The 70,400-nt window shown below is 36.9% G+C and overlaps 4 protein-coding genes and 1 long non-coding RNA gene across 7 annotated transcripts in view; 2 read left to right on the plus strand and 3 right to left on the minus strand.

The window, feature by feature from the left end:
* The first annotated feature begins 11,496 nt into the window (after positions 1-11,496).
* On the plus strand, positions 11,497-19,323 carry LOC110445796. Of its 3 annotated transcripts, XM_021490589.1 has the most exons (7): positions 11,499-11,867; positions 15,074-15,178; positions 15,457-15,663; positions 16,114-16,278; positions 16,882-17,040; positions 17,736-17,829; positions 18,114-19,323. In XM_021490589.1, the coding sequence occupies exons 3-7, from the start codon at positions 15,597-15,599 to the stop codon at positions 18,586-18,588; spliced, it is 960 nt and encodes a 319-aa protein (XP_021346264.1). In that variant the 5' UTR covers positions 11,499-11,867; positions 15,074-15,178; positions 15,457-15,596; the 3' UTR covers positions 18,589-19,323. The 3 variants fall into 3 exon arrangements, with proteins under 3 accessions (XP_021346261.1, XP_021346264.1, XP_021346263.1); XM_021490586.1 differs by lacking the exon at positions 15,074-15,178 and having other exon boundaries at positions 11,497-11,867; XM_021490588.1 differs by lacking the exon at positions 11,499-11,867 and having other exon boundaries at positions 14,768-15,178.
* A 3,835-nt stretch (positions 19,324-23,158) lies between these two features.
* On the plus strand, positions 23,159-29,234 carry LOC110445797 (oncoprotein-induced transcript 3 protein-like). The gene is made up of 6 exons (XM_021490590.1): positions 23,159-23,638; positions 24,635-24,841; positions 25,680-25,844; positions 26,098-26,241; positions 27,423-27,516; positions 27,831-29,234. The coding sequence occupies exons 1-6, from the start codon at positions 23,578-23,580 to the stop codon at positions 28,006-28,008; spliced, it is 849 nt and encodes a 282-aa protein (XP_021346265.1). The 5' UTR covers positions 23,159-23,577; the 3' UTR covers positions 28,009-29,234.
* Positions 29,235-55,357: 26,123 nt separating this feature from the next.
* Positions 55,358-65,293, minus strand: LOC110445798. Its single transcript, XM_021490591.1, has 6 exons — positions 64,910-65,293; positions 60,914-60,972; positions 60,193-60,274; positions 59,661-59,797; positions 59,187-59,348; positions 55,358-58,921 (listed from the first exon to the last, which is right to left on the minus strand). Exons 1-6 carry the CDS (start codon positions 64,966-64,968, stop codon positions 58,470-58,472), a joined length of 951 nt encoding a protein of 316 aa, XP_021346266.1. The 5' UTR covers positions 64,969-65,293; the 3' UTR covers positions 55,358-58,469.
* A 910-nt stretch (positions 65,294-66,203) lies between these two features.
* Positions 66,204-67,216, minus strand: LOC110445770. The gene is made up of 2 exons (XR_002462395.1): positions 67,124-67,216; positions 66,204-66,353 (listed from the first exon to the last, which is right to left on the minus strand). It is a non-coding gene; the product is annotated as an uncharacterized LOC110445770 (long non-coding RNA).
* A 183-nt stretch (positions 67,217-67,399) lies between these two features.
* The window catches only part of LOC110445805, an 11,719-nt gene continuing 8,718 nt past the window's right edge, over positions 67,400-70,400 (minus strand). Inside the window, exons 6-7 of the mRNA XM_021490599.1 lie at positions 67,802-67,976; positions 67,400-67,403 (exon numbers count right to left, since the gene is read on the minus strand). Of these exons, the coding sequence (XP_021346274.1) occupies positions 67,400-67,403; positions 67,802-67,976 (179 nt within the window). The remainder of the gene's footprint in view (positions 67,404-67,801; positions 67,977-70,400) is intronic.

Here is a 70,400-nt window from a genome sequence, read left to right on the forward strand (position 1 = left end):
TCCACTAAACAGTAGATATATACTCTTAACAGTAGATATATACACAACACAGTAGATATGTACACTAAACAGCTGATTTGTAAACTAACCAGTAGACATGTGAACTAAACAGTAGATATGTGCACTAAACATTTTATATACACACCAAACAGTAGATATATCCACCAAACAGTAAATATAAACACCAAACAGTAGATATGTACACTAAACAGTAGATTTGTAAACTAACCTGTAGATATGTGAACTAAACAGTAGATATGTACACTAAACAGTAGATATGTACACTAAACAGTAGATATGTACAAAAAACAGTAGATACAAAGATGTATACACACCAACCAGTAGATATACACACCAAACAGTAGATAAATACACCAAACAGTAAAAATACACACCAAACAGTAGATATATACACCAAACAGTAGATATATACACCAAACAGTAGATATATACATCAAACAGTAGATATGTACACTAAACAGTGGATATGTACACTAAACAGTATATATGTACACTTAACAGTAGATATATACACCAAACAGTAGATATATACACCAAACAGTTAATATGTACACTAAACAGTAGATATGTACACTTAACAGTAGATATATACCCCAAACAGTAGATATATACACCAAACAGTAGATATGTACACTAAAAAGTAGATACAAGGTGTATACACACCAAGCAGTAGATATGCACAACAAACAGTAGATATATACACCAAACAGTATATATATACACCAAACAGTAGATATGTACACTAAACAGTAGATATGTACACTTAACAGTAGATATATACACCAAACAGTAGATATATACACCAAACAGTAGATATCTACACTAAACAGTAAATATGTACACTTAACAGTAGATATATACACCAAACAGTAGATATATACATCAAACAGTAGATATGTACACTAAACAGTAGATATGTACACTTAACAGTAGATATATACACCAAACAGTAGATATGCCAAACAGACAGTAGATATGTACACTTAACAGTAGATATATACACCAAACAGTAGATATACACACCAAACAGTAGATATACACACCAAACAGTAGATATATACACCAAACAGTATATATATACACCAAACAGTAGATATGTACACTAAACAGTAGATATACACACCAAACAGTAGATATACACACCAAACAGTAGATATATACACCAAACAGTAGATATATACACCAAACAGTAGATATGTACACTAAACAGTAGATAAAGGATGTATACACACCAAGCAGTAGATATACACACCAAACAGTAGATATACACACCAAACAGTAGATATGTACACTAAACAGTAGATATGTACACTAAACAGTAGATATGTACACTTAACAGTAGATGTATACACCAAACAGTATGTATATACACCAAACAGTAGATATGTACACTAAACAGTAGATACAGTGTTTGTACACTTAACAGTAGATATGTACACTAAACAGTAGATATGTACACTAAATAGTAGATTTGTAAACTAACAGTAGATTCGTGAACTAAACAGTAGATATACACATTAAACAGTAGATATACACACCAAACATTAGATATATATACCAAATAGTAGATATGAACACTAAACAGTAGCTTTGTAAACTTAACAGTATATATGTGAACTTAAGAGTAGATATACACACTAAAGAGTAGATATACACACTAAACAGTAGATATATATACACTTAACCATAGACATATACACTTAACAGCAGATATGAACAGTAGATATGTGAACTGAACAGTAACTTGAAAGCGTGCAGCCAATACATGTAAATAAGTTTTGCAATAAAACTCATCTAACAGGAAATTGTTGGAACTAAAAAAATGCTTCCGGGTAGCTAGAAAGAATGTTTTATCGGATTTTACATTATTAAGACCGCATGCTCTAATCTGCAGGAAAATACGGTCGGGACCTTCTCGAGTGAGAAGGGTATGCGACTGTCTTGGTATGAGCTCGGGAGCCTCTATAGCACTTCAAAATGTAATATGAAACTGAAACGACATGTGTGAAAATTGAAATGTATGAAAAGCAACATTAACTAATAGTTTACCGCATTTTTTATAAACATCTGTAGCATTATTTCAATATAACATTTGATTTGCCACTTCATTGCCAAACGAATGAGTCAATTAAGTTTTATATTTTAATTACAGTTTGAACATAAATGATATCGCCCTATAATTGAAGACTTCCTATTACGAAAATTCTGATTTTTTGGTGAAAAAATAAATTGTGAAATTTATTGTATTGTAATACATGTAGGTGTTTGTCATAGAAAAATATCAGCGTGTGAAACGAAGCGTAACTTCGAAATAGTTTCCAGGAAGTGTTATTAACATTTGAATATATTTCTCAACCGAACGTCACAATTCATTTTTATATCTGATACAAGTCCAATTGAAATATGGAGCGTACATTGTTTGTTTGAAATCAGTTAGAATAAACGTGTACATCTATGTTACAAATTATTGTTTCTGCTAGAACGGGGTTTTATTACCAGGTCTTGACATTGGCTACAGATAATATTTGAGTCAATCAATCATATTATGTATGATCTGTACCTTACGTGGACTTGCGTACATGTACAATAAAAATGGCTGGTTTAAAACTAGTAATGATCTTCATCAGACAAAATCGGTAAGTATAGGAAACACAACGAATGCACGAAATAACATATACAGGAATAATATCTACATGCTTTACACACGCTTAGATACTAAATACAACGATCACTTCAGCGGTCCTTGTATGGATACCATCAATAAAACAATGCAATGTCACGATATAACACAACACCAACGCACATCAATCAGCCAGCATGCATGAATGTTTTCTTGGAGAAGTCTTAGGAGGCGGAAGGCTGTGATTTGTCGTCGTCTTTATTTTTCAGTTGTGGCTTCTAACATCTAGTTTGCAATGCTACATGTAGCAAGGTCCACAAATCCACTTTCGCTGCATTTCATCTCCAACAGTGTTTATGACATTTGTATTCATTTACCTCGTGCTGTTGTTTTGTTCCCAATCTAAACACATATCTGCTTAGGTGGCGCTGATTTTGTATACTGTTCTCTGAAGCCCGTTAACATGAGATTCCGCTCAAACACCTATTCTTGTGTCCTTGCAAAGACTCGGATGCTTACTGATTGCAATTTATGTTGACATGTTAAGTTGGCTTGCCACTCTGAACTGACGCCATCAACTCTTAGCAAACTGAATGAAATATTGCCACATGGTTCACAAAATCTTGCTTTTGTCGAATGTTACCAAGGCGTATATGAGCCGTCGAAGCATAACACCTGTGGATAACTGGAGGCAGATCAGCCCTCTACGACAATGCCTGGAGGAGAAGATGTTTAACTAAGATATTGATAACCATCGGTTACTCCAGTCGATGTACCCTGCCCACTGGTTAAGTGGGTTATATCACACGCATACTTTTGAGAGATCTGCTATATTTTTACAATACAAAAAGCTTCGTAGCCGTATATAGAAAACATGTAAATACACCATAGTGTCATCCAATGACAAGCTCAAATTTCGTAACAAACAAAAAACAATAAGAAGACATTGTGCACGCTATTATATTGGAGGTATATAAAGGTAAATGTATTTCGAAAAGCAAGTATTTCTACTTCACATATTAGCATCTGTCATTGTGGCTTGAGTCGAATTAAAGAAATGATGCTCGTAACCAATGATTCATGGCACGGTGGCCAGGTTTTGATGTTGGCAGACTTTGACGTTCCCGAAATATCTTGGTATTTGTAACAGTACAACATTGTATAGCGTATCCCCTATCGCGAGAAGACGAACGGCACGTACATTATACCATCTTTAATAAAATGTCTTAGCTTTCTATATGTGTTGCTTTGGAAACGCAACACGGTAAAAATAGTCTTGTACTACCAATCCTTATATCTTCAATTAGCTTCGTACAATTCCGAGTCATAAGCGACCTCATAAGTATACTGGGTTCTTTTTGTCCCGCCTCTCCGTCTGTTTGAACAGTTCTTCAAATTGAGGGAGTCTATTCCATCAATCAATATCAGAATTATCATCTTAGCTTCGAACAATTTCAAGTTATATAATTATTCCGCCGCTTCGCGAAGCGGTGTTATAATGTTTTTATACCAAATTTCTATCTGTATGAACAGTTGTTGCCAGATAAATCTAAACGTAGTTCGGACAGATTTCTCAGTAAAACTTTAAACAAGTATGTTTATTTCTTCCTAAACATCCCATACTGACATATATAGGGTGAGTTGGATATTGATTGTTGATGATTGCCAGATCATGCAGAAGCTGTAAAGGGAACGAAACATTTGTGACGTACTGATATAAATTGAAATGTCTGTTTAAATAATATGTTGAGCAAGACAACGTAGAAATCAATCATTTCCTAATGATAATCCAATAATGTAACCTTTACAATTTGTGGTAAATATATAATCACTCTATTTTGTTATATAAATTGTGTTTTTAAGATCTTTGCCTGACTTACGAAGAGTTCCGGATGGGTTATAAACGATCGCGAGGTCACGTAGCAACTGTATACGAAGATAGCATGTGTGATGCTTTGGTCCGTGAGAAGTGGTACCGGTTTATCGGGGAGGCTGGTGGTGACATGACTACCGACATAGAAAGTCTGATGACGTGCAGCTCTGGTACCTACTATTCTCTCTGGATAGATGGTCAATACTTCCTGATTACTGTTCATCTTCACATACAATTTGAATATATGTTTTTATAAAGACTATCGTCAATGTCATAGTTTTACCTTACACCATGAGGTCTTATTAAAATTTAACCAATTGTACCTGGCATTCATATAACTTTTCAATGTAATGTTTAATATTAAATGCCATTTATGTTACGACACATAATTTATTTAATAAGGCTGGATACTGGTAATCTATCCTTTATAATACATTTGCATGTATTGGAAACTTAATGCATTATATATTTATTTTGTTTACATAAATCTATCAATTCGAAACAAATTCAAAGAACTGCTTTTATATATATATGCGACAAACTTCTTTAAGAATATTTCATATTAACACATTGATATAAACACTAGATACCATTGGAATTGATTTTATATTTTTTTTAGAAACATACAATATGCAGCATTATGTATATGTTGTTGATAATACTAAGTTGTTTACAACAGGTCAGTATAATATCACCAACAAAAACTGTACAAACTCACCATTCCCTACTACAACAAGGAGGACGTCACTGGTATGGACAAAAGATACTGGCACGACATCTCGGACACAACACACAACTACAAATACTCCAACTCGACCAACCACTGCTGATGGGCAACCAACTCCGCTACCGACAATGTCGACATTTATTGGGAGGATACAAACAACTTCGGAACAACCTACTGGAGACTCTGTATCTGGTTAGTTAATATCACCTTGTTGGTTTAACTTGATGATGTTAACATTAACAACGTGTGACACGTGCAATATACTTTCTACAAAACAAAATTCTAGATTTGTATATGTGTTGCTGTAGAAACGTGACACGGTAAAAGAGGTAAGGAAGGGTTACGCTGTTTATCAATGTATCTTCTATCTTCGTACAATTTCGAGTCATAGGATATTACTCCCGCTCCGTGAATTACATGTATACTGCTTTGTTCCGTCTGTCAATCAAACCCTTTGCGGTCGTTTTTCCCCCAACAAATTTTGGTTTTTAATAAGAATATTTGCCTTAGACAAAATAAGAACATGCTTGGAAAAACGTGATAATATATATATATATGTCATTGAAATTTCAAAGGTATGTCTGAATTAAAACAAGTTCGGAACATTCGAATATGGGTATGATCGGTCAAAATTCACTGTCGTTGTTACTAGAAATATTCTTTCACAAATATGATATTAACGTTCCTTGTTATCACTATATCGGTCGTATTTCCTGACAGAGTTTTACAAACTTTACATATATTTTTCCTAGACAATGTTCTTGACACTTTCAAACATGCACATGATCGTCGGTCAAAGGTCAAGGTCATGTCGTTAAAGGGATCAACAGATAATAGATGGAATGTACATTGGAATGGGGCATGCTACTTATTTCCTTTCTCTAGTTTAATCATTTAACACTTACTAAATTACATATTATCATATTATTTCACACATACGATGTTATGTGTGTAAATTTGGATTTCTGTTTATGAGTAAATATTAGTTGTTAAATATTTTCAGGTGTTGGAATACACAGAATGATTATAGAAAACGATTAAAATGTATACCTCACTCCTGTTGTTGTGGCGGTAGTGTGGCTTTGTATACTAGTGTTGACAATCGTCTTTCTTACCAGGTAAGTTGACCTGTAATGCCAATTACACCTCCTGAAGATAGTGGTAAATGCAATTATCTATCGAACACATCCGTAATTTGAAACGAATATAAATCGCTTTGTTTGAATCTGCAGAAATTGGTACATCATGTTTGCTTTACTGTCTAGACCAAATGACAAACCAAGTTATTTGAAATAAAGATTAACGTCTATAGTGTAGTGTATTATTAAAGAAATATAATATGTATCTACTAAAGACTTCGTTCAATGTTCTATAGATGAAGTAGTTAAATACATCATGTAATGTATTGAAGGTGAAATATAGAGTATGCATAGGAAAGACTTGTTTATACTGCATCATAGGAGAAAAAAAGCTGTATCTAATTAATTGTTTATTTATTGTATTATTGGAATTCTATTTTATATTTAGTATACAAAGTAAAAAGAATTTATCATCCCTACTCTGTACGGCCTAGGCCTCTTTTTTGCGAGTAGTATTGTTTCTATATTTGCCAATGGCTAAAAACATAAATAAAAAGGTTTATTTTGAAGCGAGCATTTTCGTGCACACTCTTACCATCCAACTCGGATTTATCAAAAATATTTACATTTTCCGTTCTTCTTTTTTCCCGGATATGTCCCTGCCTTCAAACCCAAATGGAGGTCCAGGATGTACCAAGTGCAGTAAAGGTTTGTGTATGGACATATTGTATAAACTACGTGTACTCTTTATATAATGCGCAATTACATTTGTATATGCTGTTTTACTATCTGTGATTATGTATTTCTTAGCATACATATACTATATCTGTATTATGTGTATAAAACGCAATATGTATATATCCTTTACTACTTGTATATTGTTTTATTACATCCTTGTTGTACGAATACTTGCTGCAACCAGGAAAACTCAAATATGGCGTCATTTTATAAATCACTTTGATATTTACGTTGTACAGTGTTTTGAATGTATGTCGATAAACAATTCATTCCTCACTCAGGTGTTTCTTTCGCCTAGGACAAGTCACTTTTGGCTTTGTGCGATGGTTTGTTGTCCGTCGTCGTGCGTCGTCTGTTGTCCGTGTATCCTCGACACTCTAGGGGTAAGCTAACTTTACTCTCTCTCCAACCCTAGACTGTGTCTAAAACTAAAAGCTTGCGGGTAGCTATGTCATTGGTCTAAGTTACAAATATCCTGACCAATCGCTAGGCTTGTATCTGTATTTTAAGGATTACATAAGAGAGACACCTTACTTCAAAGCCTGTCTATTTTACCTTTACGCGGCCAAAGATTATTTTGATTTACATCCAATGATCAAGCTAGTCTTACCGTCTCATCCACAACGTGACTTACATCAAGCCTTTGACTTTGTCCTGTAGTATTCCAGGGTTGCAGAGAACGTAAGTGAGCGTACTCCCTAGATATCAAGGGTGTTGTCCGTAGTGTGTATGTTAACAATGACCTTTTTAAGTCTTTTCAAAACAACACATCACATACAATTGTGCGTAGGGAAGCCATTACATGGTAACCTCCCTCCAGAGGTCCGACAGTGAGGCTAAAAGAAGTGAAACTGGTTAACATTATAAAACCCGTCTAGTTCAGTCCCGGGTCTCACAATTAAATACTCTTCTTTATGGAGGGAAAGTGCTTTGTCAAAAATGATGAATTTTATTACCCTGGGTCATCCATACTCAAATATCTGTCTCCAGTTTATGTAAAATGATGTGTGACACTATATTCCGTATTATAAAATACAAGGTTTTGCATCATACCTGATGTATCTTAGACACATTTAAATGAAAATAATACCCCTTAATTTATGAAGCAAACACAAAAGTTTAGCTCAAAACAATGTTCTGAACCAAAAAATATTGTCAGTGACTGATCACTATGTTATAGGTTACAAATCGGTCAGATCATACAGTATCGAATCATATATCATCTGTGTTTTAGAATTAACACAGTTAAAACGATTGTCCATGTGAACGAAATAGGTAATGTTTTTTTTTATATATTATGCAAACATTTGACCAATAAATGTATTTATATTCATAGACATGCTATTTCCATTTGTACATTATATGGTACATGTAACAAAGGTGTTACGTCATTGTTTTCCTGTGTTTATATGACGATTTAATAACGAACGTCTTTTATCAAATTATTACATCAATCTCTCGCCTAGTGTACGGTTAAACAACAAATGAACTTTGACATTATGATAACTACGACATAACCTAAGCATATACTAGTATCCAATCAGCATCGAAAAGGGGATCTTTCGTATTGTTGTTACATAAACCAATCATACTAATTATTGTGTTTCATTGCAACATGGAACATTCTGACCTACTCATGTTGTAGATGATTTGGAAAGATAGAATATAATTGATTCATATTCATGGACGTATGGTGGTTAATGCATAAACAAAATGTTTTTTTTCTTGTCAAGAAATGAATGATAAACTTTCAAATTAACTTTATTTATATTCAACATTTTCAGATCTTCGTGATATACGCTGACCTCTTTTACATACTAAGGAGACACGGAATGTATTAACATATTCTCGATAACCTGTTTTTGTAAAAATATATCGAAATTCTAAATTCTGGATAATATGAAAGGTTAAATTCAACGACATTTTGAGGGACTATTTACACGCATCATGACGGGTTATTGAGAGACAATATGACAGGTTAGTTTTAGACGATATTACGAATAGTTTAATGACTACTGGGGGAGCTACTTTCTGACAATATGATGTTTTACTTATAGACAATTTAGCCAGTTACGAACAAACATTATGACGGGTGCTTAATTAATAATATTGCTGGTAATTTATGGACAATATGACAGGTTACTTATGAACAATATCAACTTTACTTGAATCTATCCAAATAGAGGCTGCTCGAATAATTACAGGACTGCGTAAAGGAACCTCACACTATAAACTTTACTGTGAACTTGGTTGGGAGACCTTGCTGCAAGACGAAAAAACACAGACTTATTCTTCTATACAAAAATCTTACAGGAACTGCAACCACTTATTTAACTGAATTAATTGAACCCTTTTTCAACAATATGAACTCATACCTATTGAGAAATGAAAGAATCTTTACAATTCCTGTGTGCAGAACAAATACTTATGCCAAAAGCTTTATTTCGCCTTCACTTAAATATTATAATGACCTGACTAACATCACATCACTATACCAGTTTAAACAACTTTTAAGAAGAGCTGTAAGTGACATCATGTTACAAGACACAAGTAGAAACTTTACCTTTGTCAACGCAGGTGATAGCAAATACAACATCATACTCTGCCAACTTAACCTTAGTAACCCAAGTAACCTTAATTTTGATCTACACAGAGATCATCTTCTTGAATCACCAACGAGTACCTGTGGTGATGCCCATAACACAGTACATCATTTATTTTTTTTCTCATTAGTAACAAGTATGATGAACCACGTAAAACCCTTAAGGATAACTTATTTGATGTTAATCACAATCACTACACTCTGGATGTACTTATATCTGGCTGTGGTGATTATGATGAACAAACCAATGTAAATATATTTGATTGTACTGCCGAGTATGTCACAGCTACACATAGATTTCCACATTTATAATACATTATATATTTCTGATTTGATATTATGTCTCTTAAATATAAAAACCATCAGTTACGACTGTGCTTCTACAAACTAAACATTGTGTGTCATCATCACCCTTTCCTTTTCCTATGACCGCCTTTTCCCCCTTTGATCTGATAGGCATATATTTTGTTTGTTTTGTATGCTAAGTATCATTCATCCTAATTATAGCATAGTGTTGTTTTATGTGATAGAATTATTAGTAAGTAAGGACAATCTCATAATGGTGGACCAATTCAAAACCTGAGTTTGCATCTTTCTGTTTACTCAATTTTGTCATTCATATAGTAAAAACAAATTATAAAAAGATTGGAAAATCCTTGATTTACCTACTTATTAACAAATGGCTACAAAATATTGATTTGAATCAACCAACACTTCAAAGTCTGCCAAATTCTTTCTTTCTTAATTATCTTTACTATGAAAGTCAGAATGCAGTATCCATGACTGGCCCCAAAACTCATGGGTGAATGACCAGTGGCTGATAAGCCAATATGGACATGTTTGGTCTGTATCCCATGAGTGGAGGGAATCCTGTCATGGATGTTAGATTCGAGGCTCTAAAAAATTATAATTTTGGAAAACATAGTGAATACACTATTTCATATATTATAACAACTCTTAAATGTTGTCCTTACTTCCAAACTCATATCTCATATTTAAACATTTTATGTTTCATACTTAAAATAATAAACTTTGAAATTTCAAAATAACAACATACTATATTATATATATATATATATATATATATATATATATTTATATACTCATTGTTACCTCTAGGAGAGAACTAATATAGGCTATGCCTATCGTTTTTCTAAATGAAACACTATGACAGATTGTTTATGGACAATATGACGGGTACTTAAGAGACAATATGACGGGTACTTAAGAGACAGTATCACGGGTAATTCTCGGACAATATGACGGGTAACATACGGATAGTGTTTAAGGTAAATTACAGCCAATATCACGGATAACGGATACTATTACTGACAAGACAGTGTTTATGTTGTAACTGGTTACTCAGCAATAATAGATGGGTTACAAACGGAAGGTATGACAGATTGTTAAGAGACAATAAGGCAGGATATGTTTTATAGGAATAATTGTTAAAATGAGCTAGTCTGGAAAAGAGTTATGTATTATACATGTACATAATACATCTTTACCTTCTGTGTTACTGTAAAAAAGTGACAGAGGTATGAATGTCAGTTAGAAATAGTTCCATATTACAAATACACTTAATGTATTTTCAAAAACAAGAAACGATGGTGTTCTCAACAGTTAATACAAAAGATCAACCACATGTAAGTGACGTCAGATTTGTTTTGATGTACAGAAACCATTATAAATACAATACCAAGAAGATATTACTTCCCTGTTCTCTTCTAAGTATTCGACCTGCGTGAGTTAGTCTTACTACTGCCAATACACCGTTATTATTCACACAAGTGTTCCCATGCACAATAGCACCTGTACTATATCTATGTGCTTACATTATACATAATGAACCAGTATTAAGTTAAGGTCAATTAAAGCTTTACAAACTAACCGGGGCACCACAATCAGATAGAATGACACAATGGCAATTTAAAACAGTAGAATATTTTCAGATGATTTTATTTAGTTCCAAACAAAAGTTAGCGATTGTTTCTAGCAACACAAAGTGACAAGAAGTCCCAGAAGGTATACATAAGAAGGAAGTAAAACATTTTGTGCTGGACATTACATGTCCACCGTAAGATGACATGATGTTGGGACAAGCGATCTAACTAGTTAACAATAGTATTGAGACGGGCTAACTTTTGACAAGATGGCGCTGATTCCTGTGATGCTATTTCTATGTTACGTTAACTGTGTTACCACAGGTGAGAAAATAATTTGTTATTATTTGATTGTAACTTCCATTTTGGATATTCCGATATAGCAGAATACATGTTAATATCATAGTACTATTTATTTATCATTGTATTTACTGTAATACAACAACTCCATTATAACGATACAGCAGGGACTCTACATATTTGTTGAAAGGTTGTCATCTTGTTTATCACATTAACACTAACATGGCACTTTACCCTGAAAGTTCTATTTATTTCAAACCTGTCTTGAAGATATGTCAATTTATACAAAATCGATTGTGTTCGTTTTGAAATTTATCAAATACTTTGTTTTATAATTGTGTCAATGTTAAAAGCTGCATATAACTATAATGTCATTTCATTCAAAATGTTTAAATATGTAACAATTAAATACTCACTTTTGATAGACAAAATGACAAAGTTGGTCACCATGTACGTTATAAATGTGAGTGACCGTGTACGTTATAGATATGCGTGACCATATATGTTATAGTTGAGGGTGACCATGTATGTTACAGATGTGGTTGACTGTGTATGTTATAGATATGGGTGACCAGATATGTTATAGTTGAGGGTTCCATGTATGTTACAGATGTGGTTGACTGGGTATGTTATAGATATGGGTGACCATATATGTTATAGTTGAGGGGGACCATGTATGTTACAGATGTGGTTGACTGGGTATGTTATAGATATGGGTGACCATATATGTTATAGTTGAGGGGGACCATGTATGTTACAGATGTGGTTGACTGGGTATGTTATAGATATGGGTGACCATATATGTTATAGTTGAGGGGGACCATGTATGTTACAGATGTGGTTGACTGGGTATGTTATAGATATGGGTGACCATATATGTTATAGTTGAGGGGGACCATGTATGTTACAGATGTGGTTGACTGGGTATGTTATAGATATGGGTGACCATATATGTTATAGTTGAGGGGGACCATGTATGTTACAGATGTGGTTGACTGGGTATGTTATAGATATGGGTGACCATATATGTTATAGTTGAGGGGGACCATGTATGTTACAGATGTGGTTGACTGGGTATGTTATAGATATGGGTGACCATATATGTTATAGTTGAGGGGGACCATGTATGTTACAGATGTGGTTGACTGGGTATGTTATAGATATGGGTGACCATATATGTTATAGTTGAGGGGGACCATGTATGTTACAGATGTGGTTGACTGGGTATGTTATAGATATGGGTGACCATATATGTTATAGTTGAGGGGGACCATGTATGTTACAGATGTGGTTGACTGGGTATGTTATAGATATGGGTGACCATATATGTTATAGTTGAGGGGGACCATGTATGTTACAGATGTGGTTGACTGGGTATGTTATAGATATGGGTGACCATATATGTTATAGTTGAGGGGGACCATGTATGTTACAGATGTGGTTGACTGGGTATGTTATAGATATGGGTGACCATATATGTTATAGTTGAGGGGGACCATGTATGTTACAGATGTGGTTGACTGGGTATGTTATAGATATGGGTGACCATATATGTTATAGTTGAGGGGGACCATGTATGTTACAGATGTGGTTGACTGGGTATGTTATAGATATGGGTGACCATATATGTTATAGTTGAGGGGGACCATGTATGTTACAGATGTGGTTGACTGGGTATGTTATAGATATGGGTGACCATATATGTTATAGTTGAGGGGGACCATGTATGTTACAGATGTGGTTGACTGGGTATGTTATAGATATGGGTGACCATATATGTTATAGTTGAGGGGGACCATGTATGTTACAGATGTGGTTGACTGGGTATGTTATAGATATGGGTGACCATATATGTTATAGTTGAGGGGGACCATGTATGTTACAGATGTGGTTGACTGGGTATGTTATAGATATGGGTGACCATATATGTTATAGTTGAGGGGGACCATGTATGTTACAGATGTGGTTGACTGGGTATGTTATAGATATGGGTGACCATATATGTTATAGTTGAGGGGGACCATGTATGTTACAGATGTGGTTGACTGGGTATGTTATAGATATGGGTGACCATATATGTTATAGTTGAGGGGGACCATGTATGTTACAGATGTGGTTGACTGGGTATGTTATAGATATGGGTGACCATATATGTTATAGTTGAGGGTCCCATGTATGTTACAGATGTGGTTGACTGTGTATGTTATAGATATGGGTGACCATATATGTTATAGTTGAGGGGGACTATGTATGTTACAGATGTGGTTGACTGGGTATGTTATAGATATGGGTGACCATATATGTTATAGTTGAGGGTCCCATGTATGTTACAGATGTGGTTGACTGTGTATGTTATAGATATGGGTGACCATATATGTTATAGTTGAGGGGGACTATGTATGTTACAGATGTGGTTGACTGGGTATGTTATAGATATGGGTGACCATATATGTTATAGTTGAGGGTCCCATGTATGTTACAGATGTGGTTGACTGTGTATGTTATAGATATGGGTGACCATATATGTTATAGTTGAGGGGGACCATGTATGTTACAGATGTGGTTGACTGGGTATGTTATAGATATGGGTGACCATATATGTTATAGTTGAGGGTCCCATGTATGTTACAGATGTGGTTGACTGTGTATGTTATAGATATGGGTGACCATATATGTTATAGTTGAGGGGGACTATGTATGTTACAGATGTGGTTGACTGGGTATGTTATAGATATGGGTGACCATATATGTTATAGTTGAGGGTCCCATGTATGTTACAGATGTGGTTGACTGTGTATGTTATAGATATGGGTGACCATATATGTTATAGTTGAGGGGGACTATGTATGTTACAGATGTGGTTGACTGGGTATGTTATAGATATGGGTGACCATATATGTTATAGTTGAGGGTCCCATGTATGTTACAGATGTGGTTGACTGTGTATGTTATAGATATGGGTGACCATATATGTTATAGTTGAGGGGGACCATGTATGTTACAGATGTGGTTGACTGTGTATGTTATAGATATGGGTGACCATGTACATTATAGATTTTGGTAAACATATGTATTATCGATATAGGTTGCAATGTAAGATGTTGATGTGACAGAGGGATAATGATTAATTTGCTTGTTTTCTTGTCCTCTATGATGATATAATAGTTTTTTCGTTCTTTTTCCAGACACTGCGTTAGAATGTTTCATTTTTTATAAACGTTTCTTTCCAGGTTAATTATCAACACAGATCAGACAGATTGTTTAGTAAAGTTTGAAAAAAGGAACATCACATTTTACCCTGAGATCATTGTCTGACTTCTGATGTGTTACACACGGTTTGTAAGCGATAATGCCAGGCCTAGCAGAAATTATGTAGGGAAAATGTGTATGATGAAAGAATATGTGACGCTCATAAAAAAGTTAAAGTTTGTGTGATGTACCAAACGTTTATACCATAGGTCAAGGATCCATTATGATTATAGTTTCCAGGAAACCATAAGCTCTTGAAATTTATTTCTATACGATAAAAAATGCTTCTAATAATGTAACATTACCAAGTTGTGTTAAATACATAATCACTCTATTTTTTATTATATTAATTGTGCTTTTTAAGATCCTTGCCTGACCTACGAAGAGTTCCAGGTGGATTATAAACGATCGCCAGGTCACGTAGCAACTGTATACGAAGATAGCCTGTGTGATGTGTTGGTCCGTGAGAAGTGGTACCGGTTTGTGGGGGAGGCTGGTGGTGACATGACTAACGACAGAGAAAGTCTGATGACAAACAGCTGTGGTACCGTCTATCCTCTCTGGATGGATGGTCAGTGCTTTCTGATATACACGTTTGTTTATAAATATAAACATACCTTTGAAGACCATGATCAAAGTCATATATTTACCTAACAACGTGAGGTCTCAATAGTGCTCTACAACATTTACATGGCATTCATATAATCTTTCATGATAATGTCTTATTTTAAATGCCATTTATGTTAAGACACGTAATAAATAGGTCCGGGTACTGTGACTCTTTCCTGTATAATTTCAATGCATTATATATTTAATTTGATTTCATTAATCTACCAATTTAAAATAAAGTCAAAGAACTGGTTTTATGTTATTTATGCGACGAACTTGTTTAATTCATTAGAAGACATTGATCATTACAACAGATGTCAATGGAATGAATTTACTCTAATTTAAGTTAACGGATTAAATATGTATATTTTCAAATATATCCACAAAGGATTTTGTTTTAAATATTCTCCAGGTGAGATTCCTGAAGTTGCTGAAGGGATCGTTGACAGAAAAGTTTGCTTAAAGTCAATTTTCTCGTCGTGCCACAAGTCATTCACAATCCAGGTTAAGAACTGCTGTTCATACAGAGTGTACTACCTCCACAGTGCGAACATGTGTCCGTCCTCTTACTGTGTTAGTAAGTACCATTTTCAGATACACTTATAGATGTATTGGAAATAAACAAAACATGAATGAAAAATCGTCGGTTGAAATAAACAAAACAAATTTCAATGGCTGTTTAATTCATTAGAAGACATTGATCATTACAACAGATGTTTAAGTTTTAATGTTTTTTATTTAAGTTTTTCATAATAAGTTTTTAATGTTTTTCATTTAAGTGAGGCAGTGGAAAATGTCTTTGATATAACCAAATTACTTTGTAGATGAAGGGTTAGCCATTCTGGTTAAATTGTCAAGGTTAACAACCCGCCTCTTGTATAATCTGTCTGAATTATCATAACATTTTATTAACTTTGCAATACAAGAGACAATAATATATACGTTGTGAATGATACAAAGGACCTATGCTTTGTAGTAAAACGTGAGCCTCGTGACCGACACAATCTTTTCTATATATATGCTATTCATTTTGGTCTAATAAGGAACAGGAGAATAAATATGAAAATTGCATACTCCTATTATTTTGATAATTCATGATACTGTCGTACTGCCATGGTGATGGCTCGAGTGATATTGACCAATTAACATATATCCTAAGGATTCCACTAAAAACCTTCAGGTCCCAGTCTTGTTCCTCCTGTCGACTGCCCCGGTCCATCTACGAACTCTACTACACGTGCCTCAACTACGACTGAGACAACTACATCTGGGGATACTACTACCGGTATATCTACGAAGGAGACGAAAACTACCACGCAAACAACTTCGGCAAAAACAGGTACTAGTGAGTAAGAGCTTGCCATTTTTGTGTAGAATCTGATATAGTATATGTGTATTGATGATTTCCGTAAAATGCGGACATACCGGTTTATAAAGTGATAGCAATAAATAGGTATTCTTCATAATTAAAACCGACACTTTGAGGACAATTTGTTTAAATCTTTCAAAGTAAATTCACAAATCACAATTGTTTGTTTTTTGAATAAATCAAAGTAGAACAATTTATTAAGTTTTAACATTGGATATTTATTTAGAACGTCTTCCATAAATGGTGTTTTTTTTTCATTTTGGAGTATTAAAGTGACACAAACATTTTTAACTCAATTGCCACAATAATATACATCAATGTCATCATTTACGTTCAGTACTTAACACTAACACTTAGGTCACCTGTAGTTGGTATTTCTTGATATATTCTATTGTAATAACAATTTGAAATCAAGAACCCATTTAAATATCCTTTATTTTTCGCAAAAGGTTTTAGTTTAGCAAGTGTGTTTTGGAGTTGTCTTAAGTTCAAGTACATATTTTCTTTTGATTTTGATGACATCTCAATTACTAGCTTTAATAACTCCTGTTAAAGTTGTATGTACATGTATATAACTCCTTACAATAACTTTCATTCACACTAAAGAAATATCAACGATAACCTTTATAGAATGAATAACAATAACATTATACCAATTGTTTCAGATGAAGTGACAGCACCAGCATCAGAAAGAAGCTCAGACCCAGTAATCTTTGTGCTAGCAGTAGTATGCGTTGTGCTTCCAGTGTTGTTTTTCGGGTAAGTTGTAATCATATAATTTCTATGGTTATATAAAGTGATTTTTATTGTCTTTCAACTTCTTGATTAATGTATGAGTGTCAGGGTGCGTTTTTTTGGTGTTTTTTAAGACTAAGGCGTACCATATGATTCCTTTGCAATATGTATATGTTTTCCTTTATTCCTAATAACTCAAGTGATATGTATCAATAAGATTAGGTTGACGATGGCAATTATCAGTTTTATCAAAAAGGAATAAACCTGAAAAAAAAAGTAAATCAATTTACAAATGACCTTACTTTCAGGATTGCATTCGCCCTGTACATGAGGTGTAGGAGAGAAAAGGGTCTACCCGAATCCTGTCATGTGGGGAACGACGCAACAACGCATCATTCCAGGGACATGAACAGTGCTTTCACCGAAAACTCTCACTACGAACAACTTCAGTCAAAAATCCAATCAGACGGCGAGTATCAAGATATAAACGGTTCTTTAGTAAATCACCACTCATGGACTAATCCAACGACTGTAGTTCACAACACGTATCAAATCTCTGAAAAACAAAGACAGGAGAACTGTATAGAAGGTCCGTATTATGTGCTGAATCCAAGTAAAGTGCAATCACACCAATCTCCCTACGAGGATTTGAAGTTGCAAACAAGCTCCAATCCGTACGACATTTTATCACAAACTGCTGCTGATTCGAATAAAACGTCAAATGTGGCGTTAAAGGAAGCAGACGCCAACCCCTACACTGAAATACAACAGTGTACGGAATAGCCGAATTTAATCTGCGTACGCAGGAAACACATCAAAAATCTCCAACTCAGATAATTTCTATTCTGTTTCTTGTAAAATAGAAAAAGTGCACTTGATTCGCGATAACCCATAATGAATGAATGAACTATATGAAAATGTAAAAAGACCATCTTGGTTGAATTGCACACTTAAGGATAATAATTATAAACGTTTCAGTGCCTGATTTCATCATAGTTGGTAAATTGTCTAATATAGGATATACGATCACTGACTCTGTCTGTTATAAAAATGATTTCTCATTCATGTTTGGTAAGATGTTTTACACCATCAGCCATAAAACATTGCTACAAAAGCATACAAATTATAACAAAAGGATGGTAATGTGCGATTTACGGGATCTAATGAATTGTGTAACTGGCTTTCGTACAAAGGAGAAATAGACCTAGCCTGATGTCCAGTCCCCTTCTTTGGCTGTAACCCTGTTGCAGCTGAAATATGTTCTTGACAATTTGTCACGTGATTAAGGTTTTTACAGGCACATTTGTTTTCTTGACCTCCAGTTGATTAAAGCTTACTGAGCTGTATCGTATGTTAAGTTGTTTTTTCATTAATTTATTTGAATGTTGATACGATTTATATCAGCAATTCTATTATGCATATGTATTCTGTAAATAGTTTTTGGGAGTGATTATTTTTATTTCACTACTGAAATTATACCTTAACAAATTAAGACATACACAGAAACTTTTGAAAAAATAAAAGAGACAATGTGTTCGGGAAGTGTATTCGTCTTGTGCTTAATTGACAACACTCGGCTTGTCAATATGGGTCGAATCCATGTAAGTTTTTAAATTGAGATCCGGAGTAGTTAAAACGAAACCAATAATGAGCATAATAAAAAATCGCGATATTCAAATCTCATATGAAATAGAACATTTCCCTGAGATCATAGCGACCATAAAACCTACCGTCAATGTACCCAAAACGGGACACTTGTAGGAAAACGGCCATTCAATGCAAAGAAGTACTTTTATGTATACAGTTTTCGTTTGATAATACTTTTCTGACAATTAAACTGTAATAAGCTTAATAGGCCGCTGAATACCGTTACTTGGACAATTTAAAGGTAAGAATAATAACCAAAACAAGACTTTCCTTATTTACGTGCCGTGCGACGCTAATTAATTGGATATCATTTTCAAAAGTCTATTTTATCAAAACTAATGCGAGTTTTGAGAAATCAGAACCTGTGTTGACTCTAGCATGTTTCAAATATGCATATTTTCTGCCGATATTGATCATTTATCCCCAATTATTCGATAAAATACAGGAAGTGTCCCTTTCACGGTACAGTAACACCGGTTCAAGGGCCTACGTAACTCTGATGGTATTTCGCGTTCTTTTTATAGACCCACGCGCCCGAAATTACAAATTGTGATAGAAATGAACATTGGATAGGATCTATTTATGAAAAATGAACAAACATTTTCTGAACTGAAATTATGGTGAAAAGAACATTAATATTTATCTAAAAAGTGTCCCGATTTGGGTACAGTGACGTTATCCAAACTCTTCGCCACCCTGCACCTCTAGGAATTTATATATATTTTACCCTTGTTTGTACGATATATCATTGCTAGGCCTTATCAATAGCTATAATTAGTATTTGAGTCAAATATGCATAGCATTCCTGACGTGTTGTTTTAAATAGACATAAACAAGTTAAACATACCTGGTTAAATTGGTACAAAAAGTGTTATATAATCCAATAGGGAATAAAAAAAATATGAAAAAAAAATATGAAAAACACTAGTTAAACGGGTTAGCCGAATATGTTTGGTGAGGTGAGATTTTTACTGCCAAAACTGTAATTTATCTGTTCGAAACTGTTTTTCGAAAAAAAAGAGTTAAACAACACTGTTTTGATTATACAATTTTAGTGGGGCCAGTCTGGAATTCGATCCTTTGGCATTTGATTGTATATTATCACTCTAACCAGTTAAACTACCGGGTCAACGGATGTGTCCTGGCCAAACTTTTATTACAGATATAGCCAGACGGATGTGTCCTGGCCAAACGTTTTATTACAGATATAGCCAGACGGATGTGTCCTGACCAAACATTTTATTACAGATATAGCCAGACGGATGTGTCCTGACCAAACGTTTTATTACAGATATAGCCAGACGGGAGTTAAGGGAGACACATTGTAACAACAACAGTGCAGTGGGACATGTGCCCTTAAGTCAGATTTTTAATTGAAATACAGACAAGTTGTCAACAAGTCAGATGTGATATATTCTCATTAAATAGGCGAGATATTGCCACTTTTTCGATAATTTCTGATTCATTTTTTTTTTAAATCGATATGATCTTGTCAATATGTACTTACGGGAAAATGCAATTTCAATTATGGTCATAATCTTGTTAATCCATAGACCAAGTTGATTAAAATATTACACAGATTTACGCCATTCTGCTGTGAGTATAAGACTCTTTCATATGTACCGGAGGTGGATAGAGAGTTCCTTCCGAGGGGATCATAAATTGGAGTAAAACCTGAGGCTTTGCCGAGGGTTTTACATTGTACCCCAATTATGATCCCCGGGCGGTTTAAAAACAAAAATAGCAGTAGAAATGAATTTCCCATACTCCAAACAGCAATTTCACTGCATACATCTCATTTAGTGCGCAGAGAAATATAGTTCCTAGTTGAAAATAGAAAACGAATTGCGTTTTTGTTTTCAAATTCTTAATTCATGACTGATCTTGTAATTAATTAAAAAATATAAATGAAATTATAGATACCATTGATAAATACAAAGCCGGGCGAATATTGCATGTCCACCGAAGTTGTTCCCCTTAGTTTTTGTTATTGCTTTGCAATGTGATTAACCCATGTAAGATAGACTCAGCAAGCATGGTTATCCTGTATGACCAGCGTTATCTTATGAGAGAATAATGTATACTATAAACCTCGGTAGACCGTAGCATCGTGCAACGTGTAACGCTGTATGTTTTTCAATTTGCTTATAAAAGCATACGAATCTCCTCTCCATTTTCATATCATAAAGTTATAACGCGAACAAGACATAACAGGCATTTACATAAGACAGGGTTGTACCATACGAGTGGTTAAATAAAGAAAATGTTCCGGTATTTGTAGTCAGGCAGCTGATGGTATAGGATGCGAGTGTGATTAAACAAAAAGGGTTGCTAATATATTAACATTATATAGGGTCTGTTCTGGGATACGAGAGTTGTCAGATAAAAGGCGTGTTTTAAGATATTGACGTTGTTTAAGGTATGGTCTGGTATACGAGAGTGTTTAGAGAAAGGGAGATATTAGGATATTAACATTATATCGGGTATGGAAAAGGGTACGAGCGTGATTAGACAAAGGAAAAAAATAAGTTATTGACTTTACGTAGGGTATGGTCTGCGATACGGGAGTTGTCAGACAAAGTAATGTATGGGGATATTAACATCCTGTAGGGTATGGTCTGGGATACGTGAGTTGTCAGACAAAGTAATGTTTTGGGATATTAACATCCTGTAGGGTATGGTCGTGGATACGAGAGTGTTTAGAGGAAGGAATGTAATAAAATATTAGCATTATATAGGGTTTGGTCTGGGATATAAGAGTTGTAAGACAAAAGGAATAAGATATTAACGTTATGTAGGGTATTGTTAAGATTTGGATAAGATAAAGAAAACGTGAGAGCTTAAACAGCCTTTAAAAGATAAAATATTGTATGAAATACGAGAGAGGTTGAACAACAACATATACTAGATATAAGGGTATGTTATGTGATGAGATATGTATTCAGAAAAGTGATATTGCACTGCATGGCGGAGTAACCCTATACCTATAGCACCGTACACAGTTGATGCCACCTGTGTATTCGCCTTATGAATCTATATTTACATTTCTATATGAAACTTCCTTCCTTGAATTTTCACGTAATTTCATAAAGCAGCAGCGTATTAAGCATAAGTACAGTTAAAACAAAGTGTACATTTAATGTATCGATAACCGACACGCACATGCTACTTTGTATTAATCTAGAATAACTTGATTCTGGTTTTTTCACTTCTCAATTTAAATAAGTATGTTCAACTTTTCGTATAATGAAACTTATTATGAAAGAAAGATCTAAAGGAACAAATCCGTGCATCAATTATTACTCATTTTCATTACTCATTTGTCATTTTCCTGTTATAGTACACCTTCAATTGATTTAATTAATTAAAACGGACAGGGTACGGACGCATACATTCAGGGTACTGATCACATATAACAATTGATGAAACAAAATGTTAACAATAGAACATATGTATACAGTGTGCCCGGTCTTTGTAACGACTGGCATGCATTACATAAACTGTATGTAGTAAAGTTATCAAACGAAAGACAAAATATATTTTAAATAATAAAAGTAGCGTAGCCGTGGTAAAGTTTATCATTTAGTAGCACCAATATAGGGAGCATATGTGTGTAGGTCATTTATCTTTTTGGATCTACGTTAACAATGTCTACCCCTTTACCCAATCACGTGACCAGGAACAAGTGGTAATATCTAGTGTTCATATTTTCGACCGAGCAGGTGAGATAGAAAATAATCTATACCAAACGGTTTTTACGCCAGAACAATGTCAAATGCAATAACAAATCACAACGATGGGAGCTAAAGAACAAATGGAGCGCACCCCATTGATTCACCATAATGTCTTACATTTGCATGTGAAGAATGTTCATGAAAATTACAAGTGCGTGCCATTATCGACTGTTTACAGACACTGCTATTATAAAGGCCATGTTTAGAAGGCAGTATCAATTGTGCATTCATGTTACACCCCGGAATGTCAAAACCAATGGGTGTATTGACAGCAAATTGGTAGGATTCCAAATCAGACGTAAACCAAATGAGTAACAGATAGGTTTTAAATCTCACATAGACATGTAGTCGTGTAGACGTGTACGTGGATATTTAAACAAACGAGGAAGGCATGGCAGTATTGATTCCTGTACTTACCCTTTGCCTTGTCATCGCTGGTAGTGTGGCAACAGGTAAGATCTACTTTTCTTCAAAGTATGATGACAAAGATACGCCGTCTAGATAATTCCAAGTACAGGTAAATCACCTCAAGTCATTATACATGTAGTAGTCAGTATACACCTATACTTATTTATCATTGGTGATGCTTATACTTTTCAGTGCAACATATAAACTACCATTGGTTTTACTAGCTATATCTTCATTTCAATGGAGATCTGTAAACAGTAACCATAGATTTTATTTGCATGATTTAATATATCTTGTAACTGTGACCAATCAGAACGGTAATCTCTATCAATTGCTTTCCTAACCTTAATGTTTGCAGTTTTACTTGGATATCACATGTACTTGGTTGTTCTGGTACACATTTGTTCTATTCATTACTATAGCTTATTTAATAAGACATTTGATAACAGTATCGATAATCTGAACAGTTAATAGCAGAAATAGGTAGAATTAATTTGAAAACACTTCAAAATGGTACCATCCGCGTTTCACGGCGCAATTTCAAGAACTTGGTGTTTAATATTCCGCTACTTATTTCCGCACTTTTTAAACACTTTCACTTTTTGTCGTTGTCCTTCAAAATACAATTAATAAAAAAAAATTAAAAAAAAAAAATCTCGTTCTATTCATACTGCATACCTATGGCAAAATATACTTATATTTAAACCTTGCTTCGGACTTGTCAAAAAATCGAAATTCTACCATACTCGTTAAGTGTATATAGTATCCAACAGAATACCATTTAATATCTTATATAAATTATTTATAATATTCGTCTAATGATTTGATGCTTCCGTATCTAGTCTAAAAAAGAGTTATGGTCATAATGAAATCCTATTTGAAAAAATATGCATTGGAATTATTATTTTTAGTTAAACCCTGGATGATGATATCAAAAGGTGTTGCATGCGTGCAAAACGATATGAAAGAACATATGTATATTTTCTTATAAAAAATAACCTAGAATTATTCCATAACAAAAATATTTATATTTATCCTAGATCCCTGTTTGACATACGAAGATTTCACAGCCGACTCAACACGATCGCCTAGCTACGTAGAATCTGTGTACGACAACAAGAATTGTGACGTAACCCTCACTGAGAAATGGTACAGATTGGTAGGGGACGCGGGGACTGACCTGACTAATGACAGTAGTGTTTTAGTTTCTGGTGGATGTGGAACATCATATCAGCTCTGGATGAATGGTGAGTAATCTTCACAGATAAAACTTCAAATTATTGAATTTACAATAGAAGAAAAAACTTAAAACACTAATGCATATCACCAGACATATAGAACCAGATTGATAGAACCACAGTAGTACTACCAGATCCAAAACTTTTTGTGAAGTTGAATAGACAGCCAAATAGAGATCTACGGAGCACAAATCAGGTAGAGATCGCTGCTTAAAACCTTCAAATTATGATTTTTGATTCATATATATATATATTTACAAACCATCTACACATTATCTTTTCCACAATTGTACCTTGTTGATCAACCATGAAGCATCGTCCTGATCAACTTTTGCGAGGTACAAACGTTGATTAATTCTATACCCAAAAATGTGGCATACAAAGTTTATCTTATAAAAGTCCCCAATAATACACATTTGAAAATCAAAATTTACAATGCAAAAGTGTAGTACAGTACACTTGTTTAAGTATCAAAAGTGTAACATATGAATGTGTCCCATAGACAATGTTTGAACAGAAAAGTATTAGAAAGTGTCCGGCCGACATCGGCCATCGAAGTAAAATGCTTTATGTATATTATAAATTTGCGTTAATCATCCACAGGTTATACAGGAAGTGTGCGTATTTTTTCGGAAATTTATTGCATGAACAAATAGCTTTATGTTTTTTCTTTCTAAACGTTTTACATACGATATGCAAGATATCGTTAGATTTTAATGATCTCGTTATTTGTTTAACATTAATAAATTGCCGGGTTTTTTCATTATAAAAATCGAACATGGAATGTGTTATCTATACAACTACATGTATGTTACGTAATGCACATGTACCCTTCGTTCCTTTACAGGCTCTGTACCAGATGTTTCAGATGAAGTTGTGGATAGACAAATATGCATGAGGTCACCCTTCTCAATCTGCCACAGTTCTTTCACCGTCCAAGTGAAAAATTGTTGCTCTTTTCGGGTTTATCATCTCAAGAGTGCAACTAATTGTCCACAATCCTACTGCGTCAGTGAGTTACTTCAATCATTTTTTTTTTTTTTTTTTTTTTTTTTTTTTTTGTAGCATGGTAATTTAATCCTTTAATGACTTAAAGTGTTATGCTAGAATATACTATACGCTAGGATCATGTCAACACATTTAACCAGAAATTTGAAAATAACTCAGTTAAGGATTTAAACTATAATGTATGATTTGTCATCATTATAAAACTGAATATAATGACACATAAACATATATCTTGACGAGACTCTATAATTGTTTAGGTCCCAGTTCTGTTCCTTCGGTCGGCTGCCCTACCACTACGAGTACCACGGCTGGAACAACAACTACAGCTGAGGATACTACTACCAGTGTTTCTACCACGACAGCAACCACCACACAAACAGCTGCGGCCAAAACAATAAACGGTTAGTAAGAGTTTGTTATTGTAACTAAATTGTGTCTTGCGTTTTTGTACCAAAATATATTCCTTTAATTCCCTTCCCCCACTTCTGTTCAGCAGGAGTTTAGTTATATTGGATTTTCTTTGATTAACATAAGAAACTTTGCAATATTTGTTTTTAAATTTACTTGTGGAGTTACTACTCATTTCATATGTCCCCTGTACAATTGAAGACAAAATGAGCTGCAATTTAATGTTGGTTATTACTGTACGCCACAGGCTGTCGCTAGGCTACCTTCACAATTTCAGCAGTGTCGTCAATATAGTGTTGCATAAGAAAGAGAGAACTAAAACACTAGCTATGGACCATAAAAACAAAAATGTAGTTTCATTGTTATACGCCTTCAGTTAGAAGAATACACTTCCATCTAAGTGTTGTGCCTTTAGTGGTATGTGCTTTCTGTGTTATATACTTGCATTGTTAGAATAATGAACTGTCTTGAGTGTTCTTTGCTGTCCATTTAAACAGATTGAACAATTTTAGTGTTTTGTGTTGTCCGTGTAAACAGATTGAACAATTTTAGTGTTTTGTGTTGTCCGTGTAAACAGATCGAACAATTTTAGTGTTTTGTGTTGTCCGTGTAAACAGATTGAACAATTTAAGTGTTTTGTGTTGTCCATTTAAACAGATTGAACAATTTTAGTGTTTTGTGTTGTCCTTGTAAACAGATTCAACAATTTTAGTGTTTTGTGCTGTCCATGTAAACAGATTCAACAATTTTAGTGTTTTGTGTTGTCCATGTAAACAGATTCAACAATTTTAGTGTTTTGTGTTGTCCGTGTAAACAGATTCAACAATTTTAGTGTTTTGTGTTGCCCGTGTAAACAGATTCAACAATTTTCGTGTTTTGTGTTGTCCATGTAAACAGATTGAACAATTTTCGTGTTTTGTGTTGTCCGTGTAAACAGATTGAACAATTTTAGTGTTTTGTGTTGTCCGTGTAAACAGATCGAGCAATTTTAGTGTTTTGTGCTGTCCGTGCAAGCATTTTAACAACGTCATTGTTTTGCGCTGTCCGTGCTAACAGATTGAACAACCTTCAGTGTTAACTGTTTGAACGGCCCTCAATGCTCGCTTAATTACCATTGGTTTCACACTTTATGGGCAGAACTATTTTTCTAACTTGTATTTACATTTCTCTTCAGGCGACAAGCATGTGACGATAGTGAACACCGTTAGCACTGAGATCATCATAACTGTAGTTGTCCTGTTAGTGGTCATCACAGTGATACTCATAGGGTAAGATATGCTTTAATCATAATTTTCCAAATTATGGCTCAGTAGGTTTTCTTTTTCTCCTTGGAAACGTGCTATATATATTGACAGAGATATGCTTACCATCATTGATTGGCAAGAACAAAACAGTTATTTTATCATAATTATTATTAACGACAAAAAGAATTTCGGTATAAATAAATGTATCAGTACTAGAAAGAAACAGCCGTTAAAATGTCATCTGCAGGCTTATTATATAGGAGCATTCCTAGAAACGTGTCTTGACAACAATAAATGACTGTTTGGCCCATACTTATGGTTACCATCATTCTTTGCAGAACTGCCATATGTAAATATAACAAGTGCAGCAAAGTGGACGCCGAGAGACGGTTGGCAAATAGTAATCCTGTTCAGTTCTTTCCACAAAATGGCTACATGGAAATCTGCGACCAGGCTCAAGTGGTGGAGAAGGGCGGGTTCAATAACAGTGCGCCTGCCAACACCCGCCACATGTAGTACTACAAATATATCATGGCAGCAAAGATGCACTCTCTTTCTAGAGGAGTACATACATGTATCAAACAAGTGTCATGAGAAGTGTCACAAACATGTTTTGTGTATATAATTTGTCGTTCCATAAATCATTGCTTTGAAAATTGTTCTGTTTAAAACCAATTTTGTACAGTACATGTATGTTATTAGAAATTACTTTTTGAGGAGGATGATTATAATTTACATATCCTTACTTAAATATATTAAAATACAAGTATTAACAACGTTATGGTCAGATGACTTCCCACTGATATAAATGTAAACATCTGAAAGATAATGTTTAATCTGACATAAGGCTAAATGCATCAGAATTTTTGTTTTGTTGATTCTTAATTTGACCAACTTTACAACTAGTGTATTTCGTTTGTTTCCTCAGTAGAAGGCTATACCGCTACACCAAATAAATGTTTAGTATAAGGTTTTGTAACCATTTCATTTTTTTTATTAAAGTTTAATCAAGTTTACTACATGTATCCATTGGATTCTTAATTTGACATCGAAACAGTATTACATTCCTCGAAAAGGTTTTACCGAATTCTGAGAGGGACCATAAATTGATGATCTTCATTGATAATCTCGTTTCGACGTTGCGGCGTTGTCGTTGTCAATTCTCGCCTTTATATCTGATTTTGATTTTATAAGGTTGATACTTACCAATAACAGCATTTCCATGTTTAAAATGCAAGATGTATTCATATTTAGTATGCGGAAAATGCGACGTGCCTTACTGTAACGGAACATTAACGATCATGAAATTACAGTTAATCATTATTATAAAGATTGAAAGTGAAAGCGCTCATTTTCAGCCCACGAGAGGAATGTTATATTATGAAAGTGTCAAATATGTCTTTTATTTCATTTTCTGGAGGATAAAGATATGCATGGTTTTTTTTCTCGATATTAAAGGATTAAACGTCATTAATAACACCATAAAACGTAATAAAGGTTAACTTAAGGTTTTCCAGCACAGCACTTTATAAAATGGCGATATGATCTAAATGAAAATATCATACACCAATGGTTTATCTGTATACGTGTATGCATTGCCATACCTGTCCTCGATGTCACGGTCTAGGTATCACGTGCGTTTGGATAATAATGGAAATTATTCAATCAGACATATATTACGGTGTCCGCCAAACTTTGATTTACATAATATCAGACAAAATAAAGATATAAATAAAATACAAGTTCTTCCGGGTTCTGTGTTCCTATTTAATGTACAGCATATACGTCAACATGTCACGTCCAACAAAGCAGAGGTTTAAATACGTTAAAGTATTCAATGTTCAATGTTCTTTATTCCTTAGGCCTTGCGGCCCATAAGTTGCAAATACAAACATTAATATATACAATGTATACAAATAAACGCTGAGTGAGTCATAACGAAGTGTTTACATGCTTAAATTAAACAATATCATAATTAACCCTTCATTTTTTATTTATTTATTGCATGCCAAATGTACAAATTTTCCCATTCTATTTAATTTTTTAACATTGTTTACACTCAAAAGCTGAACTAGCTTGAATATACTAGGTTTTCGATAATAATATTTCTTAATATAGTTTGACGTTAATCTGAATAAAATGGACATTTAAGTAAAAAATGGAATACATCTTCAATTTCGGCTAAACTGTAGCATGTACGCATTCTGTCAGGTCTCAAAATAGTATTATGTCTACCTTTCTCTATTTAAAGATCATGAGATGCTAGTCTCATACTAGATAAACATGTTCTGTACTCTGAATCAAAAGGTTTACATAAATAATAAATAAAACAAAAATTATCTACTAAATGTACCAACAAAGACTCAATCCTTTGAGATATATAGGTAACTGAGCAGAAGTCTAGACTACAGGGCTTTAACCAAAAACTTTGTTTCTTTTCTCTAATCAAAGGCACAATATTTAAGTAAAAACCAAAAATGAGCATGAAGGTTAATCAAATTAGCCATTATAATGTTACATTTTTTATCCTGAAGTGGTCTGTCTACGTTGTGCAGTTAAAAGTATTAATCATCTTATTTCGTTTAAATATTCGGTTTATTACTCTCCCTGAAAGATAATAAGTTTTAATGATAATTGAACCTAACCACTGTAAATTTAGTAGAAACGATGTCGTTAATGACAACATTTAGTAACACTGCTTATATAATAATTTCGAATCTACAAATTCACCATTGCACGAATTCGATAGCATGGTGCGACATTAACCCAAGCACTAAACTGTATTTAGGTCACGACCCTCAGGGTTAATACTTAAAATTCAGACACATTTTATTCCAAAGTTAATGAGCCATAGCAAGTTGAAAATGATTTACCTTTTGCTAATATGTAAGTTTGAACAGCGACATTCATTTCTTTATGAAATCAAACAACTAACCCATTAATTCTCTCCATGGTATAACTAATTGTTGTCAGCTAAGTATATAAAATAAATTAAAATTGAGACTGTCTCAATTTCCCACAGGCCGATAATGAAGTCACATGATGTATCAAATCAATCAAACCGGTTTAACTAGTGACATGTGTTCGGCATAAAATCCCTAATAAACATTATTGAACATTAGCATTAACAAAATCAATTATATTATGAGTTTGTTTACTTTGTGAGTACGATCTACAATGTAGCTGTATCCTATAACAACAACAATTATAGAGTTACCACGCATTTGCATTGTGGTAACATATTGACACTGATAAAATATGTCAAAATCGGACAGCTTTACTACGAACAAAATGCAATTTATTATACAAAATGTAAACAGCCTCTTTCTGTGCTTATAGGGTAAACCGAATCGAAAACAAAACTATTGCTATTGTCTTCCCCAGTAGGACTGAGACTAGCGACCACTCAGACCTTAGAGCGAGTCATACCTGGGGTAGTCGGTTTCCGACCTCGTTCCTGTTGAAAGTCAAATGTTGTAAATCGAATAAAAATGACTTCGCAGACCCCAAATTAAACAAATGTTCTGGATGTCGTTGTGAGAGTTTGGGTGTCTGTGATTGAAAACCGACTATTGATGCTCTTTTCTGTCTCTACATTACACATACAAATTTACGACTTGGCTATCTTGATTCATGTTCCCCTTGCACTGATGTAATACATCGGGATACATGCATGATATATGCCGATTGCAGATGGACAAACATACAATACAGGGTTTCCAGATATAGGGCTTAACGTCCTATCAACAGCTAAGGCCATTTACGGACGTACCTCCATGTGTGTTGTGTATGCATGCATGTGTGTATGTGTGCAGGGGATAAGGTATGTTGGTGTATTTGCCTCCTTGTGATAGCGCGGATCTGATGCTGATTGTATAGTGCCATCTCACTGAATTTCTATGCCGAAGTCACCAAGCCGGCATTCCGCCCGGTCACATTATACTGTCAACAGGTGAACTTATTCTTGCCATTCTCCTAAATGCTGAACGTAAAGCAGGGAAATAACAACTATAATATTTTTATGACTTTAGTATGTCCCGGCCTGGAAACAGAACCCCTTGCCTTCCTCGCCTGGGCGAACGCTCAACATTAAAGCCAAGAGTGAGGCATTGCCAAGCAAGGGAATAAATTGTAGTCAGAAGTAGAAAGAAATATCAAGATCTCAAATATTGCAATGGGTGCAGCAGATTTATTTTGGATGCTTTTGTGTCCCCAGGTAGAGGACACAAATGCAAATCCTCAATACTGAAGGGATTCCCACATGTGTCGCCTCTTACGATACATGCTGTTGGTAAAAGGTATATTCTTTTCTGGATTCCCGAATTGTTGTCATCACACAGCAATGGCAGCTACAAAGCAGTGTGACCCTGTAATACTAATTACAACGGAGCACTAAATTGCACTGTTGTGCCAGTAACATGGAGTATTACTATATAGTGCTTATAACACAAAATATTGCCCTGTTATGCTATAGAAACACGAAGTATTACCCTGTAATGATAGGTATAACGGGGTATTATCTTGAAGTCCTAGTAACACGGTAAATTCCTTTTCTTGCTATTAAAAAAGCATTGCTCTCTAATGCTTATTGCAATCGGACATTGTCTTGTAATAGTTATTGCAATCGAACATTGTCCTGTTATATTTATTGCAATCGGACATTGTCCTGTAATCTAGCATTGTCCTGTAATCGAACATTGTCCTGTAATATTGCTTACATTGGACGGTACTTCAGAATTCAATTAAAGTATTGGTCCAAGGTAGACTATTTTGATACATTAAACGTAAAGCATATGTGATTAACAAATATCAATTGTATATGGGTGTTGTTTTTTTTGTTTTTTTTTAAAGAATTTGTTTCCAAAATGGATTTCACCACGTTACAGCATGTATTTTATTGATATTGATTTAATTGTCAAATGTAAAAGGAATAAAATGCCATCATTGACATGTAGTGGCATACCTCTAGTTTTGTTTGTCCGATCTACTAACGTCATGATTATATCTTTCCTTTGCAATTCATGACATCATAATTTTGTCCTTCCTATGCTACTCATGACATCAAAGTAATGTCGTTCCTATGCAATTCATGACATGATAATTATGTATTCACGATCTCCTGACATCAGTGTTATGTATGTATGTGAACAATGTCATGACATCATGATTGAGTATATACGATCTCCTGACATCAGTGCTATGTATGTATGTGAACAATGTCATGACATAGTGATTGAGTATATACGATCTCCTGACATCAGTGCTATGTATGTATGTGAACAATGTCATGACATAGTGATTGAGTATGTACGATCTCCTGACATCAGTGCTATGTATGTATGTGAACAATGTCATGACATAGTGATTGAGTATATACGATCTCCTGACATCAGTGCTATGTATGTATGTGAACAATGTCATGACATAGTGATTGAGTATGTACGATCTCCTGACATCAGTGCTATGTATGTATGTGAACAATGTCATGACATAGTGATTGAGTATGTACGATCTCCTGACCTCAGTGTTTTGTTTGTATGTGAACAATGTCATAACATCATGATTGAGTATATACGATCTCCTGACATCAGTGCTATGTATGTTTGTGAACAATGTCATGACATCGGGATTGAGTATGTACGATCTCCTGTCATTGGTGTTATGTATGTTTCTGAACAATGTCACGATATCATAATTGAGTATGTACGATCTCCTGGCATCAGTGTTATGTATGCATGTGAACAATGTCATAACATCATGATTGAGTATATACAATCTCCTGACATCAGTGCTATGTATGTTTGTGAACAATGTCATGACATCGGGATTGAGTATATACGATCTCCTGACATCAGTGCTATGTATGTATGTGAACAATGTCATGACATCATGATTGAGTATATACGATCTACTGACATCAGTGCTATGTATGTATGTGAACAATGTCATGACATCATGATTGAGTATGTACGATCTCCTGACATCAGTGTTAGGTATGTATGTGAACAATGTCATAACATCATGATTCAGTATATACGATCTCCTGACATCAGTGCTATGTATGTATGTGAACAATGGCTTGACATCATGATTGAGTATATACGATCTCCTGACATCTGTGTTATGTATGTATGTGAACAATGTCATGACATCATGCTTGAGTATGTACGATCTCCTGACATCAGTGTTAGGTATGTATGTGAACAATGTCATAACATCATGATTGAGTATATACGATCTACTGACATCAGTGTTATGTATGTATGTGAACAATGTCATGACATCATGCTTGAGTATGTACGATCTCCTGACATCAGTGCTTTGTATGTATGGGAACGATTTAATGACATATTAACAAGAAACTAACCATGGCAACTTATATCAAAAATATGTCCACATATGTATGACGTCATGATTTAGGTTTTTTTCTTTATATATTTTTTTTAATGTATCTAAGTCCTTGGCATCGTAGGTATTATATGTTCGATCCCATGACATCATAATAATGTGCGTATATACATGTTTGCTCGTTCATACGCTCGTACATACGCTCATGACATTCAAAAAGCTGTATCAATGTTACGTTAGTATATCTCTTTTGTTCGTTGTGACGCATATCATGTTTGTTTTGAAGTGGAAAATACATATTTGTCTTTGACAATGATATCGTTATAAATTGTTTCATATGATTACTTATTTGCTTTCATCAAGACTTAATATTTAAGCAGGACAAGTATTTAATAGTGAAGGGTTTGTTGTGAGTGCGTAATAAGTTGAAAATCTCCAGATATTTGTGTTCATAAATTCTCTTTGTGTGTTGTTAGATGTTATTGGTGTCCTGTTTCTTATCACTGCTTAACTTAATGAAATTACATAGACGTATATCAGCCCTCAATCTAATTTAATAATTGATAGGCTATAACTGTTTTTTATAATGAACTGCTATGTATATACCCGGAAGTTTAAAACATGTTGAAGCAAATCACAGTACCTGTGAACTATTTGCGTTTTGGCAACAACAGTGAGTACAATATACAGCCCACATTTCTATCTAACGTTACGGCTCACCAAATCATCTGTTTGTATTAAGCCTCTAGAAAGATATAAAATATTACAAAATATTTTGTCCTCTTTTCAAGAATATTATAACAATGTAACGAAATTTAACATAATCAAAACAAGTCACAAAGGTTTTTATATAATCGATGCAATTCTGATGCTTTGGACACACCCAATGTAAGTTTGAAACGTCCGTTCAAAGAGTATAATGACCGGTTAAAAACGTTCAAACTAAAAAAACAGAAGGTTATAAACTTTGTGATGTAAGTTTAATTGATCGGACATGTCGTAACGTAAGCACGCCAGGAAAATATCATTTAAATGTAGGTCAGACAGGTTTAAAACTTTCTTAATGTGAGCTTAGCAGATTAAACACGTTATAAGTGTGAGTCTGACAGTTAAACATATTACAACAAAGATCTGGTAGGTTTGATATACCACCATGTAGGTCTGATGGTTAAACACGTCTCAATGTAGGTCTGATAGGTTAGACACATCACAATGGTAATCTGATATGTAAGACACATCGCAATGTAGATCTGATAGGTTAGACACATCGCAATGAAGATATGATAGGTTAGACACGTCACAATGTAGATATGATAGGTTAGACACATCACAATGTAGATATGATAGGTTAGACACGTCAAAATGTAGATATGATAGGTTAGACACGTCACAATGTGGATCTGATAGGTTAGACACACATCACAATGTAGATCTAATACATGTAGGATAGACACGTCTCAATGAAGATTTGATAGGTTAGACTAATCACGATGTAGGTCTGATAGGTAAGATACATAATAATGTAGATCGAATAGGTTAGACACATTACAATGTAGATATGATAGGTTAGACAAATCACAATGTAGATCTGATAGGCTAGACACGTATCGGTGTAGATCGGATAGTTTGACACATCACAATGTAGATCTGATAGGTTAGACACATCACAATGTGGATATGATAGGTTAGACACATCACAATGTAGATCTGCTAGGTAAGACTAATCACAATGTAGATATAATACGTTAGACACATCACAATGTAGATATGATAGGTTAGACACGTCACAATGTGGATCTGATAGGTTAGACACACATCACAATGTAGATCTAATACATGTAGGTTAGACACGTCTCAATGAAGATTTGATAGGTTAGACTAATCACGATGTAGGTCTGATAGGTAAGATACATAACAATGTAGATCGAATAGGTTAGACACATTACAATGTAGATATGATAGGTTAGCCACATCACAATGTAGATCTGATAGGTTAGCCACATCACAATGTAGATCTGATAGGCTAGACACGTATCGGTGTAGATCGGATAAATTGAAACAAGACAAAATGGATATGATAGGTTAGACACGTCACAATGTAGATCTGATAGGTTAGACACATCACAATGTAGATCTGATAGGTTAGACACATCACAATGTCGATATGATAGGTTAGATACGTCTCGATGTAGATCTGATAGGTTAGACACGTCACAATGTAGATCTGATAGGTAAGAAACGTCTCCGCGTAGATTTGATAGAAAAGATACATTACAATGTAGATATGATAGGAAAGACACAACCCAACATAACAATGACAAGTTAAGCACAGTACAATGTAAGCCACAATACAGTTTAAGCCTGACACACTATACAGTTTTAAGTATAATAGCAAATAGGTGACATACATATTAGTGTATTCCTGAAAGAATAATTGATCAGGCCAGTTTGATGTGAAGGGCTCATTAAACAGAATTGAAGCTCCACCGTATTTACACACAACTACAACTAATTTCAAACAGTTAAAATTTACATGAGGATTCCCGAAAGCATATTTATAGATTTAAAGCATACATATAATAGAGACCGCTAGGATATCACCAGTGATAATCTGTCATGTTCTGCTCTGCTGTACTTTTTGTTGTATAAACATTTGTATTGAACCAGTAACTTTCAGGGTAAAGTGATGTCTTAATATTATAGATATTTATTATTCGCCATGTTAGTGTTAATATGATATACAAGATGACAACCTTTCAACAAATATGGAAGTAGAGTCCCTGCTGTATCGTTATAACGGTGCGTTGTATTACAGTAAATACAATGATATATAAATAGTACAATGATATTAACATGTATTTTGCGATATCAGAATATACAAAATGGGAACTACAATTGCATGATAACACAAATTATTTTTCTCAACTGTGGTAAAACAATTAACGTAGTATTAAAATAGGAGCACATGAATCGGCGTCATCTTGTTAAAAGTGTCTCAAAACTATTGTTAGATAGTTAGTTCGCTCGTCTCAGCTTAATGTCATCTTAATATGGACATGTTATGTCCAGCACAATATGTTTTTATTTCCTTTTTTTGGGACTTCTTGTGACATTGCGTTGATAGAAAGGACCGCTAACTTAAGTTTGAAATTACATTTAAAATATTCTATGGTATTGAATTGTCATTGTGTCATTCTATGTGATTGTGCTGCCCGGGTAACTTTTTAAAGCTGTAATTGACCTTAACTAATTCCTTGTTCATTATGTATAATGTAAGCACATTGATATACCAAACGTAATATTGTGCATGGGTACACTTGTGTGAATAATAACGGTGTATTGGCAGTAGTAAGACTAATTCATGCAGGTCGAATACTTAGAAGAGAACAGGGAAGTAATACCTTCTTGGTATTATAATTATAATGCTTATTGTGCATCAAAACAAATCTGACGTCACTTACATGTGGTTGAACTTTTCCTATTAACTGTTGAGAACACCATCGTTTTTTTTTTATTTTTGAAAATACATTCAGTGTATTTGTAATGTGGAACTCATAATATTTCTAACTGACATTAATAACTATTTCACTTTTTTACAGTAACACAGAAGGTAAAGATGTATTATGTATAATACATACATCTTTTCTAGACTATTTTTTTTACCAATTATTCGTATAAAGCCTGTCCTGCCATATTATCTCTTAAAACTCTGTCATAACTTCCGTTTGTAACCCGTCTATTGTTGCTGAGTAACCAGTTGCAACATAAACACTGTCTTGTCAGTAATAGTATCCGTTATTCGTGATATTTGCTGTAATGTGCCGTTATCACTATCCGTATATTATCCGTCATATTGTCCGAAAATTTCCCGTGATACTGTCTCTTAAGTACCCGTCATATTGTCCATAAACAATGTGTCCTATTTTTCATAAGTGACCCGTTATATTGTCCATAAATTACCAGCAATACTATTAATTAAGCACCCGTCAAATTGTTTGTTCGTAACTGGTTAAATTGTCTATAACTAATCCATCATATTGTCAGAAAGTAGCTCTCCATATTGTCATTAAATTAACCGTAATATCGTCTAAAACTGACCTGTCCTACTGTCTCTAAATAACCCGTCATATTGCGTGTAAATGGTCCCTAAAATGTCGTTCAATTTAACCTTTCGTATTGTCCAGAATTTAGGATTTCGATTTATGTTCACAAAGACAGGTTATCGAGAATATGTCAATAAATTCCGTGTCTCCTTAGTGTGTAAAAGTGGTCAGCATAAGCCACGAAGAAAAGAAAATGTTGAATATAAATAAAGTTAATTTGAAAGTTTATCATTTATTTCTTGACAAGAAAAAAACATTTTGTTTATGCATTAACCACCATACGTCCATGAATATGAATCAATTATATTCTATCTTTCCGAATCATCTACAACATGAGTAGGTCAGAATGTTCCATGTTGCAATTAGGCACAACAATGAGTATGATTGTTGTATGTAACAACAATACGAAAGATCTCCTTTTCGATGCTGATTGGGTACCTATAAATGCGTATGTTATGTCGTAATTATCATAATGTCAAAGTTCATTTGTTGTTTAACCGTCCTCTAGGCCGAGAGATTGATGTAATAATTTGATACAAGACGTTCGTTATTAAATCGTCATGTTAACGCAGAAAAATAATTTGATGAGTTAACACCTGTGTTACATGTACCATATAATGCACAAATGAAAATAGCATATCTATGACTATACATACATTTATTGGTCAAATGTTTGCATAATATATATCAAAAGAAAATATTACCTATTTCGTTCACATGAACAATCGTTTAAAATGTGTTAATTCTATAACATAGATGATATATGATTCGATACTGTATGATCTGACCGATTTGTAACCTATAACATAATGATTCAGAACATCGCTTTTGGCTAAACTTTTGTGTCTGGTTCATATATTTAATAATACCATTGTTTAATAGTTGTTAGTTCGCTCGTCTCAGCTTAATGTCATCTTACGGTGGACATGTTATGTCTAGCTCAATATGTTTTTACTTCCTTTTTATTTCTACCCTTTTGGGATTTCTTGTGACTTGGCGTCGCTAGAAACAATCGCTAAATTATGTTTTGTAAATAAAATCATCTGAATAGATTCTATGGTATTGAATTGCCAATGTGTCATTTCATCTGATTGTGTTGTTCCGGTAAGTTTGTAAAGCTGCTATTGACCTGAACTAATAACTGGTTCATTATGTATAATGTTAGCACATAGATAAAGCAGGTATTGTGCATGGGTACACTTGTGTGAATAATAACGGTGTATTGGCAATAGTAAGGCTAACTCACGCAGGTCGAATACTTAGAAGAGAACAGGGAAGTAATATCTTCTTGGTATTTTATTCATAATGGTTACTGTACATCAAAACAAATCTGACGTCATTTAAATGTGGTTGATCTTTTGTATTAACTGTTGAGAACATCATCCTTTATTATTTTTGAAAATACATTCAGTGTATTGGTAATATGGAACTTTTAGTATTTTTAACTGACATTTATAATTCTTTCACTTTTTTCAATAATACAGAAGGTAAAGGATATATCATGTATAATACATACATCTTTTCTTGACTAGCTCATTTTAACAATTATTCCTGTAAAGCCTGTCCTGCCATAATGTCCCGTAAAACTCTGTCATATCTTAACCCGTCTATTGGCCCTAAGTAACCAGTTACAACATATACACTGTCTTGTTAGTAATAGTATCCGTAATTCGTCATATTGACTGTAATAATTTTCCCCAAATAATATCCGTATAATACCCGTCATATTGGCCATAGGTAACTCGTCTTATCATCCGTAAATAAACACCAATATTATTCATTAAGCACCTGTCATATCGTTTGTTTATAACTGGTAAAATTGGCTATAAGTAGCATGTAATACTGTCGGTAAGTAACCCGTCATATTGTCAGTAGGTAGCTCTCCATATTGTCAGTAAACTACCCGTCATATCGTTTGTTTATAACTAGTGAAATTGGCTATAAGTAGCATGTAGTACTGTCAGTAAGTAACCCTTCATATTGTCAGTAAGTTGCTCTCCATATTGTCAGTAAACTACTCGTCATATCGTTTATAACTAACTTGTCATATTAACTCTAAATAACCCGTTATAGTGTGTGTAAATAGCCTCTCAAAATGACGGGTATTAACGCTTTCTATTTTTTGGATTGGATTTGGATTTATCTTTACAGAGACAGGTCATCGATAATATGTTTATTGATTCCGTGTCTCCTCGTCGTGTTATAGAGGTCAGCAACACTAACTGATATGGTCAAAGATAAAACTATAATACAATTGAATTTGTTTTCTTCCATGGATTCATCTCAGCCATATTAAAACATTTCACAATATTTCAAATGTTGTTTTAGTTTGTTTGTTTTTTTTGATAATTAAAAAAAAAGGTTAGGTGTCCTGAATAATGGCCAAATATATCACGAAGAGATTAAAATGCTGAATATAAATAAAGTGAATATGTAAGTTAATCATTTATGCATTAACAACCATACGTCCATGAATATGAATTAAATATATTCTATCTTATCAAATCATTTACAACATGGGTCGGTCAGAATGTTCGATGTTGCAATTTACAACACAAATGGGTCTGAATGTTTTATGTTACATCAATACGGAAGATCCCTTTTTTCGATGCTGATTTGATCATATATATGATTATGTTATGTCGTAATTATCATAATGTCAAAGTTCATTTGTTATTTAACCTTCCACTAGGCCAGAGATTGATGTAATTATTTTATACAAGACGCAGTTTATTAAATCGTCATATAAACACAGGAAAACAATGACGTTACACCTTTGTTACATGTACCATATAATGCACAAATGAAAATAGCATGTCTATGAATATAAAAACATTTATTGGTCAAATGTTTGCCTAATATATCTTAAAACATTAATTATTTCGTTCACATGAACAATCGTTTTAAATGTGTAAATTCTATATTACAGATGATATATGATTCGATACTGTATGATCTGACCGATTTGTAGCCTATAACATAATGATCAGTCGATGACATGATTTTTAGATACAGAACATCACTTTGGACTAAACTTTTGTGTTTGAATCATAAATTGAGGGGTATTATTACCATATATAATGTGTGTAAGATACATCAGGTACGATGTAAAACCTGTATTTTATAATACGGAATATTGTGTCGCAAACAATTTTACATCAACTCGAGGGAGAGATTTAGGTAGGGATGACCCAGCGTAATGAAATTCATCACTTTAACTAAGCACTTTCCCTCAATGAAGAAGAGTATTTGATTGAAAGACTTGGACTGAACTAGACGGGTTTTAAAATGTTAGCCAGTTTCACATTTTTTAGCTTAACTGTCGGACCTCTGGAGGGAGGGTACATGTACCATGTAATGGTTTCTCTATGCAAAATTGTATGTGATGCACTATTTTGAGAAGTCTTAAATGGTATAAGTTTACAGACACACTACGGACAACACCCTCGATACCCCAGGGGACACGCTCACACGCGTTCTCAGCAACCCTGTAATTGTACAGGACCAATGAGAAGGCTTGATGTATGCCACGTTGTGGATGAGACTGGAAGACTAGTTCGATCATCGGATGTACATCAAACTTATTTGTGGCGGCGTAAAGGTAAAATTGACAGGCTTTGGAGTAAGGTGTCGCTCCTATGTAATCTTTAAAACACATGTACTAGCCTTGGTCAGGTGTTTTTGTACCTGAGACTAATCAAACATCTATTTTTGTGCTTTCAATTTTAATATGACATATTCCAGGGGTACTTCTATGATGCTTTAGAGACTGTATAATTGCTTTAATTCCCTCCAGACCCCGACCCCTGTCTGGATGGTAACCATACGACTTTCGATGACCCCACACGCTACACAACTTACGTCACTGACCTCTCCTCCGTACGCTATGACAATGGTACGGTGAAACAATGGTACATGGTCCCGTTTGGATCCGTGGCAACAACTCCCCCGCCTGTCAACAGATGTGGTACCACACAGCCTGTGTGGACCGACCCGACAAGTAGGATGTATTTCTATGTCGTCTTTTCAGTTTCTTTTTCATTTACCTAATGACAATATTATTGAGATATCATATAAACTAAAGATAATGTAGAGTATGTGACATGTGTGTAATTAGTTAGGACGACATCTGTTAGAATATTCCTATTCAAATTGCAATCTTGTTTAGATAATAATAGTTTATCGTTTAGTAGCATTGTAAGAGCATGCTATGGTGTACGGGAGATAACCAGTAGATATCCATTTCAAAAAGATTGATTTAAATTTGAAACAACTGTTATCTTATTTTATTTTCCTATCTGTTTCCTAGAAGTAGGTATTTTCGAAAGAAGATAATTACTATTACCAGTGAATAATGAATTTGTCACGTGTTTCAGCATTACCTTCTACAGGAGAAACCCAGTTGGTAACAATATGCTTACGAACAACGCATGCTATCTATCCCGCCACTGGAGTAATATATGCAAAGAACTGTGGTTCGTGTTATGCATATGAGCTGAGGCCGCTTAATTGTGTTCGCTAGCATACTGCTTAGGTAAATAATAACTAGATACTCCGCGTTAAAAGCAAAGTAATTGTAAAAAGCACTTTATACCTTTTGCTGTATTTCGATATTCTTTCGGATGAATTTATATATTTGCTGTATAACGACATTTGTTTCGGATCACTTTATATATTTGCTGTATTACGACATTTATTTCGGATCACTTTATACATTTGCTGTATAACGACATTTGTTTCGGATCACTTTTTACCTTTTGCTGTATTTCGACATTTATCACAGATCATTTTATAGTGACTTTGGACTCTTCCACCTTGACATATAGCCATTCAATTCTTACCAGGTGTAGAATTCATGGTTAGCACTCGCTGGTTTAACTATATTTTAAATGTGTTAATGGGATACTAATGGTTTGTAATGTAGGTCTATGGTTCGGTCATCCGATTGAAAGGGAAGACTATGACTTTTTCTGCAACATACGTCAACTTGTTTACGTGTATCTGCAAAATACCACCTCCCGGAAACACCGCTCCACATCTGCTAGTCCAACGACGGCACGACCTTCAGTACTGAAGTCACATTCCTCAATTTTGACGCTAATTGTAACGAGTGTAACATCACTTCTGACGTGTACAAAAAAAAAGGTAGAGACAATGACATTGAGATACGTTTAAACTACTCTATGTGTATACTAAAGAATGAATGCGTTTTTACGAGTGTACCGGAATATTAAAAGTGGATGCGTGTGTACATGTGTAGAGGAGTATGTAGAGTCACTGTGTGTGTACAGGTGTAAGGGAGTATGGAGAGTCACTGGGTGTGTACAGGTGTAAGGGAGTATGGAGAATCACTGTGTGTGTACAGGTGTAAGGGAGTATGGAGAGTCACTGCGTGAGTATGTAGAGTCACTGTGTGTGTACAGGTGTAAGGTAGTATGGAGAGTCACTGCGTGTGTACAGGTGTAAGGGAGTATGGAGAGTCACTGCGTGTGAACAGGTGTAAGGGAGTATGGAGAGTCACTACGTGTGAACAGGTGTAAAGGAGTATGGAGAGTCACTATGTATGTACATGTGTAAGGGGGTATGGAGAGTCACTGTGTGTTTACAGGTGAAAGGGAGTATGGAGAGTCACTGGGTGTGTACAGGTGTAAGGGTGTATGGAGAGTCACTGTGTGTGTACAGGTGTAAGGGAGTATGGAGAGTCACTGCGTGTAAACAGGTGTAAGGGAGTATGGAGAGTCACTGCGTGTAAACAGGTGTAAGGGAGTATGGAGAGTCACTGCGTGTAAACAGGTGTAAGGGAGTATGGAGAGTCACTGCGTGTAAACAGGTGTAAGGGAGTATGGAGAGTCACTGCGTGTGTACAGGTGTAAGGGATTATGGAGAGTCACTGCGTGTGAACAGGTGTAAGGGAGTATGGAGAGTCACTGTGTGTGTACAGGTGTAAGGGAGTATGGAGAGTCACTATGTGTGTACAGGTGTAAGGGGGTATGAGGAGTGACTGTGTGTGTACATGTGTAAGGGAGTATGGAGATTGAATGTGTTTATATAAGTGTAAGGGAGAATGGAGAGTGACTGTGTGTGTACATGTGTAAGGGAGAATGGAGAGTCACTATGTGTGTACAGGTGTAGGGGGTATGAGGAGTGACTGTGTGTGTACATGTGTAAGGGCGTATGGAGAGTGCATGTGTGTCTACAGGGGTAAGGGAGTATGGAGAGGCACTGCGAGTGAACAAGTGTAAGGGAGTATGGAGATTGAATGTGTTTATATAAGTGTTAGGGAGTATGGAGAGTGACTGAGTGTGTACATGTGTAAGGGAGGATGGAGAGTCACTGTGTGTACAGGTGTAAGGGAGTATGGAGAGTCACTGTGTGTGTACAGGTGTAAGGGAGTATGGAGAGTAAATGTGTGTGTACAGGTGTAAGGGAGTATGGAGAGTCACTGCGAGTGAACAAGTGTAAGGGGGTATGGAGAGTGAATGTGTTTATATAAGTGTAAGGGAGTATGGAGAGTCACTCTGTGTGTACATGTGTAAGGGAGTATGGAGAGTGCATGTGTGTGTACAGGGGTAAGGGAGTATGGAGAGTGAATGTGTGTGTACAGGGGTAAGGGAGTATGGAGAGTGACTGTGTGTGTACAGGTGTAAGGGAGTATGGAGAGTCACTGCGTGTGAACAGGTGTAAGGGAGTATAGAGAGTCACTGCGTGTGAACAGGTGTAAGGGAGTATGGAGAGTCACTGTGTGTGTACATTTGTAAGGGAGTATGGCGAGTCACTGTGTGTGTACAGGTGTAAGGGAGTATTGAGAGTCACTGTGTGTGTACATGTGTAAGGGAGTATGGAGAGTCACTGTGTGTGTACAGGTATAAGGGAGTATGGAGAGTCACTGTGTGTACAGGTGTAATGGAGTATGGAGAGTCACTGCGTGTGAACAGGTGTAAGGGAGGATGGAGAGGGAATGTGTTTATATAAGTGTAAGGGAGTATGGAGAGTCACTCTGTGTGTACATGTGTAAGGGAGTATGGTGAGTGCATGTGTGTGTACAGGGGTAAGGGAGTATGGAGAGTCACTGTGTGGAGAGTCACTGCGTGTGAACAGGTGTAAAGGAGTATGTAGAGTGACTATGTATGTACATGTGTAAGGGGGTATGGAGAGTCACTGTGTGTGTACAGGTGAAAGGGAGTATGGAGAGTCACTGGGTGTGTACAGGTGTAAGGGTGTATGGAGAGTCACTGTGTGTGTACAGGTGTAAGGGCGTATGGAGAGTCACTGTGTGTGTGTACAGGTGTAAGGGAGTATAGAGAGTCACTGTGTGTGTACATTTTTAAGGGAGTATGGGTACAGGTGTAAGGGAGTATGGAGAGTCACTGCATGTGAACAGGTGTAAGGGAGTATAGAGAGTCACTGCGTGTGAACAGGTGTAAGGGAGTATAGAGAGTCACTGTGTGCGTACATGTGTAAGGGAGTATGGAGAGTCACTGTGTGTGTGTACAGGTGTAAGGGAGTATAGAGAGTCACTGTGTGCGTACATGTGTAAGGGAGTATGGAGAGTCACTGTGTGTGAACATGTGTAATGGAGTATGGAGAGTCACTGTGTGTGTACATTTGTAAGGGAGTATGGAGAGTCACTGCGTGTGAACGGGTGTAAGGGAGTATAGAGAGTCACTGTGTGTGTACATTTTTAAGGGAGTATGGGTACAGGTGTAAGGGAGTATGGAGAGTCACTGCATGTGAACAGGTGTAAGGGAGTATAGAGAGTCACTGCGTGTGAACAGGTGTAAGGGAGTATAGAGAGTCACTGTGTGTGTACATTTTTAAGGGAGTATGGAGAGTCACTGTGTGTGTTCAGGTGTAAGGGAGTAGAGAGAGTCACTGTGTGTGTACAGGTGAAAGGGAGTATGGAGAGTCACTGTGTTTGTACAGGGGTAAGGGAGTATGGAGAGTCCCTGTGTGTGTTCAGGTGTAAGGGAGTTTGGAGAGTCACTGTGTGTGTACAGGGGGAAGGGAGTATGGAGAGTCAGTGTGTGTGCGCAGGTGTAAAGGAGTATGTAGAGTGACTATGTATGTACATGTGTAAGGGGGGATGAGGAGTGACTGTGTGTGTATGTGTGTGTACATGTGTAAGGGAGTATAGAGAGTCACTCTGTACATGTATAAGGGAGTATGGGGAGTGACTGTGTGTTTACATGTGTAAGGGAGTATGAGGAGCGACTGTGTGTGTACATGTGTAAGGGAGAATGGAGAGTGACTGTGTGTACATGTGTAAGGGAGTATAGAGAGTCACTGTGTGTGTACACTTTTAAGGGAGTATGGAGAGTCACTGTGTTTGTACAGGGGTAAGGGAGTATGGAGAGCCAGTGTGTGTGCACAGGTGTAAAGGAGTATGTACAGGTGTAAGGGAGTATGGAGAGTCACTCTGTGTGTACATGTGTAAGGGAGTATAGAGAGTCACTGTGTGCGTACATGTGTAAGGGAGTATGGAGAGTGATTGTGTGTGTACATGTGTAATGGAGTATGAGGAGTGACTGTGTATGTACATGTGTAAGGGAGTATGAGGACTGACTGTGTGTGTACATGTGTAAGGGGGTATGGAGAGTGAATGTGTGTGTACAGGTGTAAGGGAGTGTGGAGAGTCACTGCGTGTGAACAGGTGTAGGGGAGTATGGAGAGTGACTGTGTTTGTATAAGTGTAGGGGAGTGTGTGTACAGGTGTAAGGGAGTATCGAGAGTCACTGCGTGTGAACAGGTGTAAGGGGGAGAGTCACTGTGTGTGTACAGGTAAAAGGGAGTATGGAGAGTCACTGTGTGGAGAGTCACTGTGTGTGTACATGTGTCAGGGAGTATGGGGAGTGACTGTGTGTGTCCATATGTAAGGGGGTATGGAGAGTGACTGTTTGTGTACAGGTGTAAGGGGGTAGGGAGAGTGACTGTGTGTGTACAGGTGTAAGGGGGTATGAGGAGTGACTGTGTGTGAATGCGTGTAAGGGTGTATGGAGAGTGACTGTGTTTGTATAAGTGTAGGGGAGTATGGAGAGAGAATGTTTGTGTACAGGGGTAAGGGATTATGGAGAGTCACTGTGTGTGTACAGGGGTAAGGGAGTATGGAGAGTCCCTGTGTGTGTACAGGTATAAGGGAGTATGGAGAGTCACTGTGTGGAGAGTCACTGTGTGTGTACAGGGGTAAGGGAGTATGGAGAGTCAGTGTGTGTGCACAGGTGTAAAGGAGTATGTAGAGTGACTATGTATGTACATGTGTAAGGGGGTATGAGGAGTGACTGTGTGTGTATGTGTGTAAGGGTGTATGGAGAGTGACTGTGTTTGTATAAGTGTAGGGGAGTATGGAGATTGACTGTGTGTGTACATGTGTAAGGGGTTATGGAGAGTCACTGTGTGTGTACATGTGTAAGGGGGTATGGAGAGTGACTTTTTGTGTACATGTGTAAGGGAGTATGAGGAGTGACTGTGTGTGTATGTGTGTAAGGGAGTATAGGGAGAGATTATGTACAGGTGTAAGGGAGTATGGAGAGTGACTGTGTGCATGTATAAGGGAGTATGGAGAGTGACTGTGTTTGTATAAGCGAGGGTAGTATTGAGAGTGACTGGGTGTGTACATGTGTAAGGGAGTAAGGAGAGTGACCTTTTGTGCAGGTGTAAGGGAGTATGTAGAGTGATTATGTGGGTACAGGTGTAAGGGAGTATAGAGAGTGACTGTGTGTGTACATGTGTCAGGGAGTTTGGAAAGTCATTGTGTGTGTACATGTGTAAGGGAGCATAAGGAGTGACTGTGTGTGTATGTGTGTAAGGGAGTATGGAGAGTGACTGTGTGGGTACATGTGTAAGGGAGTATGAGGAGTGACTGTGTGTGTACATGTGTCAGGGAGTATGAAGAGTCACTGTGTGTGTACATGTGTAAGGGAGTATGGAGAGTCACTGTGTGTGTACATGTGTAAGGGAGTATAAAGAGTGACTGTGTGTGTATGTGTTAAAGGGAGTATGGAGAGTGACTGTGTGTGTACATGTGTAAGGGAGTATAAGGAGTGACTGTGTCTGTACATGTGTAAGGGAGTATGGAGAGTCACTGTGTGTGTATATTTGTAAGGGAGTATGGAGAGTGACTGTGTTTGTATAAGCGAGGGTAGTATGGAGAGTGACTGGGTGTGTACATGTGTAAGGGAGTAAGGAGAGTGACCTTTTGTGCAGGTGTAAGGGAGTATGGAGAGTGATTATGTGTGTACAGGTGTAAGGGAGTATAGAGAGTGACTGTGTGTATACATGTGTCAGGGAGTTTGGAGAGTCATTGTGTGTGTACATGTGTAAGGGAGCATAAGGAGTGACTGTGTGTGTATGTGTGTAAGGGAGTATGGAGAGTGACTGTGTGGGTACATGTGTAAGGGAGTATGAGGAGTGACTGTGTGTGTACATGTGTAAGGGAGTATGGAGAGTCACTGTGTGTGTACATGTGTCAGGGAGTATGGAGAGTCACTGTGTGTGTACATGTGTAAGGGTGTATGGAGAGTCACTGTGTACATGTATAAGGGAGTATGGAGAGTGACTGTGTGTGTACATGTGTAAGGGAGTATGAGGAGTGACTGTGTGTGTATATGTGTAAGGGAGTATAGAGAGTCACTCTGTACATGTATAAGGGAGTATGGGGAGTGACTGTGTGTGTACATGTGTAAGGGAGTATGAGGAGTGACTGTGTGTGTACAGGTGTAAGGGAGTATGGAGAGTCACTGTGTGTGTACAGATGTAAGGGAGAATGGAGAGTCACTGTGTGTGTATGTGTGTAAGAGAGTATGGAGAGTCACTGTGTGTGTACATGTGTAAGGGAGTATAAGGAGTGACTGTGTCTGTACATGTGTAAGGGAGTATGGAGAGTCACTGTGTGTGTATATTTGTAAGGGAGTATGGAGAGTGACTGTGTTTGTATAAGCGAGGGTAGTATGGAGAGTGACTGGGTGTGTACATGTGTAAGGGAGTATGGAGAGTGAATGTGTGTGTTCAGGTGTAAAGGAGTATGGAGAGTCACTCCGTGTGTATATTTGTAAGGGAGTAAGGAGAGTGACCTTTTGTACAGGTGTAAGTGAGTATAGAGAGTGACTGTTTACATGTATAAGGGAGTATGGAGAGTGACTGTTTACATGTATAAGGGGGTATGGTGAGTGACCGTGTTTGTATAAGTGTAGGGGAGTATGGAGAGTGACTGTTGTTTACATGTATAAGGGAGTATGGAGAGTGACCGTGTTTGTATAAGAATAGGGGAGTATGGAGAGTGACTGTGTGTGTACATGTGTAAGGGAGGATGGAGAGTCAGTGTGTGTGCACAGGTGTAAAGGAGTATGGAGAGTGACCGTGTTTGTATAAGTGTAGGGGAGTATGGAGAGTGACTGTGTGTGTACAGGGGTAAGGGATTATGGAGAGTGACAATTTGTGTACAGGTGTAAGGGAGTATAGAGAGTGACTGTTTACATGTATAAGGGAGTATGGAGTTTGACTGTTTACATGTATAAAGGAGTATGGGGAGTGACTGTGTTTGTATAAGTGTAGGGGAGTATGGAGAGTGACTGTGTGTGTACATGTGTAAGGGAGTATGGATATTGACCGTGCTTGTATAAGTGTAGGGGAGTATGGAGAGTGACTGTGTGTGTACAGGGGTAAGGGAGTATGGAGAGTGAATGTGTGTGTACATGTGTAAGGGAGTATGGAAAGTGACTGTGTGTGTACATGTGTCAGGGGGTATCGGGAGTGACTGTGTGTGTTCATATGTAAGGGGGTATGGAGAGTGATTATGTGGGTACAGGTGTAAGGGAGTATAGAGAGTGACTGTGTGTGTACATGTGGCAGGGAGTTTGGAAATTCATTGTGTGTGTACATGTGTAAGGGAGCATAAGGAGTGACTGTGTGTTGGAGAGTCACTGTGTGTGTACAGGTGTAAGGGAGTATGGAAAGTGACTGTGTGTACATGTGTCAGGGGGGATCGGGAGTGACTGTGTGTGTTCATATGTAAGGGGGTATGGAGAGTGATTATGTGGGTACAGGTGTAAGGGAGTATAGAGAGTGACTGTGTGTGTACATGTGTAAGGGAGTATGGAGAGTGACTGCGTGTGTACATGTGTCAGAGGGTATGGGGAGTGATTGTGTGTGTACATGTGTAAGGGGGTGTGGAGAGTGACTGTTTGTGTACAGGTGTATGGGAGTAAGGAGAGTGGCTGTGTGTGTACATGTGTAGGGGAGTATGTGGAGTCAATGTGTGTTTGCATGTGTAAGAGAGTATGAGGAGTGACTGTGTACAGGTGTAAGGGAGTATCGAGTATGGAGAGTGACTGTGTTTGTATAAGCGAGGGGAGTATGGAGAGTGACTATGTGTGTACAGGTGTAAGGGAGTATGAGGAGTGACTGTGTGTGTACAGGTGTAAGGGAGTATAGAGAGTGACTGTTTACATGTATAAGGGAGTATGGAGTGTGACTGTTTACATGTATAAAGGAGTATGGAGAGTGACCGTGTTTGTATAAGTGTAGGGGAGTATGGAGAGTGACTGTGTGTGTACAGGGGTAAGGGAGTATGGAGAGTGAATGTGTGTGTACATGTGTATAAGGGAATATGGAGAGTGACAGTGTGTGTACATGTGTCAGGGGGTATGGAGAGTCACTGTTTGTGTACATGTGTAAGAGAGTATGGATAGTCACTGTGTGTGTACATGTGTGTGAGAGTATGGAGAGTGACTGCGTGTGTACATTTGTCAGGGGGTATGGGGAGTGACTGTGTGTGTACATATGTAAGGGGGTATGGAGAGTGACTGTTTGTGTACAGGTGTAAGGGAGTAAGGAGAGTGACTGTGTGTGTACATGTGTAGGGGCGTATGAAAAGTCAATGTATGTGTGCATGTGTAAGGGAGTATGGAGAGTGACCGTGTTTGTATAAGTGTAGGGGAGTATGGAGAGTGACTGTGTGTGGGGAGTATGGAGAGTGAATGTGTGTGTACATGTGTATAAGGGAATATGGAGAGTGACAGTGTGTGTACATGTGTCAGGGGGTATGGAGAGTCACTGTCTGTGTACATGTGTAAGAGAGTATGTGACTGTGTGTGTACATGTGTAGGGGCGTATGAAAAGTCAATGTATGTGTCCATGTGTAAGGGAGTATGGAGAGAGACTGTGTGTGTACATGTGTAGGGGCGTATGAAAAGTCAATGTATGTGTCCATGTGTAAGGGAGTATGGAGAGTCACTGTGTGTATATATTTGTAAGGGAGTATGGAGAGTGACCGTGCTTGTATAAGTGTAGGGGAGTATGGAGAGTGACTGTGTTTGTATAAGCGAGGGGAGTATGGAGAGTGACTATGTGTGTACAGGTGTGTACATGTGTAAGAGAGAAGGGAGAGTGACTGCGTGTGTACATGTGTAAGGGAGTATGGATATTGACCGTGCTTGTATAAGTGTAGGGGAGGATGGATAGTGACTGTGTGTGTACAGGGGTAAGGGAGTATGGAGAGTGAATGCGTGTGTACATGTGTCAGAGGGTATGGGGATTGACTGTGTGTGTACATGTGTAAGTGACTGTGTGTGTACATGTGTCAGAGGGTATGGGGAGTGACTGTGTGTGTATATATGTAAGGGGGTATGGAGAGTGGCTGTTTGTGTACAGGTGTAAGGGAGCAAGGAGAGTGACTGTGTGTGTACATATCTAAGGGAGTATGAGGAGTGACTGTGTGTGTGCAGGTGTAAGGGAGTATAGAGAGTGACTGCGTGTGTACATGTGTAAGGGAGTATGGATAGTCACTGTGTGTGTACATGTGTAAGAGAGAATGGAGAGTGACTGCGTGTGTACATGTGTCAGGGGGTATGGGGAGTGACTGTGTGTGTACATATGTAAGGGGGTATGGAGAGTGACTGTTTGTGTACAGGTGTAAGGGAGTAAGGAGAGTGACTGTGTGTGTACATGTGTAGGGGAGTATGGAGAGTCAATGTATGTGTGCATGTGTAAGGGAGTATGGAGAGTGACTGCGTGTGTACATGTGTCAGAGGGTATGGGGAGTGACTGTGTGTGTACATGTGTAAGGGGGTGTGGAGAGTGACTGTTTTTGTACAGGTGTAAGGGAGTAAGGAGAGCGACTGTGTGTGTTCATGTGTAGGGGAGTATGTAGAGTCAATGTGTGTTTGCATGTGTAAGAGAGTATGAGGAGTGACTGTGTACTGGTGTAAGGGAGTATCGAGTATGGAGAGTGATTGTGTTTGCATAAGCGAGGGGAGTATGGAGAGTGACTATGTGTGTACAGGTGTAAGGTGAATGTGTGTGTACATGTGTAAGGGAGTATGCACAGGTGTAAGGGGGTATGAGGAGTGACTGTGTGTGTATGTGTAAGGGAGTATAGGGAGTGATTACATGTGTAAGGAAGTATGGAGAGTGACTGTGTGTGTACAGGGGTAAGGGAGTATGGAGAGTCACTGCGTGTGAACAGGTGTAAGGGAGTATAGAGAGTCACTGCGTGTGAACAGGTGTAAGGGAGTATAGAGAGTCACTGCGTGTGAACAGGTGTAAGGGAGTATGGAGAGTGACTGTTTACATGTATAAGGGAGTATAAGGAGTGACTGTGTGTGTATGTGTGTGTGTACATGTGTCAGAGGGTATGGGGAGTGACTGTGTGTGTTCATATGTAAGGGGGTATGGAGAGTGACTGCGTGTGTACATGTGTAAGGGGGTATGGAGAGTCACTGTTTGTGTACATGTGTAAGAAAGTATTGAGAGTCACTGTGTGTGTACATGTGTAAGAGAGTATGGAGAGTGACTGCGTGTGTACATGTGTCAGGGGGTATGGGGAGTGACTGTGTGTTTACATATGTAAAGGGGTATGGAGAGTGACTGTTTGTGTACAGGTGTAAGGGAGTAAGCAATGTATGTGTGCATGTGTAAGGGAGTATGGAGAGTGACTGCGTGTGTACATGGGTCAGGGGGTATGGGGAGTGACTGTGTGTTTACATATGTAAAGGGGTATGGAGAGTGACCGTTTGTGTACAGGTGTAAGGGAGGAAGGAGAGTGACTGTGTGTGTACATGTGTAGGGGAGTGTGTAGAGTCAATGTGTGTTTGCATGTGTAAGACAGTATGAGGAGTGACTGTGTACAGGGGTAAGGGAGTATCGAGTATGGAGAGTGACTGTGTTTGTATAAGCGTTGGGAGTATGGAGAGTGACTATGTGTGTACAGGTGTAAGGGAATATGAGGAGTGACTGTGTGTGTACAGGTGTAAGGGAGTATGAGGAGTGACTGTTTACATGTATAAGGGAGTATAAGGAGTGACTGTGTGTGTATGTTTGTAAGGGAGTATGGAGAGTCACTGTGTGTGTGCATGTGTAAGGAAGTATGGAGAGTGACTGTGTGTGCACATGTGTAAGGGAGTATGGAGAGTGACTGTGTGTGTATAAGTGTAGGGGAGTATGTAGAGTGACTGTGTGTGTACATGTGTAAGGGGTTATGGAGAGTGACTGTTTGTGTACATGTGTAAGGGAGTAAGGAGAGCGACTGTGTGTATACATTTGTAGGGGATTATGGAGACTTAATGTGTGTGTACATGTCTAAGGGAGTATATAGAGTGACTGTGTGTGTACATGTGTAAGAGAGTACGGAGAGTGTTTGTGTGTGTACATGTGTAAGGGAGTATGGAGAGTGTTTGTGTTTGTACATGTGTAAGGGAGTATGGAGAGTGACTGTTTGTGTACATGTGTAAGGGAGTAAGGAGAGTGACAGTGTGTATACATTTGTAGGGGATTATGGAGACTTAATGTGTGTGTACATGTGTAAGGGAGTATGGAAATTCATTGTGTGTGTTCATGTGTAAGGGGGTATGGAGAGTGACTGTGTGTGTACATATGTAAGGGAGTATGAGGAGTGACTGTGTGTGTACATGTGTAAGGGAGTATGGGTGTGACTGTGTGTATACAAGTGTAAGGAAGTATGGAGAATGAATGTGTGTGTACAGGTGTTAAAGAGTATGTAGAGTGACTATGTGTGTACATGTGTAAAGGAGTATGAGGAGTGACTGTGTGTGTATGTGTAAGGGAGTATAGGGAGTGATTGTGTACAGGTGTAAGGGAGTATAGGGAGTGATTGTGTACAGGTGTAAGGGAGTATGGAGAGTGACTGTGTACATGTATAAGGGAGTATGGAGGGTCACTGTGTACATGTATAAGGGAGTATGGAGAGTCACTGTGTGTGTACAGGTGTAAAGGAGTATGGTGAGTCACTGCTTGTGTACATGTGTAATGGAGTATGGAGAGTGACTGTCTGTGTATGTGTGTAAGGGAATATGGCGAGTGAATGTATACAGGTGTAAGGGAATATAGGGAATGACTGTGTAGAGGTGTAAGGGAGTACGGAGAGTGGATGTGTGTGTAAGGTGTGAGGAAGTATGGAGAGTCGGTGCGTGTGTACATGTTTAAGGGAGTATGGAGAGTGACCTTTTGTACAGGTGTAAGGGAGTATGGAGAGTGACTGTGTGTGTACAGGTGTTAGGGAGTATGGAGAATATATGTGTGGGTACAGGTGTATGGGAGTATGGATAAAATATGTGTGTGTACAGGTGTAAGGGAGTATGGAGATTGTATGTCTGTGTACCGTAGTAAGAATACATTGAATGAATCTCTTTGTCTGAGATTAAATAAATGTTTTGTTACTCACTTCCCCTTCTGTTTCAACAGTAGTGTAAACGAATATGGATTTCCAAATTATCGGCCCCTTGCATCACCGATGAATCCTTGAAGGACGAAATAGACTAATGTCTAACACGTCTTTATATCTTATTGTTGTGTGGATTATTGCGGAGTTGTGGACACCAATGAGTATGTGCTTTCATCTCAATAGAGAGATGTATGTACTCGGTTTTATGTCTCTGACCAGGCAACCAACAAGGCAACCATACCAAGATATTGTCAACCGGGGATACAGTTTTAAAGAAAATAATGACTGTCAAAGGATTGTAAAATCCTAACTATGTCAGAATAAATCTATGAATATATGTTAATATAAAAAGATAATTTCAAGAGATATGTTACTGTCTCCATGTAATATAGACAAAACGACAATCATACCAGATACATGTTATTGTCTCCTAGTTTTCAGATAGAAAACAATTATACCAGAGATGTGTTATTGTCTTACAATAATACAGACAAAAATGTAATTGTTATAAAGATATGTTATTTTCTGTAATACAGACAAAACGACAAGTATACCAGTGTGACAGACAAAGAGACATTTGTACCAGAGATATGGTATGCTACTACCTGCATTTCTTTTTTCTATAGTACAAAGTCATCTGTATAAAATAAATATTAATGTCCGTACTGTCACGTAGAGAAAAAGGCAAATGTCTCATATTTATATTAGCACACAACAGAAGACAATAACGATATATTTATGCTTATATTTGTGTTTATTCAGGCATACATGTACACAATATAATACCAACAACACACTGAACACGAACAAACACCGTTCTACGATACAATTACCCCGAGGGTCATTTGTCCCAGAAGAAACGGGGGACAGATTTCTGTTTTACCTATCCTCTAACAAAATATCATGGAAAAAGTGTATTCACATTGTGTTCAGTTTTTCACATTATTGGCTAAAAACTAATAATGTGAAAGCTGAACACAAAAGTCTTTAGTCCAGTCATCTTACTCAAAGATTTGCCCAAACATCACATATCTTTATTTTCTTTTATAACTTTTATAGATATCTTGATTATGTACGGAAGAAAAGTCAACCAAAATCAGCCTTGGGAAAAATGTGTTTTTTTATCTTTTTTTCTTTCTTTTTTTCCATAATGACTAACCATCATTGAATTGTGATTTCTAAATGAATCTCTATGGAAAATTTTGTATTTGAAGTTAAGAAGATAGCAATACAAACTTAGGTATTATTTACGTTATGTGAAGCATTTAGTATTATACGCTGTAGGGTGGAACTAAAACAATACTAACTAAACTATAATGTATCTATGTGTGATGAAGAGTATGGCGAGTGGAAACTGTAGCGATACAAACTAAAGTATAATGTATGTATATCTCATGTGTAACATATATTATGGTATGTTAAAACTATATAAAATGCAAACTAAAGTATATTATTCCTCTCGTGTAACACTGATTATATTAGGTATAAGTTAACACTAAATCAATACAATGTTCAAATTGTCCAGCAGGCGCTAAATTGGAGATATGTAAAAGTACAAATTGAAGGATTTGCCCATTTCTGCAGTTTGCATTCTTAAAATGAATAAGTCTAAAACCATTTCATTTTCTTTTCTATGCATTCACAACTTCCTGGAAAATTCATTTGTTGGATACCTTGGCAATTTATATGTCTAACTCAATGCTAAAAAACCCATCTCATGCCATTTTGGAGTGATTCCAAGATTTGAACAACGAACTATTTTTTGTTCATAGGTTTTATCCAATTTCTAAATGAAATAGAAAAAACACGCTGTCGTAAAGTAACCGTTTTTGCACAACGAAATAGAAATTAGACAGTCGTATTTTTTTTCTTTTTCATTATACTGAAAATTCCATATCACACCATTCTTCCTTTGGAGGGAAGAAAAATTACGTTTGTGTTAATAAATATTAATGGGAATTGTTTGACCTTAATTCCCCTATTGTGATTTGTCATGCAATGGAAGTTATTTGTACCAAAATATTATAAATACAAATATTGTCGTTGAAAATCATGGGCTTGCATATATTCATATTTAAATGTTCGGTTTAAATTGCACGATACAAGACCTTGGCAATCTTGATTTTGTCTCTGAACAAAATGAGAATTTCTACTATACATTGCACACTTGGAAGGTCACTCAACGCGATTTTAACCAAACCGCAAGTTGTATAAATTGGTATATGGTTCAAATTGGACTTGAATGATACTTAGCCATGCTGGCCAACTTTAAAGGTTGGTCAATTTGCACTTTGCGAAGGCAACATTTGTCCTGTATGAAAAACAACAACAAAATATTGAATTGTCACCAAAACTATGATTCGAACTCAAAATCAATGAAACAATAAAGAAAGATTAACATAAAGACCATTGGAAGCACTACCCGGGGAACAGGTGTTCCAGAAGGGTAAGCGTTTTCAGCCTCATCGACGACACCCGCCAGGTAATCTAGGTCAATTCCAAAAAATGTCACGTCCTCACATCGAGAACCCGGGCAGTGACAACAATCGAACATTATAAAAATGAGGATACTCAGATCAAGCTATTGAATACATAATCAACTGTGACATGTAAAACCCGTACGTAGAATCAAGGATGTTACTGTAACGTCGATGTATCAGAATATGAAATCGAAGGGTTTGACTAGGTTACCATTCCTGATAAGATCATCTATGAATTCAGCCTTTTTGAAAATAATGAACTAGAAGAGGGCACATTTTGTTCCCATACAAATGCCTAAAGTCTTCTAGAACATCGTGCCTCGGAACCCAACAATGATATTGTCAAGCTGAGACTAAATCGATCTCACAATTTTATTCTCAGTATATTTTATTTTGGCCATTGTTGTTCTTTTCGCAAATTGTGCTCTGAAAATATTTTCAACCATATATTTATATCAGCGCCCAGTTTGGTATGAGTTAAATACAAAAACATACTTTGATAAATTACCTATCAAAAATATTTCTCTTGGCCTTAATAATCAAGGCCAATATCTTCAACTTGTGAATGCAGTTATTCCGGTTGAAACTTTGACAAAGCTAAATTATGCTTTAAATTGTTTTGCTTTTGATTGAATCTGATATGCGTTAATCTGGAGGTAAATATTGCGCTTAAAAGTCGGTCACATGAATGATTTTCATGATCTCATGCAACTGAAAGAGGATTAAAAAAACTGTATTCCCTAAGTTGATTTTGATAGTCCATTTTCTGTAATGACATCGGTTGAAGAAAATGCAAAGTTTTATTGTCGTCATCACGATCACATTTGGAAATACGATTTTTTCTTTCCGTGATGGGAACGTCGATGTTTTTAACATCCTAATTTTTTGGCACTTCCCTGTTCTCGCTATGTGGACGGGATTTTACTTGGATTTGATCTGAACTTACATGGCGGGTTCTGTCGATGACCATTTTGGAATACCTGGCCTTCTTCTCCATGTACATTTCAAGGGTTTTATGGAAATCTTCTTATTGATTTAGTAGATATTAACCAAATTAAAATAAACGTATCATACATTTTGTTGTAATGATTTTGCTGTTTAACAGTAGAATGACTATTCTGCAACCGTCAAACCGAAGAAAACCCGTTTCCCTGTCTGATAGGCAAGGCTTACTTTTCATATGTTAGTGTTAGGTTATTCTACAGTAATCACATCGCTAGAGGACTTCCCATAAACTGACGCCCATGATGGTCATGCAAGGTCGTGGTTTGATAATCATACTTATTTACACACTTAAGGGAGTAAAGTCTTCACGGTCTAGGATGTCGTGAATCAAGTAACACAGTTACACTAAGTTTTCGAGAAAACTCCTGTTTACCCGACTGGACTCAGACTTCTTTCAGGGCTTCCTGCTGACAACTCATTGGTCGACGGCAACGTTGAGTTTGTATGAGGAGGTAAAGTGTTCGGCTGTTGTGGGGCTGCCGGAAACTTCTCTTTGACAAAGACATTCCTCTCCATATTTTCCATGCTCGGGTCCTCCATACCTCCCGTCTCAGTCCAAGCCTTTGGGGTTGGGGCCGAACACCCTGGTCCGTCGAGAGGGCGTTTCTCGTATTCTGATAGAGCGGGATTGTTTACTCCATTATCAGCCTCCTGACACCCAGGTTGCCCCTCCTCTCCAAGTGGGTTGATCCGGAGCTTGTTTCCGTCTTGACATTTGAAACGGTAGATGAAATATGCACTGAGAAAAGCGCCACCGACAACCAGGACGACAACGATTCCAATAGCGATGAAAAGGCCACTAGCTGCAGCCAAAGATGTTTCTGTTAACAAAAAAGTCAAGGACGGCGTAAACAAAATGCACGTTTGTCTTGTGTCGCACTGACATTGTAGTATTTCAATGTCATTCTTCTTTATTTCCATTTTAATTTTATTGTAGTTTTGAACGACTACGGAATTCAAAAGAACGTTCTTAATGTGGCATTTCTGCTAAAGATATCACACTTACGTTTGCCTTTGGCATTTATTGTTTAAAACAACATAACACATTTGACATTTGACAATCTGTTTAAGAATATATTCTCTTACCGTCCATGGCTGCGCTGTTGTAGAATTTGATGCGAAAACCCCGGGCCACCACTGTAGAGTCGGTGTAGAACTTGATCAGTAGAGACGTCCCCGAGCTGTTCATAGCAGGCACCGAAGTTATGCAGCACGAAGAGTAAAGCTGAGTGGCGTTCTCGTAGGCACCTTATAACCCATAACGACATTATCGATCAGGCGAAGACTAAGCAAAGGCATTGATCAGAATCTCGTTAAATGACACACCTTTTGCATATTACAAAATGATCTAGGATGTTTTATTATTATGTTTAATTGAAACGGCTCTAAGGATCTAAACCTTTATTGTAATTTATATTGTTTTGTGTCACCATCCTAAAAACAACTGTACATATACAACCCGGTAAGAGTTCTGGATAATACACCATTTCATTTAAACTAGTTTTATTGTTCAATAACAAGTCTTACGCAATCACACTGAGATCATTTCATACTACACACCGTCGTATATGGTGAGGGTATCCAGTTGACATACGGGTACTTTGGCGTTGATGTATTCCAGTTGACAATCAACCACCTCGACTTTCACTACCTCGTTGACCTCATTCGACTCCAGTAACCACGTGTAAGTCACGTTACTGTGGAGAGTCAATCATATCATAATATTTCTATTCTCAACCAAAATCAATATTTTAAGATTTCGATATCTTGAAAAAAACATTAAAAGATTTTTATATCTTGACAAACACCAATAAGATAAGATTTCTAAACCTTTGCCAACACTGTTTAAAGATGTTTTGTCTTTTAAAAAAACCACTTATATCACAACCTTTGAATATATTAAGCAGAAGTGTGTTTTGTTATAGAGTATAACTATATAGTAAATACAAACTACTTTTACATTATGAAAACTTGACATCCATGTCTGTTTTAACCTTAATAAAAATGAACTGACAGAATTGTACTGAAATAAAACAAAAACGGAAGTGGAACTAGTGTTACCGGAAATCTGTTTTTCATGTACTTTACGTACTTTGAGTACATGGTCGGGTAACCCTCTGACATGAAGTAGGCTGCAGTGCTGGTAGCAACCAATGTCGTGTTCTGGCCCTGAACTGTAATAACAGAGACTTTGGATAACATTTCCACAAGTGACGCACTGATCGTTACATCGTGTTGTAACATTATATCACCAACCAAATTTGAACATCTTTCACAGAACTGGTACTTTATTACACCAGAACTTCATATTATTATATTATAGTAACATAACCATGCTCTAAGAAAAAGTGCTACAATATGAGTTAGTGAGAAGTTGATGAAACAATATATTTTTAATATTTGTATCCAATCCCAAACCAATAACTTCCAAAAATCAACACAATATTGAGGACGACATTGAGTAAAACAATAATAAGACATAGGATTTAGGACAAATTTTACTCTTAAAACTACGATGGGCCACAACAACCGTCAATGGCTACTGCTTTAGTAATAAAGTCATCCGTTTGCCGAAGTGGCTGATATCGGAATAGTATGCGAATGAATGACAAAACAACTGCTTGAATAAAGCTGATGGCAGAGAAGTAAATCAACATTTCATCCTGATAAGTGCTGTTCACTAACGCAGTTGCCTCGACAGCAGCTGTGTGTCATCGTTTCAAGGACGGCTGACTTTCTGTGAACCATCATGTAAAACTATGTTTATACTTCTAGTTAGTGGGGAGGGTAAGGGCAGGTGACACTCTGTATACCTGTGGTAGGCTCCTTCACCAAAGTCAACACGACCAACAACGCAGCATTGCAATAACACCTGGAACGACAGCATCACAGAAATCGTAGATACCATCACGGATAATGCCAATTAACATCAACAATTAATAAAGAAGGGAAAGTCACATAGCAAAATTTTTCATAGTTAGAAATCAAAGGAAAAGGTAAGTTCGTAATATCTAAATGATTGTAATTTAAATTAAAGTGAGGCTGAGAAAACATCGTCAACGTGTGAAGGTGTACATTTGGTGTCATAACATCGAGAGTGAGTAAAGATCGGTAAGTCAAAATAAATCAAACGTTTAGTGTCATAACATCGACACCGAGTAAAGATCGGTCAAAAGTCAAAATTAACTAAAGGTTTGGTGTCATAATATCGACAATGAGTAAAGATCGGTAAGTCAAAATAAATCAAATGTTTAGTGTCATAACATCGACACCGAGTAAAGATCGGTAATTCAAAAATTAACTAAAAGTTTAGTGTCATAACATCGACAAGAGGTAAAGATTGGTAATTCAAAATCAATACAAAATTTAGTGTCAAAACATCGACAAGAGGTAAAGGTTGGTAAGTCCAATCAATTAAAAGTTTGGTGTCATAACATCGATAGTGAGTAAATATTGGTAAGTCAAAATTAACTTAAAGGTTAGTGTCATAACATCGACAAGACGTAAATATTGGTAAGTCCAATTAATTAAAAGCTTGGTGTCATAACATCGATAGTGAGTAAATATTGGTAAGTCAAAATTAACTAAAAGTTTAGTGTCGTAACATAGACAGTGAGTAAAGATTGGTAAGTCAAAATTAACTAAAAGTTTAGTGTCGTAACATCGACCAGAGGTAAAGATTGGTAAGTCACAATTGATTAAAAGCTTGGTGTCATAACATCGACATCGAGTAAATATTGGTAAGTCAAAATCAACTAAAGGTTTGGTGTCATAACATCGACACTGAGTAAAGATCGGTAAGTCAAAATCAACTAAAAGTTTGGTGTCATAACATCGAGACTGGGTAAAGATTAGTAAGTCAAAATCAATTTAAACCTGTTGGTCACAGTTTATTATCTTTCAATTTTCAGTTTGACAGTGACATTGTCATAACTTGATGTTCACATCCAAAGTTTAAAGGGACCCGACAGACTTGGATAATGCCAGGATAAAACCTACCGTTATACATATAGGTTCAAATTCAAAGAGTGTTATTAATGATAGTTTCAGCAGGAAGAACATAATTAACCTAGATCATTGAAACCTGCCTTGGTGTAAAAGATTGATTATCAAATCCTATTTTGTTGTTGAATAGCAATCAAAAGGATTGGACACAAGTCTTTATAGCTTATTAGGCGTTTGCTCAATGATACTATAAGCAAACAATTTAGATAACCCGTGATGACTAAAAGCTTAACGAAACAGCAAAGAGAAAGGAACGAGCGTGAAGGAAGAGATGGATTGCGATTGGAATATCACGGTTGCCATAGTCTTCTACTAATTAGTTCCAAACCCTTTTGTTGTTTTTGTGAATGTCTGTACATAATAGGGCAATGACCTTTGCTTGAAATGGAAGATCAACATATCCGCATATGAGAGTATCATGACTGGGGACTGGCTGAAAACCAATGTTCATAAATTTATATAAGCCTGTTTAGGACCTTGGAGATTTCATCACTACATCTCTGTTTATTTGATGCTAAATGGACCGATAGATCGTATTGACATTGAAACGTGTATGTAAAAGTGTAAGTACGAACTACCCTCTAGCCCAATAGGATGGCATTCGAATAAAACAGTAAGGACCAGCGAGAGAATAAGATGACTTTAAAATGTAACAGTTAGAGCCAGAGAGAGGAAGCGGTTCCTTGGTAGAAGTAAGGTTTGGTTCGATATCAAGTGGTCGTGATGGGGCGAGATCTACTGCCGTCTTCGTGGGATTCAACCGCATACACAACTAATCAGATCAAAACGGTAAGGATACAACATTGTTGTTTAGTTTCGGCTCTAAAACGTCCACAGAAGACAATTCATTGCAAAGACCTTTGATAATAATTCGTAGGATCAACAAGATAATCGCTGAGAAGTAAGAATGAAAAAGGACCGATAACAGATCCTAGCGGTCGTCTGTAGATATATATTTAAGAAATAAAAGTTATTCCTATACATAGCAGATTGTTGACATAACTAAAGAACAAGGATAGTAGGTTATGGTCAATACTATAATGATGCGTAACCTCCCTTTATGTCAATTATCAAATATCCTGGAAAGGTCGCAACATTTAACACATGAACAATGCTATGATTAATATCAATGCGCTTGTTAACTCCTGGCAAGATGAAGATTCTTTTATTTAAGAAAAAACACCTTATTGAAAAAAGGAATAAGTCATTAAGTTAAAGAAGCAACTTTCACATTTCTAAATATCAAGGTAAAACGGTTGCTTTCTTTTATTCAACTCACGAAAGGATTGTGATCTTGTCGCAGCTTTAAGCACATTGTGACTGATTTTATCTGGCCCTACTTCCTTTCCAATATCAAAAACTGACATAATACCGCACACTACTTCAATAAGTCATCCCTTTTATTACATTTTTACCAGTGCAATATCGGATTCTATCAACCTGAAAAAACTGATATCTTTCACACTGTGACAAATATAAAAAAAAAATCACAGTGAGAAAATAGCACTTGTCTGTATTGACCAATCATAACGGTATCTTCTATTCGCTGCATTCAAACGTAACGAATTTTTGTTCAGATTCAAATGAAGCGACGGTAGAATAAGTGGTTGTTATGGTAAATGTTTGGTACACACACTTCGGTATTTACATAAACATACAATTAATAACGTTTTATAAGCAATCATACCAGAAAATAGCAGAAAACATCGGAATCGCGTTGAGTATCCCATTCAAAATGGCGGGCAGCCTTGTTGTCAAACGTGACGTCATTAGATGATGGTGCTAATTATTACGCTTCTAATTCCCGACCTTTTTTAATGCATTACATTTTTCATGTTTTATGTTCTAAAAATGTAATAAATAGAAAATTTAATAGTGTCTTCAGTAATAACAAATATATTTCACACGTGTTGCAAATATTTTGATATTTATCACTCGTGCTGCGCACTCGTGAAAAATAATAAAATATTAGCCACACTCTTGAAATATATTTGTTATTACTGAAGACACCATTAAACATCCTCTATGTATTAGTAATTCAGGTTAACTTGCATCAGAATAATTATAAAAGAGATGATAGAAAAAATCACTTCCTCTTTTTCTTGGTCACTGCATGAAACTTACGGAATTCCAGTTTCAACATAATAAAGAAGAGGAAGTATAATTTTCGATAAAACATACATCTTTGAAGTATTCTCCAATAGAAACTGGTGCTCACCGTAATTTGACTCATTGCCTCATTTTCGTTCATGTTGTCAATTGTATTCCTATTGTTCTGAAAGCTGTTTCAACCGGTTAGATTCTCTGTATTGAGAATATCGCGAGATCGACAATACTTATGTAGACTTGAGTCAAACACAGAAGGACGAACAGTTCGGAACCAGACTTTTACTTAAATTCCTAACAGATATATTCAGTAGATACAAGGTAAACCTCGCACTTTCTGATAGCTATTCGTGTGTCACAGAAAAGTATAAGATCACCCCCTCCATGAACATTTCCATCATTACGGAAAACCAGTAAAAAAAAATGGTGGTTCACTTGTCACTTTATTATAAGTTCTTAATATTATCCTGCATTATGCATGTGTTGAATCGCTAACCAAAGCATACGCTAGACACTGCCAGGATCATATACAAAAGCAAAACGTAAATATCTAAGACTCTAACTATGGAAAAGTTGATACGTAACAGAATGTAGGTACCTGTACATGTAGGCTTTATAAGATAATCAAATATACATGTAGTGTCACATCGATATACATTAGGTACACTGTATATTGCATGCAGAGGTTTTGTACTTACCTCCGGTCCAATTTTACAGCTGACATTTTCAATCCGAATACAGAAAATGCACCGGCCATCTTTTCAATGTATACGAATTAATCTTCTCTTATTTATTATTAATTACAATTTTAGATAACTTTAGCCATGTTTGACCAACGTCGACATTTTCCACGTCCGTGTACCGACAGCTACAGTGTATCTCTAACGCTAGTGGAAACTTGACCCCTTCACCATATCGAAATCTTAACGGACCGGTCAAATTAATTGGTTCATGAGGTAAATAGGGTTGTAATAGGTGTGTGCGGAGCCTGGATACAGGCTGTGTTTATGTATCGACGTGACGGGGTGTGTACGGCAGGTAGGGCATGTATGTAACGCCTATTGTCACGGCCGTGATAAATGTGTGTAATACACGTGGTACGATACACTCCAATATCAAAGGGCTATATTAGTAGGGGACGTCGAACAAGTTCATAGGTTTTTTATCCGTTGTCAAATGATATAAAAGTAAAGCTGCATTGGTACCTATATATATCGCACCTTATTCAAACGTCCACCAACATGCCGCTCTCCAGTGTTCTGTCCGTTATTGACGCAGTATCTGTGTTTAATACGACTGGCAGCCATTCAGTGGTAACAACCAGACGGACCGATACCTACTACGTAGGCTTATAAGGTATAATATACAGTAGCCTTATCAGTCAACAGTCAAAACTATTTTCCTAAGGAGTTGGCACCCACCAGAGGAACTGCTTCCTGAAGGCTGCCTCAGACCTCGGGAAGTAGGTCGATCTTCTGCTTGGTTCCAATTCAAAGGGAAAACAGTTTTGGAATGATTACTGATGAGGAATGAAACAACTGGTCCTTTTACTTAACAAAAATAACCAATGAGAAACAAACAGTTAATATCAAATAAAAGAAAAGAACTCTTGCTCTCTACTTAATGCAGTACTTTCCTCTCCTGACAAGTTTCATACGTTCCTTCTTGTTTAACAAATATTAACCATTTAATATGATATATGAACCTGAAAAAGTATTATTGACGTATACTCCGTCTCGGGTAATATCACTCTCTTAGGTACATACAACCGCATATTCACCTCAACTAAATCACTATTAGATTTACTTTATACAGTTTATATTACATATCCTACACAGTGTAAAGTATATCGATTTGTCAGTCAAATGTAAGAACACAACGCTTTTGCTATAAAACCCGCTAACGCAGGAAAACAGGCTTCTATTCCGAGCTCAGGTAAACTTAAACACAGAAAAAAAATTCTATATTTATTTTTCATCAAAAAAATCTTTTGAGATATTAACAAATCGTTTTATTAAGGTTCGATGAGAGGCTGCATGACAATGCCCTCTAGTGGCGTGTCTATCAGGTCGCAGGTTTCGTACAAATAAATCGGTTCCATGAAGAAGATGGTCTTCACCTGATTCTGGTAGCGGTCACCTCCTGATGAGAGAATGGATAGAATGTAAGGTATATACCTGTTGTTGTATGCATCCACCTTTAGCTGCGAATTACATCCTATTCGGACCAGATTAGTTTACCGACCGATACTTATAATCATTGAGAAGATGATTTGTAAAATGGGTTCGAAATTATGTCCGATAACAACAAAAAATGGGTTCGAAATTATATCCGATAACAACAAAAAATGGGTTCGAAATTATATCCGATAACAACAAAAAATGGGTTCGAAATTATATCCGATAACAACAAAAAATGGGTTCGAAATTATATCCGATAACAACAAAAAATGGGTTCGAAATTATATCCGATAACAACAAAAAATGGGTTCGAAATTATATCCGATAACAACAAAAAATGGGTTCGAAATTATATCCGATAACAACAAAAAATGGGTTCGAAATTATATCCGATAACAACAAAAAATGGGTTCGAAATTATATCCGATAACAACAAAAAATGGGTTCGAAATTATATCCGATAACAACAAAAAATGGGTTCGAAATTATGTCCGATAAAAACAAAAAATGGGTTCGAAATTATATCCGATAACAACAAAAAATGAGTTCGAAATTATATCCGATAACAACAAAAAATGGGTTCGAAATTATGTCCGATAACAACAAAAAATGGGTTCGAAATTATATCGATAACAACAAAAAATGGGTTCGAAATTATATCCGATAACAACAAAAAATGGGTTCGAAATTATGTCCGATAACAATTTTCCGTGATTGTAGTACGCGTCTTACCATTGGCTAGTTGGGAGAGAAGTTTCCCGCCATTCAAGGGATTCAGAACCAGACACATCACACCATCGTGATCCGAATCGAGGTTCGTCCTGTCAGGTAAGAAAATGGAAAAGATGTGAAAATATTTCATCAACAAATAGATTCCTGGGAAATTCTTGCACCAATAAATTAAACAGGTAACACGACCCATACATAGGGTGTAGGCGAACCCGATATTTCATATAAGATCAAGTTCAAAACAAAGTCGGAATTCCGGTATACAAACGAAATACGCCGTTATCTTGAAAAAGAATGGAAAATATTCCCCTAAACAATACTTACCAATTTAACATTGTGTTGTGTCTAGGTAATCATAACAGAGTATGCATAGCTGTATACGCTATCCATACGTACCTAACGAATTTATAATAAAGCAATACAAAGAAGCATACGGAACTGATCAAGAAAAGAAAACTCGGGTTTCAACAACCGCCTGTCGTTGCATCAACGCACAGCTGTATACCCGTCGAGTTATATCCTCGGTGTCTTTCTATATATATCAAATGTACGATTGATTCTATTTCCACATTTGCTATGGGAACATATGTCCTACAGTGTATCTTAGTATTGAATACAATATGTCTTACCCGCCTATTAACGCTGTGTATATCGATGTACAACCCTATGAGCCCCCCCCACCCCCCCCCANGTACATTGTGACGGTCGGTGTCGTGTCTTTCGCAGTTTGTAGTGAAACTGGTTCCGTCATTTAACGCTATTGTCGCGCTTTTGTTCGTGAACGAGACTTGGGACAAAGGGCCATGTGCGTACGTCCAAGTCTTCTGAAGTTCTGCAGGGAACATACATCCGGGTCCTAATAATCAAATAACATAAACATAAATTATGACAGACATTCATAACATAATACAATTATTAAAAATTCAATACCGAACAGTCCCTGACACGGACCGAGGCCTAGTAAGCCCGTGAAGCAGACCCTAGCTTAGTAAGTCCGTGAAACCGACCCTAGCTTAGTACGCTGCACAGCAGGGTGACCGAAAATGTAGACTGTTAAATCTATCTAGGATAAATAAACTACAAAGCTGGAGGACCGAACAGTTAGTCCCTGACACAGACCACGACTTAATAAGCTACACAGATTAGGGGACCGAACAGTAAGTCCCCGACACGGACTACGACTTAATAAGCTTCACAGCCTAGGGGACCGAACAGTTAGTCCCCGACACAGACCACGACTTAGTAAGCTTCACAGCTTAGGGGATCGAACAGTTAGTCCCCGACACAGACCACGACTTAGTTAGCTTCACAACTTAGGGGACGAACAGTTAGTCCCCGACACAGACCACGACTTAGTAAGCTTCACAGCTTAGGTACCGAACAGTTAGTCCCCGACACAGACCACGACTTAGTAAGCTTCACAGCTTAGGGGATCGAACAGTTAGTCCCCGACACAGACCACGACTTAGTTAGCTTCACAACTTAGGGGACGAACAGTTAGTCCCCGACACAGACCACGACTTAGTAAGCTTCACAGCTTAGGGGATCGAACAGTTAGTCCCCGACACAGTCCATGACTTAGTAAGCTTCACAGCTTAGGGGACCGAACATTTAGTCCCTGACAAAGTCCACGACTTAGTAAGCTTCACAGCTTAGGGGATCGAACAGTTAGTCCCCGACACAGTCCATGACTTAGTAAGCTTCACAGCTTAGGGGACCGAACATTTAGTCCCTGACAAAGTCCACGACTTAGTAAGCTTCACAGCTTAGGGGATCGAACAGTTAGTCCCTGACACAGTCAATGACTTAGTAAGCTTCACAGCTTAGGGGACCGAACATTTAGTCCCTGACAAAGTCCACGACTTAGTAAGCTTCACAGCTTAGGGGATCGAACAGTTAGTCCCTGACACAGTCAATGACTTAGTAAGCTTCACAGCTTAGGGGACCGAACATTTAGTCCCTGACAAAGTCCACGACTTAGTAAGCTTCACAGCTTAGGGGATCGAACAGTTAGTCCCCGACACAGTCCATGACTTAGTAAGCTTCACAGCTTAGGGGACCGAACATTTAGTCCCTGACAAAGTCCACGACTTAGTAAGCTTCACAGCTTAGGGGATCGAACAGTTAGTCCCTGACACAGTCAATGACTTAGTAAGCTTCACAGCTTAGGGGACCGAACATTTAGTCCCTGACACAGTCCACGACTTAGTAAGCTTCACAGCTTAGGGGATCGAACAGTTAGTCCCCGACACAGTCCATGACTTAGTAAGCTTCACAGCTTAGGGGACCGAACAGTTAGTCCCTGACACAGTCCACGACTTAGTGAGCTTCACAGCTTAGGGGACCAAACAGTTAGTCCCCGACACAGACCACGATTTAGTAAGCTTCACAGCTTAGAGGACCGAACAGTTAGTCCCCGACACAGACCACGACTTAGTAAGCTTCACAGCTTAGGGGATCGAACAGTTAGTCCCCGACACAGTCCATGACTTAGTAAGCTTCACAGCTTAGGGGACCGAACATTTAGTCCCTGACAAAGTCCACGACTTAGTAAGCTTCACAGCTTAGGGGATCGAACAGTTAGTCCCTGACACAGTCAATGACTTAGTAAGCTTCACAGCTTAGAGGACCAAACAGTTAGTCCCCGACACAGACCACGACTTAGTAAGCTTCACAGCTTAGGGGACAGTACTGTTAGTCCCTGACACAGTTCATGACTTAGTGAGCTTCACAGCTTAGGGGACCGAACAGTTAGTCCCTGACACAGTCCATGACTTAGTGAGCTTCACAGCTTAGGGGACCAAACAGTTAGTCCCCGACACAGACCACGATTTAGTAAGCTTCACAGCTTAGAGGACCGAACAGTTAGTCCCCGACACAGACCACGACTTAGTAAGCTTCACAGCTTAGGGGATCGAACAGTTAGTCCCCGACACAGTCCATGACTTAGTAAGCTTCACAGCTTAGGGGACCGAACATTTAGTCCCTGACAAAGTCCACGACTTAGTAAGCTTCACAGCTTAGGGGATCGAACAGTTAGTCCCCGACACAGTCAATGACTTAGTAAGCTTCACAGCTTAGGGGACCGAACATTTAGTCCCTGACAAAGTCCACGACTTAGTAAGCTTCACAGCTTAGGGGATCGAACAGTTAGTCCCCGACACAGTCAATGACTTAGTAAGCTTCACAGCTTAGGGGACCGAACATTTAGTCCCTGACAAAGTCCACGACTTAGTAAGCTTCACAGCTTAGGGGACCGAACAGTTAGTCCCTGACACAG

The sequence above is a fragment of the Mizuhopecten yessoensis genome, unplaced genomic scaffold (genome assembly GCF_002113885.1).
Source record: "Mizuhopecten yessoensis strain PY_sf001 unplaced genomic scaffold, ASM211388v2 scaffold2369, whole genome shotgun sequence".
NCBI lineage: Eukaryota > Metazoa > Mollusca > Bivalvia > Pectinida > Pectinidae > Mizuhopecten > Mizuhopecten yessoensis.

Bases quoted from the DNA above. Each gene is read 5' to 3' on its own strand.
- LOC110445796 (XM_021490586.1), top strand. From the start codon at position 11,813: ATGGCGCTGATTCCTGTGATGCTATTTCTATGTTACGTTAACTGTGTT. The intron at 11,868-15,456 runs GTGAGAAAATAA...GTGCTTTTTAAG, and splicing joins CGTTAACTGTGTTACCACAG to ATCCTTGCCTGACCTACGAA. The intron at 17,830-18,113 runs GTAAGTTGTAAT...CCTTACTTTCAG, and splicing joins CTTCCAGTGTTGTTTTTCGG to GATTGCATTCGCCCTGTACA.
- LOC110445797 (XM_021490590.1), top strand. From the start codon at position 23,578: ATGGCAGTATTGATTCCTGTACTTACCCTTTGCCTTGTCATCGCTGGT. The intron at 26,242-27,422 runs GTTAGTAAGAGT...ATTTCTCTTCAG, and splicing joins TGCGGCCAAAACAATAAACG to GCGACAAGCATGTGACGATA. The intron at 27,517-27,830 runs GTAAGATATGCT...CATTCTTTGCAG, and splicing joins ATCACAGTGATACTCATAGG to AACTGCCATATGTAAATATA.
- LOC110445798 (XM_021490591.1), bottom strand. From the start codon at position 64,968: ATGGCCGGTGCATTTTCTGTATTCGGATTGAAAATGTCAGCTGTAAAA. The intron at 60,275-60,913 runs GTATACAGAGTG...CTGTTATTACAG, and splicing joins GGTGAAGGAGCCTACCACAG to TTCAGGGCCAGAACACGACA. The intron at 59,349-59,660 runs GTGTGTAGTATG...ATGGGTTATAAG, and splicing joins TACCCTCACCATATACGACG to GTGCCTACGAGAACGCCACT.